Raw genomic sequence first — 72,089 nt, forward strand, 5'->3', positions numbered from 1 at the left:
TTTCGTCACTAAAAAGCTCACCAGAAACTGCTCTACCAGTCTTCCTTCAATCGATCATAACGTTATGTACAAATGTCCAAATGATGAATGGTTTAACTTTTTGGAAACTAGAATCAAACGACTACAAATTTCATGTTTTGAAAGTTTTCCGATTCCTTATGAATTTCGAGATATAAGCTTCCAAAATCGGCTCCACACATCAGAAATTTCTGGCGAAATTTCTAGTGAAACTGCTCTACCCGCCTTCATTCAATCTATCATAACTTTCTGCACAAATGTCCATATAATGAATGGTTTAACTTTCTGGAAACTAGAATCAAAGGGTTACAACTTTCATGTTTTGAACAGTTTTCGATTCCTTATAGTTTGCGAAGCTTCCAAATTTGGCTCCACGCACCAGAAATTTCTGCAACAGAAATTTCCAGCAGCCTTCTTTGTCCGAAATCCATTATGTTTACCTTCCGAAATCCACCCGAGACCCTCGGGACCTTAACCAATTATACCAACATGTCCCAAAATACAATACGAACTTATTCGAGGCTTCAAACCATATCAAACAACATCAAAATGACGAATCGCACCTCAAATCAAAATCTATGAACTTTGAACTTTTAAATTCTATATCTTGTGCCGAAACACATCAAATCAATTCGGAATGATTTTAAATTTTGCACACAAGTCATAAAATGACATAAAATACCTATTCCAATTTCCAGAATCAGATTCCGACCTCAATATCAAAAAATCAACCCCCCGGTCAAACTTTCCAAAAATTTAACTTTTGGCATTTCAAGCCTAATTCTACTACGGACTTCCAAATAAAATTCCGATCACACTCCTAAGTCCAAAATCACTATAAGGAGCTGTTGGAATCATCAAAATTCTATTCCGGAGTCGTTTGCATATAATTTGACATCCAGTCACTATTTGAACTCAAACTTTTAGTTTTTCATCAAAATTCCATATCTCGGGTTAGGGACCTCGGAATTTGATTCTGGGCATACGCCTAAGTCCCAAATCACGATACAGACCTACCGGAACTGTCAAAACACTGATCCGAGTCCGTTTGCTCAAAATGTTGACCAAAGTCAACTCAGTTGAATTTTAAAGCTCAAATTCACATTTTAATCCATTTTCACCTGAAAGCTTTTTGGAAAATTTTACGGACTACGCACGCAAGTTGAGGAATGATAAATAATGCTTTTCGAGGTGTTAGAACACAAAATTAATTATTAAATTTAAAGATGATATTTTGGGTCATCACATTCTCCACCTCTAAAACAAACGTTCGTCCTCGAACGGAGTTAGAAAAAGTACCTGAGCTAGTGAATAAGTGTGGATAACAGCTGCGCATATCATGCTCGATCTCCCAAGTAGCCTCTTAGACCGGATGACCCCTCCACTGAACCTTCACGGAAGTAATGTTCTTTGACCTCAGCTTTCGAACCTGTCTATCCAAAATAGCCACTGGTTCCTCAACATAAAATAGATCCTTGTCCAACAGAACCGAACTGAAGTCTAACATATGAAACGAATCGCCGTGATATTTCCGAAGCATGGAAATATGGAATATTGGATGAACCGCAGAGAGACTAGGTGGTAGTGCAAGTTTGTAAGCCACATCTCCAAGTCTCTCAAGAATCTCAAAAGGCCCAATATACCTAGGGCTCAACTTGCCCTTCTTTCCGAAATTCATCACACCCTTCATAGGCGAAACCCGGAGCAATACCTGCTCACCAACCATGAATGCAACATCACGAACCTTCCGATTCGCATAACTCTTCTGTCTAGATTGGGCTGTACGAAGTCAATCCTGAATCAACTTAACCTTTTCCAAGGCATCCTAAACCAAGTATGTACCCAATAGCCTAACCTCGCCCGGTTTAAACCAACCCACTGGGGACCGGCACCGCCTACTATACAAGGCCTTATACGGAGCCATCTGAATGCTTGACTGGCAACTGTTTGTAAGCAAACTTTGCAAGTGGTAAGAACTGATCCCAAGCACCCCAAAAATCTATCACACACGCATGAAACATATCCTCTAGTATCTGAATAGTGCGTTCGGACTGCCCGTCCATCTGAGGGTGAAATGTTGTACTCAATGTCACATGAGTACCCAACTCTCGATGTACAACCCTCCAAAAATGTGAGGTAAACTATGTACCCCGGTCAGAGATGATAGATACTGGTACACTGTGAAGTTTGACAATCTCGCGAATATATACCTGAGCCAGCTGCTCTAAAGAGTAAGTAGTAATCACAGGAATAAAATGAGCTGACTTGGTCTATCTATCCACAATCACCCAAACTGCATCGAACTTCCTCCGAGTCCGTGGGAGCCCAACAACGAAATCTATAGTGATTCGCTCCCATTTCCATTCTGGAATTTCCAACTTCTGAAGCAATCCACCCGGTCATTGATGCTCATATTTCACTTGCTGACAATTTAGGCACCGAGCTACATATTCCACTATGTCTTTCTTCATCCGCTTATACCAATAGTGCTGTCTCAAGTCTTGATACATCTTTGCAGCACCCGGATGAATGGAGTACCGCGAACTATGAGCCTCCTGGAAAATCAAGTAGCGCAAACCATCTACATTTGGCACACATAGCCTTCCCTGCATCCGTAATACATCTTCATCTCCAATAGTGACTTCCTTGGTATCGCCGTACTGAACTGTGTCCTTAAGGACAAACAGATGTGGGTCATCATACTGACGCTCCCTAATACGGTCATAAAGAGAAGACTGAGAAACCACACAAGCCAAAATTTGGCTCAACTCGGAAACATCCAGTCTAACAAACTGGTTGGCCAAGGCCTGAACATCCAAGGCTAAAGGCCTCTCTGCTACCGGTAAATATACTAAATTGCCCAAACTCTCCGCCTTACGACTCAAGGCATCGGCCACTACATTGGCCTTCCTATGATGATAGAGAATGGTGATATCATAATCCTTAAGCAACTCCAACCATCTCCCCTGCCACAAATTAAGATTCTTCTGTTTAAACAGATGTTGTAGACTTTGGTGATCGGTGTAGACCTCGCAATGGACACCGTACAAATAATGCCACTAAATCTTTAAGGCATGAACAATAGCTGCTAACTCGAGGTTGTATACAGGATAATTCTTCTCATGCACCTTTAAGTGTCTGGACGCATAGGCAATCACCCTATCGTCTTGCATCAACACTGCGCCGAGGTCAATACGCGACGCATCACAATACACAGTATAAGACCCTGAACCTATAGGTAATACCAACATTGGGGCTGTAGTCAAAGTTGTCTTGAGCTTTTGGAAGCTCTCCTCACATTCCTCGGTCCATATGAATGGAGCACCTTTCTAGGTCAATCTAGTCTTAATAGTTGTTCATAATCAACTACTAAATCGTCAATTAACTTCATGTTAACAAAAATCTCGTTTCAAAAACATTTCTGAGAACTGAGCCATGTGGGCGGTGTTGCATTGGCTGGTCTACCTCTTCATAGTCTTGTCATGAACACCGGTGGAGAATTATCTCTCCCAAGGCAAATTTCTTCTTTTGTTATGCTGACTCAACACTGTTGAGATAACCCATTTCTTAACATACTCTTCGATTCTTCTTTGGGGTAACTCTTACCCCTATTTATACACAACGATCACAAAAGTAGAGCTCCATACAGACAAATCTTGTCACGAACCACATAGTCCAGAATCTCGTCAACAACTGTACTTCATCAGAAGCACCCCAAAATCCGCAATCATAATATCCACACTGAGTAGACCTTATGTAATTTAGAGTTGTTTCTATAACGCAAATACCAACCTTATCCTCCACAAAATCTCAGGCCTTAAACATGTGTAAATTTTAGGGAACCTTACAGTACCACATATATACATTTCAGGCCAAAGCTGATACAACTCATGACCCCGCAATCCACCCATTGATAGTGGACTCCCCCCATTCGGCACGAAGTCATAGGTCACAACGTCCGATGATCCACAATAATAACCTTCACAACTCGTATAAATCAACCAGACGCCAACGTCCTGTTGCAGCCCCCATATGATTCACTAGGTGATCTCTCAATACGCCTGCATCTTCAGTCGGAACCACACGTTGAGGCAATGTTTGAGCATCTCTGGTTCCCTCGTAGTCCATATGCAGCATCACGAACCGTCGACGCACAACTGATACCGAGTGCGCAATATCATACACGAGTGGATACAAAAGAATATAAGATATATGTTTCAAGCTAAATCAATGCCGCACGATAAGGAATCAAAGAAGTGAATATTTTCTAACAGTTCCATAGCCTCTCGAAGATAAGTACAGACGTCTCCGTACCGATCTGCAAGACTCTATTAAACCTGCTTGTGACTCATGACACCTATGAACCTAGTGCTCTGATACCAACTTTCACAAGGGAGAACTTAAACACAATAATTTTCCTCTCAAGGATCTCGTCCTTATATAACTTCCACCGCAGCTCGTAGCCTCGTTTAAACATATCAGTTTATATTAAAATGCGAGGATCTCGTCCTCGGTTCTGAATCACAAGTAATATGCACATCGTGCCAATCGAAACTTTTCATTTACTCCTTCTAAATAATTTCCGTTAAATAAAGTCTAGGGGGAATTTCCCCCATACAATCCTAGGGGGAATTTCTAGGGGGAATTCCTAGTGCCAATCAATCCTAGTGCCAATCAATCCTAGGGGGAATTTTTCCCACACAAGGTTAGACAAGTCACTTACCTCGACTTGCTCCAATTTAACCAAGTATTATGATTTTTCCTCGATTTTCCGACTTCGATCGACTTGTATCTAGTCATAATTAATTCGATACAGTCAACAAAAATTATAGTAATCAATTTCATAAGAAAATATTACATTTTCAATAAAATCCGAAATTAGCTCAAAATTTGCCCGTAGGGCCCACATCTCGGAATCCAGCGAAACTTACAAAATCCGACAACCCATTCAATTACGAGTCCACCCATACCAATTTTATCAAATTCCGATAATAACTCTACCTCCAAATCTTAAATTTTTATTTTTGAAAGATTTTGCAAAAATCTTGATTTTTCTTCCATAAATTCACGGATTCATGATGTAAATGAGTATGAAATCATGAAATATAATCAATATAGGATAAAGAACACTTACCCCAATGTTTTGCCGTAAAAATTGCCCAAATATCGCCCAAGAACCGTGCTCCAAATATTCAAAACGAAATCCGTCACTAAAAGTCCATTTTCCGTCACTAAAAGTCCATTTTTCGTCACTAAAAGTCCACCAGAAACTGCTCTACTAGCCTTCCTTCAATCGATCATAACGTTGTGTACAAATGTCCAAATGATGAATGGTTTAACTTTCTGAAAACTAGAATCAAATGACTACAACTTTCATTTTTGAAAAGTTTTCAATTCCTTATGAATTTCGAGATATAAGCTTCCAAAATCGACTCCGCACATCAGAAATTTCTGGCGAAATTTCTGGTGAAACTGCTATACCATCCTTCATTCAATCCATTATAACTTTCTGTACAAATGTCCAAATAATGAATGGTTTAACTTTCTGGAAACTAGAATCAAAGGGTTACAACTTTCATGTTTTGAATAGTTTGTTATTCCTTATAGTTTGCGAGATATAAGATTCCAAATTTGGCTCCACGCACCAAAAATTTCGCAATTTCTAGCGAAATTTTTGCAACAGAAATTTCCAGCAGCCTTCTTTGTCCGAAATCCATTCTGTTTACCTTCCGAAATCCACCCGAGACCCTTAGGACCTTAACCAATTATACCAACATATCCTAAAATACAATACGAACTTATTCGAGGCTTCAAACCACATCAAACAACATCAAAACGACGAATCGCACCTCAAATCAAAATCTACGAACTTTGAACTTTCAAATTCTATATCTTGTGCCGAAACACATCAAATCAATTCGGAATGATTTTAAATTTTGCACACAAGTCATAAATGACATAAAATACCTATTCCAATTTCCAGAATCAAATTTCGACCTCGATATCAAAAAGTCAACCCCCGGTCAAACTTTCCAAAAATTCAACTTTTGGCATTTCAAGCCTAATTCTACTATGGACTTCTAAATAAAATTTCGATCACACTCCTAAGTCCAAAATTACCATACGGAGCTGTTGGAATCATCAAAATTATATTCCGGGGTCGTTTGCATATAATTTGATATCCGGTCACTATTTGAACTTAAACTTTTAGTTTTTCATCAAAATTCCATATCTCGGGTTAGGGACCTCGGAATTTGATTCCGGGTATACGCCTAAGTCCCAAATCATGATACGTACCTACCAGAACTGTCAAAATATTGATCCGAGTCCGTTTGCTCAAAATGTTGATCAAAGTCAACTCAGTTGAGTTTTAAAGCTCTAATTCATGTTTTAATCCAATTTTCACCTGAAAACTTTCCAAAAAATTTTACGGACTGCGCACGCAAGTCGAGGAATGATAAATAGTACTTTCGAGGTGTTAGAACACAAAATTAATTATTAAATTTAAAGATGACATTTTGGGTCATCAGAGTTATGCATACAATATACATGTCAGTTGCTACAAAGACACATTAGAAATAATGGGTCGGTTCGCTTAGTTATTGGTTAATTTGAATAGGCCTTTCATTCACAAAGCAAATAGATTCGATTTTAGTTCAAATTTTTAACGCTTAATTTAAACACATTCTAAATAAAAATACAAAAGAAAAATAACATTTCATGAAAGAGCGCCTCCAATATAAATATTTGCTTAAAGAGTAGCTTAACTACACTATATATTCTTTGTTTGACTAGATTAATTTACTTGTATTGTTCTTTGTTTATTTTTCCATCTTAATTGTTGAGTTATATGACAATTATTTTCAAAGAAAAACCTTCAACATTCAACCTATAATATTCGACTCAAAACGACTATCAATCAAGCCATTTAATTTTTTTTCAAAACCCAATAGAAGATATTGCTCAAATTATATTCCAATATATAAATTAATATCGTTTCATTAAAAATAAAAAAAATTATATGCTAATTAAAATCAATTCAAATTACCTATAGAAAATAATTATTCATAAAGTAAGGTATAATGATAGAAACAAAATGAGGACTGAAATAAAAAAAAAATGAAGAAGAGAGGCTTAGCAAGTAATAAAAGGTAAAAAAGGAAGGAAAGAGCCGAAAAAGAAGGAAAAGAGGTGAGGCCCTAGGGATCAACTGAAGATAAAGGAAGTCTTAATAAGTAGAAAAAATGAAAAATCAAAGGAGCTAATCCAACAGTGAATCGAACTTGCATTCATGAGGCCAAAGAAAGCCTTCAAAGGGAAAGCTAAACCAATGACACCCGCTTCCACTTTGTGACTTTTGGGTGCCACTATATCGATATATACGTTTCTTCACAGAGATATTATGTACATAGTAAGAATTTTAGCGAAGAGAGCGGGTGCCGTGGTACCACTACCTCATAAGATAGATCCGCCCCCGTATAAAAAAGCATAACATTAAGAATAAATTGGAAGTTAGTTAACAGTTTCCAAATATATTAAGGTGTCGTTGATTTTGAAATATATTAATAAAAAATAGTGTCACGTAAAATAAAACAAATATAATACCATAAAGTGTGATACCAGTGTTTACCTATTACAGTAATAAAAAAGGAAAAGAAAGAACTATGCCATATATATCTATCATTGCAACAAAAGGCCTTTTAAAAGCAGATGTGCATTTATCAAAGACCTCTAGGAGTAGTTGTTAGCAGATACTACATCTCATCCTCGATAAATGATCAATTTATTTTTTAATTTTAGTTCAAAATAAATATCTATTTATATAATAAAAAAAATTTAATTTATTTTTCCAAAATTACCCTTATGTACGTATCCCTAAAATAGTAAAAAGTCTTTTACTCCTCACATTAACTATGTTGCAACATTTAATTAAGGATAGTTTAGTCACACCAACTATTTTTATCTAGAATTTTGTATTTTCTTAATGTGTGTGTCCAAATCAAATTGGTCACTTATTGTGAACCGGAGGAAGTAGTAATTCTTATACAATAGTTAACTTGGAGGAAGAAAAAAAACTTGCTCCGTTTTGGCCATGAGCTTTTTTCAAAAAAGAAAATTACAAATATTGTTTGGTTATAAAAAATAACCAGTTTTTGGCAGTTTTTGAAAATAAATTTTTCAAGTTTTAAAAAGTCGTTTAGACTAGTTTTTCATGTTTTCAGAATTTTCTACTCATAAAACTTTAACTTCTTTTCAAAGAAAAAGCTTGTCCAAACTCAATTTCAGCTTCCGAAAATAATTTTTCATCTTATTTTTAATTATTTTTTTTTAAATTTCAACCAAATTTATATTAAAACACTAGCTTATATTAGACAATAATTATAAGTAATCACTAATTTCAAATTCATAAACCTATGACAGAAATGTACGGTTTTATAAAACAATTAGTAGAATATTATAAATATAAAAGATCAAGAAAGATGAATTACTATATAATTTGATCACTTGGCAAAAGATAAATGGCGAAATTTTGGTCCCACTAATAGTCAACTCACCTGTCCGAAAATGACATTCCTCCTTTCTTTACGCAACTTTTGCTTTGGACACTTCGAAATGTGTCTTTGGCCGGTTATGGCCGCTCTAATCTTTGACTATTACTAGAAAGAAAAATAAAAAAAATAAAACTTCTAGCTCTACAGATATCAGTTTCTTCTTTTTCTTGAAAAAAAAAACCCAAAACAGGTTCAAAGTCCCACCTTTGAGTACATTTTCCAACAATTTTCAGTTTCATTGAATATCAAGATACTATTTTTTTTTATCCTTTTAAAAAAGAATTCCCTGTTGGAAGAACCCCACCAGAAGAAAACTCCAAAATACAGATTAAAAATCTCACCTTTTAGATCTTTTCAACAGTTTTCACTTTCACTTTCATCACAAAAATCTGGAACAAGGAAGAGGAGAATTCAAGAAGAAGGGAAAAAATGTCATTTATTTTAGGGGTTGTGATTGGTGTTACATTTGGACTTGCTATAATAATTGCTTTTGTTAAATCAGAAAATGCAAGATCTAAATACCGTACTGAACTGGTAAGTCAACAATAGTCTTTTGCTATTTTTACTTCAACGTTTGGATTTTTAGTTATTTTTCATTTCTGGGGTTTGTTTTTCCTATTTATGTGTTTTTTTTGGCTGAATTGTAAAGGCTAGTGGAATTGCTGCATTTGCTAGAATGACAGTGGATGATTCGAGAAAGATCTTCACACCAGAACAATACCCTTCTTGGGTTGTTTTTTCCAATCAGCAAAAGGTGAAATCCTTAGCTTCTCTTTAGGGCGTGTTTGGTAGGACGAAAGTCTTTTTTTTGAAAAAAAAAACATTATTGAACAAGTGGGGTCTGGAGGGTATCCTGTTTGTTTCCGAAAGATACTCGGCCCGCGATGATGAAAAAAACAATAGAAACAAGCAATAATCAACAACAAAGGCCAGAAAAAAATGATACCAACAATGTAAGAACCAGAAAAATAGATGGAAGAAATAGCAACAAGCAGTAACAACAACAAGATAGCGGAAGATAGTAAGAGAACAACCCTTCCCCAAAAAAAAAATATTATTGAAGAGTGATAATAATATGCAAATCTGATAATGTTTTGGTGAAAAGTTTTGAGTAATAACGATTGATAATAACGTCTAGGTGTCGGTTAAATTAGAGATATGAAGTTAAGAGTTGAGATAATCAGAAAAAGGTGAAGTCTTTAACTTATCTTTAGGGTGTGCTTGGTATAATGGAAGTCATTTTTCAGAAATTTGCTAATTTATTCATTTTCTGAAAAAAAAACAATCGGTGTTTGGTTGGGAAATGGAAAATTTTCTGGAAAGAAAGATTTCTTGAAGATTGAATTAGCAAATTGGATAGTGCTTTGATGAAAATATTTGACAGTAAAGATTGATAATAATGTGTAGTCGTGTAGATGTTTGAGATAATTGTCTTCCCCTCCCCCCTCCTAGTGGAAATATTTTCCGTAGAAAATATTTTTTGGCAAATTTCGGAAAATATTCTCCGTCATACCAAAAACACCATTAATTTCCTTATTTGTTTTTGGGGTGCATGGTGACCATAAGATGATTTAGATAAAATTCGTGCATTGTGGTTCGGATTATGGTCTTTGGTTACTAGACTGTCCCTTTGTGGATTGACTATGTTTAATGTCTATCTATAATACATGTGATTTAGTTTGTTGTGTGGAAAAGAAGTGAGCTTTTTAATTTTTCAATTTTGTTCTTACAGTTGAAGTGGCTTAATTCTCATCTTGAAAAGATCTGGCCATATGTGGATGAGGTTAGGTTCAATGTCTATAAATAGTTTATTTTCCACTCTATTGGGATTCTGCAATTTTCTATTTTTTCCCCTAAGTTCTGATTGTTGGGACTTCTTTGTTGTTAATTGAGTTGGTGTGGTTATATCGTAATTCAGGCAGCATCAGAACTGGTAAAGTCAAGTGTGGAGCCAGTTTTGGAACAATATAGGCCTGTGATTTTGGCGTCATTAAAATTTTCAAAGTTCACTCTTGGTACAGTTGCTCCACAATTCACAGGTTAGATGATGGCTGTTATTACATGCCTCAGGTGTCTCAACTCATTCCAGCGTTTTAGCTTTATCTATTTGTGTGTATATGTGTATGGTCGGTAATTACTTATTCGTTCAATTTTACTAACTTTTGGAATTGGACGCATAGATTGAGTCTGTTGATTGCCATTTGCTAGATGATATGCATGCAATCATTTACTAAGAGTTACAAACACTATAAATTGGTCATGATATAGGAGAAGAGAAAGAATGTATGTTATGCAGTCCCTTTGTTCCAAAACATTTGTCCTATGTTCTTTTTGTTTTGCTTAAACTAGAATTTACTTCCTCTTACCTGATATGTTTGTTCTACCAACCAAAAGTTTGATCATGTTCTACTTTCTTTAACTATTCAAAGCTCTTGCATATTGTATTACCAAAAGGTTTTAGGAGTCACTTATGCATATGGACGAGCTTATCAGTCCTCTAGTTCTTTTTCATGTGCTTATTTGAAGCAGCATGACATTTCCCTGCTATTTCTAACCTCTTTGAGAAGTCAAAATGTGGCAAATAAGTTGAGATTGACAGGGGTATAAAAAACATCCGAACCTCATAGAGCTATTGTGGGGACGTCGCTTCTAGTCTCAGTTTACTCCTTAATAAAAAACATTGCTTGTGAGGATGAATCATGTGATATTTAACAAATGCTTGGTCTCATATAGATGTTTCATTGCAGGGATTTCTATTATTGAAGATGGAAGTGAGGGTATTACCATGGAATTAGAGATGCAATGGGATGGGAACCCAAGCATAATACTCGATATCAAGACTTATGTTGGTGTAGCATTACCAGTCCAGGTAATTAATTGCACCTCAGAGCTGTGCCGCATACTTTAACTGCTCCACATGATATGGTCCTAATTTCTGCTGAGATGCAAATTTTATTATTTTTCTCCGCGAATTACTCAAATTGAAGGTCTTACTGGAATTAGTTGTGGAGCAAACAACTGTTTTAGCTTAACTAGTTTGTATTTATGCTTTACGCTTGCAGGTTATCCCATATGATTTGCATGGACATACTCATGCTTGTGTTTTTTTTGGACTGACTACAAAATGAAAAGTTAATGTCCTTATATTCCCTGCAATACTTCCTTAAGATTAATCTAAAGAGTTGCACGCTTTAAGATTGAAGAAATGAAGATACTTATAATATATACATCTTACTGTTTTGTTTCATTTTCACTTCGTGAAAACTTCTTTTTTTTCTTCCAAAAGTATCAAGTAACTTCATGAAAGCCGGATTGTTTTGTTCGATGTCGACCACTTTTTTCTGCCAGTGTAATTTGCCAACTCAATTTGTTATAGCTACTAGCTACAGAAGCAACTATGGTATTATCTTGATGTAGTTTGTTGTCTTTTAAATTTGTCCACAAGCGTCATGTTAAGAGCTTTGGTGTAACTTCAAATATGTGCTTTCTCATTGTTCTGTTTTGCTGTCAAGGCACTAAAGAGTTTTCTCAACTATCTGCGTAAACCTTCTCCTACTCTTGTATTTTGCAGTGAATATTTTCTTGTATATTCTACTTTTTCCATGACTCTGTCTTGGAAAAATAGCCATTACTTTTTCCGACTACTTGTCCCTTTTAACGCCGTCACTAATTTATCCATGCAAATTTCTATTTTAGTTCCTGAAATATTTGCATCATGCTAACTTTTATGAAAATGATTTTAAAGTGATTATTGATCTGTTTTCATTTAGGTGAAAAACATTGGGTTTACTGGTATTTTTAGGCTGATCTTCAGGCCACTTGTTGATGAGTTTCCTTGCTTTGGAGCTGTATGTTACTCTCTGAGGCAGAAGGTGTTGTATAAACTTCAACTTTTTTTTTTTATCTTTCATTTGCATGTGTATCACTTTGTGCACGTATACTATGTTGCTTGGATTCTCCAAAAATATTGCCGGGTGCGTGTCGGATCCTCCAAAAGTAGTGTATTTTTGGAGGTGCGGCATTATTTTGGAGAGTCTGCGCAACATAGCACATACATGCACAGAAATCAACTTAAGCATGTTATTGATACTTATCCTTAAACAATTTAAGCATGGTGTTGATACTTAAAATAAAAAAAATTAAGCATGTTATTTACACAATCCCGAATTAAAACTAAGTCTTTTTATTTTATTTTGAATTAAAAATAGATTCTGAGTGATTGAGTATTAACTCGGTCAACAATTCAAGGATTTGTCACGTGTCTATTTAAATTTGGATGTTGATATTCAAGATAATTCAAGTATGTATCTTGCTACACAACATTCCAATATGCATCTTATGTGTGTACACAAAAGGCTGTCAGGATTTACATTCAGTGGGTGCTGATCATTGCACCCACTACTCTTTTGTGGCAATGGGTTTGAACTTAATATAAATATACATTCATAAAAAAATTCTCAACTACTTATATAATTCAAGCAAGACCAGAGGGAGCAGGCGCACCCACTATCTTAGTTCTACATTGCCCGCGTCTGTGCAAATGGCACTTACTCTCACCGGGACAAGACTACTCACATGCATATCTCACACCTAAACTCTAAAGGAAAAATGACAAAATAAATTTCTTTGCTTGCAGAAAAAGCTGGATTTTACGCTTAAAGTAATTGGTGGTGACATGACAGCAATTCCTGGCCTTTCTGATGCAATTGAGGTTTGGGCGAACTTCACCACTTATTCTCATTTGAGAAAAGAGAGGAACAACGGGTTTTCTGCTTTGAGTTGTTTGCATGAACTTGAACTTTTTTATGCAATCAGAAAATGGAATTCTTAACAAATGTTAGTTATGATTTACTACACTCTAGGTGTGCTAAAATGAATTTTATTTCTCCAGGGAACCATCCGGGATGCTATTGAAGACTCTATCACATGGCCGGTTCGAAAAGTTATTCCCATTTTACCTGGGGATTATAGGTATTGAAATTAACAACGGATTCTTTGAACGATCTCAGTTTCACCACCTAATTTATCTTTGCGCTGCCTTCCCAGTTTTGGGTCCAATCGAACACATTTATATTCTCGTTGAACCTCAGAAGGACCTTTCCAAATATAAGATTTCCAAAGACAGAATTTTGGATTAAGTTTTGGAGAGTAGTTCCCTCGACTTATATTGGACTTCCGTCCATTTTGCATTGAGCTAGAAAAGTCAAAATGTTATCTCATGCAATTTCGTAATTATCTCATGTTTTGATTGGAGCTGTAAAATCCTTATTGACATTCTATTTTCTCGTACCAGTGATCTTGAACTGAAGCCTACTGGAGTATTGGAGGTGAAACTTATTCAAGCAAAGGAGTTAACAAATAAAGACCTCATTGGAAAATCTGACCCTTTCGCTGTATTATACGTACGCCCTATACGAGATAGAATGAAGAAGAGCAAAATAATTGTAAGTTACTCATCTGTTTCCCTGGAAAAGTTTCTTTAATTCATTTGATCAAATTAAGATTAAAGTAAATAATGTTCTTTTTCAGAACAACGATTTGAACCCAATCTGGAATGAGCATTTTGAGTTCGTAGTTGAAGATCCACTGACACAACACTTGGTGGTAAAAATCTATGACGATGAAGGGCTTCAGTCAGCTGAACTACTTGGATGTGCCCATATCCGTTTGAATGAGCTTGAGCCAGGTAAAGTAAAGGATATCTGGTTGAAGTTGGTGAAAGATTTGGAGATTCAGAGAGACCAGAAAAATAGGGGCCAGGTGACGGCTGCAACTCCCTTTACTTTCCTTGGCCATGTTTCGATAGATTCTACAGTAGCTGGAAATACACGTACATAGCACTCGGAAATCTGATGGAAATATATGTGCAAAAAATCCAAATACTGGAATAGTGATATTTTCAGCAACAACTAAATTAAACAGCATTTTACTGTTCAAAATGAGTGGCACCGATAGTGCTGTGAATAATAGATAAGGTCTCGATTGCCATTTCTTTAGTCCTATGTAGGAAAATTATAGGCAGTGATTTCCTTTCCCTTATGGCTCTAGACCTCATCAAAACTCTATATATTCTCGATCGCCATTTCTTTAGTCCTATGTAGGAAAATATAGTTCTCTCTTGATATTTTGAGCAGAACACGTAGAATAGGTTGTGTGCTCTCCGTCTGAACTCTTCTCATTATCTTTGGTTAGGTGCATTTGGAGCTATTGTATTGTCCTATTGGCATGAAGAATGGGTTAACTAACCCTTTTTCTCAGACTGAGACAATGACTTCATTAGAGAGAGTTCTTAAAAATGGGGCAGAAGGAAACGAAACTAGTCCAAATGGAGGTGAAATCAGCAAAAGAAGGGAAGTAATAGTACGAGGGGTACTTTCTGTTACTGTGATATCAGCTGATGACCTGCCCCCAGCTGATATAGGGGGGAAAGCTGACCCCTACGCCGTGCTGATTATGAAGAAGGCGCAAATCAAGAACAAAACCAGGGTATCCTTTCTTCTTCTTATTTAACTGTTGGCTTCTCAGTAAATTCAGTAAATAATTTCTTTCCTTCTTTGGTAAGTAGGAAAAGAAACAATATGCCGCAATTCTCATTTTTGGATCTAGATTTTTAACTTTTCCTCTTGTCCTCCTAATATTCAGGGTTGGATGTAGAGTTATAGATATGGGTTCATCAGAACCCACTAGCTTTGGCTCGGACCCTTGTGTTAAAAGAATACACTAGATAAGTACAAACAATCGATTTCGAACCCAGTAAATCAAATGAATTGTGGTAGAATCCCGATCTTGAAGAACTCATAAAAAAATAGAAACCCGAACTCGAACCTTAAGGTTCAAATTCTGGATCTGCCTCTGCTAATATTTAGTCTATGGAAACCACAAAGTTCGTATTATCCTTGTTTTAGTGTAATTTGTCTTGATACTCATCATTCATAACTAGATATAGTGCTGAATGTTACTTACAACAACTACACCGTAATCCAAAGCAAGTTGAGATCAGCTATATGAATCTTCACTGTCCATGAACAACATTTGAGCTCATATGATGTAAAGTATCCTTGTTTAGTGTAATTTGCCTTGATACTCATTATCCATAACTAGATATAGTGCTGAATGTTACTTACAACAACTACACCATAATCCAAAAGACGTTGGGGTCGGCTATATGAATCTTCACTGTCCATGTCACAACATCTGAGCACATCTAATGTTAATTATCCTTTTTTAGAGTAACTTGCCTTGATACTCTTCATTCATAACTAGATATAATACTAATTATCACTTACCAAAAAATATATATAACACTGATTATCTGTTTCCCTTAGGTCGTAAATGAAAGCCTAAATCCAGTTTGGAATCAGACTTTTGACTTTGTTGTTGAGGATGGATTACATGATATGCTAATTGTGGAAGTCTGGGACCATGACACATTTGGAAAGGTAAGAGTACATGTCCTTAAATAACTTCCATATGATTACCCTGTGACTATTTTCGTTCTCGCTCAAAATATCATTAAGCACTTTCTTAATTTAACATATTTAGATACCAACTTTTGTTGATATGATGTTTTCTATGCAAGATGATATTTCTAAGGGCTCTTTCCTTTTCTTTTTTCTTATGCGTAAACTTTGGAGAGTACCATTTTTGTATCTTATTTCTTGACTGTTATATTGATTCATTTCCAATTCTCACAACTTCTTCACAGGATTTCATGGGAAAATGCATACTGACTTTAACAAGGGTTCTAATGGAAGGTGAATATAAAGACACCTTCGAATTATCCGAGTCTAAATCAGGGAAACTGAACTTGCATCTCAAATGGAACCCACAGCCATTATACAGAGACTCCTAGTGATGAACATCAAATTTTCAGTTTTTATTCTTGGTAGTTTTATGCAGGGAGTAAAGTTACTTTGATTCCGATATTGATTGGAAAAGACCAAGTAAAATCGAATATTTTCTGTACATGATTTGATTAAGAGGAAATAACGCATAATGCCTATCAAGGCCAAAATAATTACCCGGTGTTGCCCACTTGAAAATTAATTATAATTCCTAGCACAAACTTATTACCGGACTATTCAATTTTCTATTTTCCCTTTAATTTGCTTTACCCCATGTGAGGGGCATGTGGAAAATACAAATCTATTCCCCTTTTATTTTATGACTTGAATCACATTACTTTTGACTATCTTTCCATCAATGATATGTACTTTGACGGTAGAAACATATATTAATAATTATTTTTAAAATAAAAATAAAAATGAAATAGGATATTTGCAGTGAGAAAATGGACAAGAGGAATAAGTTGATCGTAGAAACTCTCGGTTGTCGTGCATACTACAATTTCAAAAGGATTGTCCTGAATTTTTGTTCAATTGTTGTGCACATTTTCAATAAATAAATAATAATATTTATTAACATTAATGGAATTTCATGGAGGTATTATTCATTGCATAAGCTCTCATTGAGTTAATTAGAATATGTGACAACTGATATTATTTCAGTTTAATAATTGAATTTTAAAAAAATAAATAAATTCTTTGTGTACAATTGTATACCCTATTGGTATAGCTATATACGATACTGGTATTATAAGTTAGTTGGAACATTTTTTTTGTTGTATTAGCTACATTTAATTGGTACACTATTTGATTTTTCTTTAATAATAGTAGAATAGTACAATATCTTGAATATTTTTAATTTTCCTTTATGCATGTGTATTATGTAATCATTTTGATTTTTTATGCGTTTGTTTTATATAATAGTATTATAATACAATATCTTGAAATACATTCTTATATTAATATGTGGTACACTATTTTTTGATTTTTCTCTTTATGCATGTGTATTATGTAATAGTAGTATAGTCATATATAATTTTCTGAAATTAATTAATAGAACTGTATACCCTATTGGTATAATTATATGTCATATTCGTATCCTATGGTAGTTGGAATATTTTTTGATTGTTTTAGCTGCATTTTTAAGTGAATTCTATTATGAAATGATTTATATGATCATGTTTTGCTGTGTTGGATTTTCTTGTACCTATGGACATAGATTTTGTGTATTATAATATTATATAATAGTTTTTATATTTATATGCAGTTATTGGAACGACCCCGTATAACTATATACCCTATTAGTATAGTTATATACTATATTGGTATCATATGCTAGTTGAATCATTTTTTGGTTGTATTAACTGTATTTAATTAGTACACTATTTGATTTTCTTTTAATAATAGTAATATAGTACACTATCTTGAAATACTTTATTATATTAATATATGATACACTATTTTTTAATTTTTCTCTTTATGCATGTGTGTTATGTAATAGTAGTATAGTCATACAGTTGCCGGAAATTAACCAGTAAAGATGTATACCATATTGGTATAATTATATACCATATTGGTATCATATGGTAGTTTGAACATTTTTTTTGGTTGTTTTAGCTTCATTTTTAAGTGATTACTATTCTGAAATTATTTATATAAACATGATTTGCAGTGCTGGAATTTTTTTGTGTCGATGAACATAGATTATGTGTATTATGTAATAGTTTTTATAGTTATAGGCAATTGTTGGAACGACCCCATACAACTATATACCCTGTTAATATACAGAATGAGCAAGTTGCTTTGCGAATATTTAGCTTGCAATGCGAGCATGCAATTTTCTCATACTTTTATTGCATCCTTTAATGTTTTGGTACAGTAGTATAGTCGCAGATAATTGTAGCAATATTCTAGAGCAATCATATACTCTATTGGTATATATGTATACCATATTGGTATCATATGGCGCTAGAAGTATTTTTTGCTACTTATACTTTTATTGCATTTTTCAATATTTTATTATCATTTCTATTCTAACTAGTATATATGGAGAATTGGTGGCCGTAGATTTTATTTTCTTGCTCCATAACTAGTTGTGTTACTGCTAATGGTAGAGTGTGTACTGATATTTATATGGAAGGAGATCAAGGTTTGCATGGCAATCACGTGTTAATTCTTAGAATCTGATTATGTAATTTATGGTGCTCAGCAACAGTCAGTGTGATATTCAGTGAATTAGATCAAGTGACAACTGATATTATTTCAGTTTAATAATTGAATTTTAAAAATGAGAAAAAGACAAAAGGTATATTATACTAGTTATATTTAAAAAAACGTGAACAAATATTTACTATATCAGTTATTTTTTCTTATTGTATAAAAAATAGTGAAAACAGTAAATGAAATTAGATTATGAAGAGAAAAAGAATATAAAAAAAATAAGTTAAATGAAATTAGAAAAGGAAAAAAGAAAAAAATAAGAAGAAAACGAGAAAAAAGAAAAGGAGAAAATAAAGAAAAAAAAGGAAAAGAAGCATAGAAATTAAAAAAAATTAGAGAAAAAAGGGAAACTTTCCCACAAAAACTACTATGGGTAGGAAATATAATTAATTTGATGGGTAGAAAAATAAATGGATAGGTAAGGGTAAATAGTTTTATTTTTATGGGTAACTGTGTCATTCTCCATTTGAGCACATAATTTTTGCCCAAAATATGAAAGTACTCCTAAAAATCTCAAAAAATAATTTTTTTATTATTTTATAGAATTTTATGAATTTTTCTATATTTTACTTGATTTGTTTTGTGCTTTTTTTTGTTTGGTGCATTTTTAGTAGCATTTTAAATCTTAAAAAATAACAAAAATATTTTAATCTTTATATTTTTAGATTTCAATTGCATTTGTAAAAACCAACACTAAAATACCAAAATACATTCGTAACTTTACATGCATTCGTTAGTTAAATAATTAGTTAATTATTAGAAAAATAAATAATTAGGTTAATTTTGCAAAGTTAGTTTTAATTAGAATTAGATTGGTTAATTTAGAAAAACATTTAGACAAGGAAAGAAAGAAGCTTTTTACAGTTTGTTTTCAAACTGGGCCAGTGATCAGCGGCCCAAATCTTGCTCCAATTTCGTCCAACCCAGACCCCATTAAAGCCGGTCCAGCCCCAAAGACCCCCAAACGACCCCGTTTTGTCCTTTTGAATCTCAGTCGTCCATCAAGACCCATCCAACGGCCCTAAAGCTAACCCCATTTTACATTCAACTGTCTGAAACCCCCTCCCCCCCCCCCCCCCAAAGCCCAAAAGAGACCAGTTCATTTCCCCATTTTCATTCCCTCTCATCTCTTTCACTCGAACCCTAGCCGCCTCAAGACCCTTTGCCGCCGCCGCCGCTTCAAACAACCCCAATCTCCCTCAAATTCACACCCCACAGTACTCACATCCTCCTAATCCCTAACATTGATCAATTGCTTTTGTCAAGAGCAATTGATTAATGTAAGTTTTAGCTCATTTCGGAACCATCGGAATCCGGCCGAACCTCGTTGAAATCGCGTCAATTGAATCGTCTTTTCTTCCATAGGTACACCCTCACCCTTTTTATCTTATTCTTTTGTTGATTTTGTTTGTTGAAAGCAGAAGATTTTTTTTAATTGCATGTGGTTTGTCTGACCTAGTTTAATTGAATCAGTTTTGCTCATAAATTAGCTAAATAATTGTAGGCTTGCATTTAGTTAGTAATAACCTGTTTTTAATTTACCTTATCAAAAAAAAAAAAAGTTAGTAATCACCTGTTTGAATGTCAGCATGCTTAGGTTAATATTGAAAATGTTTTAGCTTTCTGAATAATTATTTGATTTAGTTCTACTTGAAGTTTAATCGATTAATTAGGTTATGGTTTAAAATACGCATGTGCTTAATTGATAGGTCAACTAGTTTGCTGATTGTGATTAATTTGTAATTGATAGCTTAATTTCAATTTAGATTAATTAGTTATTGTTTAGTAAATGTTGATTCTATGGGATAAAAGAGGACAGTAAGTTGAGGTAAAGGCACTAGTTGGTATTAATTGGAACTTTAGTGGGGTAAATGAAATAGAAAATTAGGGAATCTTTCTTTTAGCCGATGGAAGGTTCTAGAAGAGCTTGGAAGGGGTTAAACTGCAGTAAATCAGAGGTCTAAAGGGGTTAATTTCATAAGTTAAGGGGATGAGAAAAATAGGAAAAGAATAGATGATGGACAACTGTCCAAATTGGTTAAGAAAAGATGCTAAAAATAAGAAAAAATATCTGAAAAGGACAGCTGTCCAATTCAGTTGAAAAGATGCCAATTCCCTGATTTTTATGGAGCTGGCCGAATACTCTCTCATTCTCTCATAGGGCACACATATTCCCTATATAAAGCACCCCTGCATATTCATTTTAGAGAATGGACTCTCTGCAGAAATTTCAGACTCTTTTTCTTCATTTTTCACACTGATTTTTAAAAGATAACACTCTGAAAATTCCATCAAGGTTTTCACAAGTTGTTCTCTGTTTTGATTTGCTATTCAACTTCTGTTTTCTTCAAAATTGCATAGAGTTGTTGAAAAAATCCGTTGTTGTCACTCTGCTGTTTAGCTAAGACTTGAGGCTGTTCTTCTGTTTCCTGCTATTGATCTTGCTGAATTCATCTCGTGTTGTTTTTCTTAGCCTTTATTTGGCAAAAGTTCAGCTTGTTTACGAGTTTAGGTACACATCTCACACCTGTACCTCTGTTTTGATTTGCTATGAAATGTTGGTTATTCTTTAAAGTTATTTGCTGTGATTATGTAAACTGACTGTTTGTTCTGTTTTGAACATGAATGGATGTTAGTTTTGATATGTTTAAGACTTACAACCTGTTAAGGACAGATGGTCTCCATAGCAATTTCGTGACTAGAATTGTAGCTGATTTCACATGTTTAGTTGGATCTCAACCTATATATCTCATTGTCAAATACATGCTGCCTATATTTGAGTATTAACTACTGAAATCTGAACTTGCTTTTGTATTCTGATAAATTAAAGTCTAATACTGGATTTGAAGGTCAATAATGGTGGATCTGGCCACAGGTTGGTTTGATTTGCCATTTAAGGCTCGAGTGAAGTTTCATCTCTGTCGGATCTTTGTTGTTTGGGTTTGTTATTCATTAAGCATCAGTTAGAGTTGTGATCATAGTGAAGGTTAACCAAAGCTGTATTCTTTAATGGAGGATGGATGTTGTAATTTTAAGCATAAGATGATGTATTCCATAATTGACAGTGTATTTGCTTAGGTGAGTGTTCGTGTAAATTATAATTGTTTAAATTGATAGAAGTTCAATTGTTCAAACCATTTATTTATTTTGTTAAGCTATAATACTGCCATTCAGTGGTTGAGTGATTTTGTAAATACAAGGCATATATAGGGATTTTCAGAAGTTCTGAGCCTAATTATTCGTGATTCTTCAAATAGCCGTTTTCCAAACTTATGGGTCTCAAATGATGGAATAATTAACTGACGTCCGAATTCAGCGATGCGTACGTCAATTTACCTTCTGTCCACAACGTTTCTCCATAATTCTTTTGACCTTGCAATATACCTCAAAGCAGTATTAGGAATTAAACAGCTCTTAAATATTCGAAGTTTGCTTTAGCGCGATTAATAAATCATCGTGACTATGGGTACGAATCCCGTGGCATGGTCACGATAAGTAAATTCCAACTCAAGTGCGCGTTTCACGCGACTTGACCGCAACTTCAAATAATAATTAAAATAAACGTGTTGTGAATCACGGGTATGCTTCACGTGGCGTGATTCGTAATATGTACAAAAATAAACGTGCGCAACATTGCGGCTTGTTCAAATAAATTCCATAGTTTCTAACAACAATTAAAATTAATTAAAAATGGTTAAAAGTAAAAAAATACAAAATAGGTTTTAAACATGTAATAAATCAGATAATTAGGTCAATTATTAATAGTTGAGCGACCGTGCTAAAACCACGGAATTCGGGAATGCGTAACACCTTCTCCCGGGTTAACATAAATTCTTTTCCGGTCTTTTGATTTTCGCGGACTTTAAAACAGAGTCAACTTCCTCGATTTGGGATTTTAAAAATAAACCGTTCTCTTGGGACACCATAATAATTATCTCAAGTGACGACTCTAAATTAAATAAATAATCTCATTTCGATTAATGTCATCATTCACCGAGTTTTAAACTGTGTGCCAACTTCGCCTTAGGGATTTCTCGGTTATAGTTAAAATGGTGATAGTATCATTTAGTGAGTTCATTTATGAGAATGGCCTCTAAAGCTTCAAGAAGAAATTTTATTGGGGTCTTTTTAGTACCTTCCGAGTCTTTCTCTCCATAGTTAAATATCGCCATAGTTTGACATGTTTGTTTGATGAAGTATTTATTGGTCAGCATGGAATTGAGTTATATGCTACAACAACAGTTATTTCTCAATCTTAAACAAGTTGGGGTATGTTATATGAATTCTCACCGATCATGTTTCTCAATTTAAATTTATATCAGGCTAACTTTCACATACAAAATAATAAATAAATGAATAAATGAAGTGAATGCATTGTGAATTAAGCAGCGACAGTATAACATTCGGATACAACTTTTCCGTACTGGAATAATGCAATGAACAGCACAAACTAATAATTTTTATTTTGAATGATCCATATTCAGTATGCTCCAGAAATTTGTCTCACAGTTGTGCAGTTGAAGCCCTGTTTAAAATGACTGAATGGAGATGATTCTTGTTCAACTTTCTCCTGTGATGATTGCTTCCCCTGCATGAGCATAAGTTGCTTCAGTTTAATTTTTATACATTGACAGTGTAAAAGTTCACCTAAAAGATGACTACAGATACCCGTCTATAATAAGTGGGATTAGTTCTTGGAAAATAAGATAGATTACATGTTGCACATATTAAAATACACTAAAAGGCAGCCCGGTGCACAAAGGATCGCGCATTCACGCAGGGTTCGGAGAAGGGCCGCACCCCAAGGGGTTGTGATGTAGGCAGCCTACCCTGATTCAAGCATCAGTGGTTAATTCCACTGCTCGAACCCGTAACCTATAGGTCACACGGAGACAGCTTGACCGTTGCTCCAAGGCTCCCCTTCCATGTTAAAATACACTGATAGCGTAAAAGTTTTTTATACTGTCAGTCTATATAAGTTAATTCCACATTGCTTATTTAGATCAAGGCGAACTAGAATAGGCTGATTGATCTAGTAGAAGGGTGAATTAGCAAACATACTTGAACATCAAACACCATTATATATAAAGACTGAAGCATAGAATATGAGAAATGTGGAAGTGAAACAAGCTTTTAAGCTAGAATCTGTTCAAGTTTAATGAGAAAGAGATCATACTGACCAGTACTGGTTGTGTAACACGAAAGAGTCGATTTTAACTTTCTTTCCATCGTCATTTCTGTTCCAATGGTATAATGCATGTGTTTTGTTCTTAATCTCTAGCGTAGAATGGCCATAACTTGCTTCGCGGAATGCAGAATAATCTGGTTGAGGATCTCTAAATCTGCACAGATAAACAAATGAATATATAGTTCAAGGGCAATTCAAGAAGTTAAGATATAGTTCAAAACATAAGTAAAATAATTAATCCACAAAGCATAAGCTTACTTTGAAGCAAGTCCTTCTTGATTTCCTCCATCACCAACTGTTATGTAAACAGGAGCTGCTTTATCTGGTATGGGATAAGGATCACCACTCGAGACGTTATAGTGTATATTTGATACGCGATACTGAAAAAAGAGAAAACGTTTAGCAAATCTCAACAGCATAGCTATCACAAGGCAGAAAAGTTGAATATCGTACCAACACAAGATAGCGTAAAGTGAAATAACTTACTGATCGTTCATAGGCGTGGACATGGCCGGCAAAGATTACATCAACTTTGTGTTCAACGAACCATCCTTCGAAAACGGATCTCATACTTTCCCCCTCCATAAAATGGGCTACATTACTGTTGTAGATAGGAACATGCATAAGAACTATAAGCCAAGGAGTTTTCTCTCTGTCCACATTTTTCAATTCCTCTCTCAGCCACTTCCATTGTGGTGTATATTTTACTGCATGATTAGAGACACAAAAGATTAAGTAGCTATATGATAAAAAGGGCAGCCTGGTGCACAAAGCATCTCGTGTTCACGCAAGGTCCCGGGAAGGGCCGCATCGTAAGGGGTATGATGTAAGCAACCTACCCTAATACAAGCATCAGTAGCTAAGCTGATTCCACGGCTCGAACCCGTGACTTATATGTCACACTGAGACAACTTTACCGTTGCTCCAAAGCTCTTCTTACTAAGTAGCTATATGATAAAAAGAGAAATACATATGTGAAATGATGCTTACAACCACAACCAGAAAAGAAGAGCAAGAAGCATTATTCCATGTCTATAAACTTCAAAATTTGGGGCCTAAAGTTTCTTGCTTCACGTTGAAGAAACTCAAGAATCAAGACAATGAAATGGGAAAAACAAATTACCGAAAGGAGAATAGGTTGATAGCACAATTATGTGAGCAGATGCCCTCCTAATAGCATACCAAAGTGGGCTAATGCTTTTTGAAGCTTGATAAGGTGTAGGATATCTGTACAGATATGACTTGAATGGAGTTACTTCCCCCTATGGATAATTGAAAAAGAAAACAGTCAAATTTTAAACATTATTGATATGAGGCATAAGCACTTGACACGTTTGAATCAGACATGAATAAGGAAGAATTGGTCCTAAGTAGAATATAGCAGGAAACAACATTATGTTAAACATCTGAACTTGAGCTGTGTTGCAGAACTTTACCATATACGGCATATATTCTATCTCATGATTCCCGGCTGACCAAATCCAAGGTTGATATGCTGCACTTTGTTCAACAAAGCGGCCCCATGTATCCCAACGGATACCAACATCACCATACTTATATCTGTCCGCGTAAGAGAGATCTCCTACAAATAAGACGCTCTTCGCTCCACTATTCATGTAATGCTGAAGAGTTGAAAGAGAATTATATGTTTGTCCTAGATCACCTGAAAGAAGAGTTGCTTCATTGGATTGTTGAATTCTTATTGTCATAACTATTAGCAATCTTTCAGACTGTCATGTTGAATAACTCTAACAATATAAAAACAACAACAACAAACCCAGTGAGTTCCCACAAGTGGGGTTTGGGGAGGGTAGTGTATACGCAGACCTTACCCGTACCCTGATGGGCAGAGACGTTGTTTTTGATAGACCCTCGGCTAAAGACAATATAAACATCACAATGCGGTAAAGTACAACAATCTTTCAGAAAGCGGATAAAGGTAACGGAATATAAACTACTTACCTATGATTCCAAATTTGTATGAAGCATCTGGATCAACCTTTGGAGGAGTTTCAAACCAGAACTTTCGAGCAGAGTCACCATCTCCAATTTCATAGTAATACTTTCTGTCATACTGAAACGAACGTAAAAATAATTTGTCAAACTAGATAGAAAATGGAGGATATCATTTAAGACATCATGGAACTACACTGTCAGATGTAAAAACTCAACTATATGCTTTTTTCTAATATAGTTGTGTTATGTATAAAAAAGGGCAGCCCGGTGCACAAGCATCCCGCGTTCACATAGGATCTAGGGACGGGCCGTACTGCAAGGGTATGATGTAGACAACCTACCCTAATGCAAGCACTAGTGGTTGCTTCCACGGTTCGAACCCATGACCAATAGGTTACACGGAGACAGTTGTGTGACGTATATGACCCTTAAATGAAGAGATGACATCGTGATTCTTTCGTCTTCCAAAACTATAAAACCGAGAATTCTAATTACCTGAAGGCCATCAAGAAAGCACTGATGTATATAGCCAGACGTGTAGTTGTAAAATGTGTAATTTGTTACTGAACCCTCAGCTGTAAACTCAGATTTTCCTTCAGATAATCCGTAACGTACTTGACTAGGCCCCGGTTTATCAGGTGTAATCCATGAAATTAGAACAGCCTTCCCTTCATAATCAGCCTGTGTGATATGCACCTATTGTAGAATGAAGTAATTATTAGCATTTTAGAACTTTAGCATGAAAAAAACCTGCACTTTATATACAGTAGTCAAAAAGCGAACCTGGAATTCTATCTTCTTATTATCTTTGAACATATGAGCAGAAACAGAACATTGCACTTGAAGATTATGATTATAGTTGATGTTACAATGTTGTTTATCATGTAATTTCTCATTCTTTTGGATAGTGTTTATAGGCAACTTTGCAATTTGAAGACCAAATACTATCTATTCAATTTAGTCATGGTTTGAAAGCATTCAATTATGTAATACTAATTGACTTTGAAATTATTCTACCTAAAAGTTATATATGCTGCTCATATCCTTCAAAAATACCGTCAGGTGTGTGTCAGATCCTTCAAAAATTCGGCAGCATTTTGGAGGATTCGAGCAACATAGTCTAGAAATCTGTCTAAATACTTCAGGGGTTCCAATTTCTATGCAATTTCTATACCATTACTAATTCGGTTTCATTGTAAACAACAACAACAACAACAACAACAACAACAACAACAACAACCCAGTGGAATCCCACAAGTAGGGTCTGAGGAGGGTAGTGTGTACGCAGACCTTACCCCTATCCGGGTAGGTAGATCGACTGTTTTCGATAGACCCTCGGCTCAAAGAAAATGAAAGGAAATCATGCTACTCGAATTGAATTATCTCGAGTTCTTGAACAGGTTACAAAAAGAAAATTACACGCACTCAAAATTATGTCAAAGTTAAAGTAACTTACTTGTTGTGGAGCATTATAACCCTTAGGAACAGCAAAGACTTCATTGTCAAGAGGAATATCGACAGATGGCCACTCATTACGAATAAATGAACTCGTTAAACCAGCATTCCCGTTGTCTATCAGTATAAAGACGGACAACGAAAAGATGAGATGAAGCAACATTGACTCCTCAAAGGTAGTTCTCGATATGATTATCAGTGAGACAAGAATCCAGTAACGCCAATTACTGATTCACTGCAACCAGAAATAACCAATGTAGTATATAATCAGAAGCAGAACTTTAGAAGGCAAATCTTATACTTTTTTTTTTTTTACTTTTTAAACGAATCGGAGCGACAAAGGGCTGAATCTTAATGGATCGTGGCAGCAAGGCCACTCTGTCACTTATAATACCCCGTCGCGTATTAGGCAAATCTTATACTAAAGAAGAAAAAACTAAAGTATACGATTGGATGAACATATATCTATGTCTATAGAAAAAAGCATAATCGATCAAATCCGTCGATGTTCTATGAGGAAACGAGGGTGATACTAGAACTCAAGCCCTATCGAGCATATTAATGGAATCCGATACATATATCAGTTAATAAAAAGAATAGAAGAAGCTTGTACTGTGTCACTTAAGTTATATAGGAATTCCAGAGACCAACATTTATTTCCATTTCAGAGGATATTCCAGTTTTGGACATATAATTACTTGATTCCTCAGATTACTAGAAGAAAAAAAAAACAAAAAAACATGTCATATTCATAAGATTCTTTAGTCATTGTCTATATGAAAACTAACTTAGTGAATTCTTATGAACATACTCATTACCCTATTCCTCTTCTTCCTATTTCTGATCAAAGTCCCTCCTCTACCTATTGAAACAACTAACAAAAGAATGTAAAAGGAAAAAAGAAGAAATGACATACATGAAATAGAATTTTAATGACATCACAAGCACATGTTTAAAGTTTACTCATTCTTATCTATAACAAATATCTATGCAATAAGGTCACTCTATAACGGAATAAAAATAGTGGTTAATATGCTATTACATATTAAATTATACTAATAGTATGCATTTTTTTGAATATATAAGTTAAATCCAAGAATGTGCATTAGAACAATAAGAAAGTGATATAAAAGAGTTTACCTGGAAATTAAGCTGAAATAAGTAGCTAGAGAGTGAAATATTATTGGCAAGTTGTTGTAGCTGTGTGGAGTTGTTGGTATTAGCATTCAGTGTATTGCTTGTTTGATGACTAAGCTTTGAGTATAAGTAATAAATGATGAGTAGGAAACGTAAAAATAGCAACAGGAAATGGCGCAAGATTGGATCAAGATATGTTGTCTCAGTCAATAATTAAAATTATGGGACTATAGTTATGGGTTTGTTTATTATCAACTTATCATGATAGATTATAGATAGCGTTATGAGAATGTCAGAACAATCTTTCACGTGCCTTGGAAGTTTTTTTATTTCTTTGTTTATTTGTTACAGTATTTTTTAATGTTACCCATGCCAACTAATAAAAAGGGCAGCCCGGTAAGCCCCAGCTATGCGCGAGGTCCTTTCAAACTTAAAGATATGAGGTTTATTTTGATTTTTGGCTTGCCTAGTATTGCGATAGGCTCCATCGCGACATGTGAGATTTGGGTCGTGACAAGTACTTTACATGAAAACTCACACGCAAAGTATTTATATATATATATATATATATATATATATATATATATATATATATATATATATATATATATATATATATATATATATATATATATATATATATATATTGCATCTGATCTAGCTCAGCCCCCGACCGTGGTGTCCGGATAAACTTGAGGTTAGAATAAATTATTTAACTCTTTTTTGTGGCAAAAGAAAAAATTGGCAGGTCGGCTGAAAATAATTATTCGCTTGCCAAAAGCTGTATAAAATATGTATATTTTTGTGTATAATACACATATATATATACAAAAAATATAGTAGTCTATTTTATCGGCTATTATTTTTTAGAGCGGCTAAAAATATATCTCCTTTTTTTTTTGTTCACTTTCTTAGAATATGAATCTTGATATTCTATAGTTTTTACTAGCTACAGTCAAACCTCTCTATAACAGTCTCGTTTGTTCCGAATATTTTTGAATGTTATAGCGAAGTATTGTTATAAATAACATATATTATAACAAAACATGAAAATTGGTTTCGCAAAAACTTAGCTTTTATAGGAAAGCGTTAATGGGATTCTCGTAGTTCGATTGAATACACCCTTTGTAAAGTAAGTTTGGTGGGAAGTTTCCTAACGTGGTTTCTTCAGTGAAGTACTCTGACAATATAGTTTTCTCTTGTAAGCAACCATTTGTTTCCTGGAGATAGTTTAATTATATTTTATGTATTAATTTAAATTTTGTCTTCATTAAATCTCATTTTACTATATACCGTTGGCAGATTTAATATGTAAACAGTGAGTGCACAAGGATTCAATAATTTTGGACTTCGAACTATATATATCGAAGCTTATTTAAAGAGAAATTATAATATGCATTTTTTAATAGAAACGCCAATTTAGCTTTAAATCTTGAATCTACCTTTTTTTTTTTTTTTTTTGATTTCTCACCCGGTGTTCGGTACCCGAATTAGAACCCGACTATATTCGGATTCAAGCCGCGTAGGACCCATTCGGGAGTAACGCTCATAAGAAAAATCAAATTATGGTGGATGTCTACTCTTCCTCCATGATCTTCTCAAATGCTTAATGACATATTCAATGACATATTTCTATGCTTAATGACATATTCAATGACATATTTTTCTTCACTTTTCATGCCTATATAACGGTCTTGTAATAGATAAGAAAATACACACAATTGAAGAAGAAAATCTCTTCCTTCTCTCTATCTCTATTTCTTGTTCATGTTTTACTAAATTGCTTTTATTTCATAATAAAATATCTTGTTCATGTTTTACTAAATTGCTTTTATTTTATAACACGTTATCAGCACGAATTGCTCATTTCATGATCTTCTACATCAAGACTATGTAAATTATAAGCAGACAATGAGATCAAGTACAATGAAAAATGTCTTGGATGATAATACAAAGATAAGTTTTACATCCATCTAAACCCATTCATACTTTCATATCTTTGCATTAACTTTATGTGCAGTATTTAGTTAAAATATTTTTTTTAATTGTATCCACTGAAATAAAGAACTGAAAAGGTATGTCTTTATTTGCTACATCTCTTATAGGATAAATATAATATTCCAACGTATATATATGTTCTTACCTTTTACATACTATGATAGATAATTATTAAGATAATTTAATAATAGTATTTTTACCATCACATGATGTATTTCATTGAAAGCAAAATTATCAAATATGTAGGCGATTTTACAGTACCTTGCAAATTTGGCATTGGAATATACAATCAATATAAACTCATTATAGTTATAATTTATAATAGTCACAGTTATGCATTAAGCCTTAAATATTTTTGCTGGAAACATAAGGCTCATTCCTCCGTATTGGATTTTTTTGGTGAAGTTCTTATAGTCTTTGAAATATAAGTAGTTATAGGTTATCTGCACCTTTCCCCTAATTAATTTATTAAAATGTAAAAGTGATTGTATCATTTAAAAAAAAATGGCATATATCCTAACTAGCATTTTTGTTGCAGAGGAACTGTTTCAAGATTGAAATAGTTATATATGTCTTCTTGAAAGTTAATTTACTTATGTCTATAATTATGAAGTAATAATATTTTAAAGGCTCGAGTGCGAGTCCTAGTGAATTTTGGCCTATTATGCCAAAGATTGAGGGTAAGACGATGGGTTCAAGTCCCAACGCACTATGTTGATGAAAAGACGTTGGATTCAAGTTCCAACACATTATGGCCTAGCATGTCTTTATATGGGTAAGGCATTGGGTTTGAGTCCTAATGCACCATATTGATAATAATAATAATAACTAAAGAAAAATAATGTATTTTTCATGAAAAAGCATGAAGCTTGTCCCACTTGATTTATATATTTTATGAAAAAGCATGAAGCTTGTCCCACTTGATTTGCTCCATTCTTGAAGTGAATGTGATAGCAATGCATGATAAGTCTAAATAAATACAAGTGGTTGAAAAATGAATGTGGGCGTGCGAAAGGCCAAAATAATAATAGTTATCACTATGGTAATTATAAAAAGGGAGAACAAGACAATGTTTACCATCAAATGGGTATAAAAAATAAAATAAAGCACATTGTATGATTATACTCTATTCTTTGAAGAGAATGTGACTTGTGATAAACATTGAGAATGCATACTCATTCTTGAAAGTGAATGTGAAAATATATATGTGATAAAGATTATGCATAATAATGTACTTGTGCATAATTGGATAAATACTACAACTTACCTCTAAGGGAGGTTTGAGACAAAGAAAGATAATGAATATTATTGTGTAGTTACATGAATATATCATTGGTCGTATACATGTGATACGCCAAATATTTTGTCAAGCCTTATGAAAGTTATTAAAAGCAAAATTAAAGCAAGAAATTATTTTGCTTATGATGATTTTGAACATGACAATTATTATGATATGATTCTTTTTGTGAAGGAGACATTCATCATATGGATGGTGTGACAAAAGATCTTGTAGTACAAAAGCAGTTAAGAGATCTGAAAGAACTAATTTGTTACTACCCGAATGAATGAAATTGTTCATGACATTAATCTTGTAGTAAGTCTCAAAAGAATTATTTTGATTTACGAATATATTAGCCAAAGTGGTTGGCATATTGAGACTATAAATGAAAAGAAGATTGAATATCTTTATATTACTATAATCATACTGGGTAAATATGAAAGGTTACCTGACTTTTCTTCTATTTGTACTACACAAGTATAAGCATGATGATGCAATCACAAGCCACAAGTAAACTAGAGGTTTACTGAAATAAATATTAGTTGGCATGACCGGTTGACCATCTCGGTTCAATTATGATGCGAAAAAATTAATTGAGAATTATATTGGCATATATTGAAGAAATATAAGATTTTTCAAGAATTTTCTTGTGCTGCTTATTCTCATGATATACCAGTTAAGGTTGGGATTGAATCCCTTGATTTATGGAACGAATAAAAGATGATAAATATATGGGCCCAGTCACCTTTCATGTGGACCGTTTACTATTATATGATTTTAATAGATGCATCTATTCTATGGTCACATGTGCATTTGTTATCAACTTGCAGTTTGGCTTTTGCAAGATTGATTTCTCAAATTATTAGAGCACAATTCCAGAATATAAATTATGATGATTTATCTTGATAATACTGGTTTAAATCCAAGTTGGTTTAGCAGAAATTGTATGCCTCCAATTATATCTAAACCATTGGTTATGAGAACAAAATTGCCAAAATAAATTTTGGTATGTGATGTATTATTTAATATACAACATCACTTGAACGCATCTAGCCAAGTTATGATAAGTTCTTCCTATCACAATCGGTTCAGGGTCAGAAACCAAATAATTTCCATCTAGAAATATGAATGTGCTATATGATTTAATTGTTCCACCACAATGCACAAAGATGGATCCCCAAATAAGGCTAGTGATATTTGTTGGTGATCCTAACAATAGGGGGAGAAAATGGGCAGCTGAAAAAGTAATGCATGTAATGAATTATTATGAGTACATCTAGATGCTCGTGCGAGAAAATGTGAACTTGAAGTTCAAGTGATAATTCATTTGCAAAATATTTCCAGGCGTATTTGCTGACCCAAAACTAAATATCATATTCAGCTGCTAATGCTCCAAATAAAATAAAGTTCATAATGAATAGAGTCTATGGCATGCATGAAGCATAATAGACTAATCGATTCCAAAAATAAAACTCCTTGAAGAAGGAGAGGAGCAAATGTTCAAGATGATCATAATAAGGAGGCAAGTGCTCTAGAAGAGCACCACGACATAACACTTCATAAGACCTCATGGGAGAGGCTCAGGTACCTGAAGATAATAAGATAAAGAGATCTCAATAAGTTATGTCTTTATTGAGTAATAATAGAACCGATATAAAATGATCGTTGACGATATTGTTAATATAATGTAGCGCTCAATATTATTAATATTGACGAGGATCTTGAGCTCAAATCTGTCATGAAATTTGAACAGATAAATGATTGGCCAAATAAAAAATACGCAATAAAAATTAATTTCACCTTAAAAATATGAAGTTAGACGGATAGTCCCAACATCTGAAAGTATAAAGCCAGTGGAGGTATAAATGTGTTCTTGTGCGGAAAAAAAAGGTCAAGTCGATAAACATAAAGACGACTTGTGTCACAAGAAAATTTGTAAATATCCCGGCATTGATTATATAGAGACATGTTCTCCTGTAGTGGATGTCGCCATTTCAGATTTTAATCTGGTAATACAAGAAAAACGTGATATGCGTATAATGGAAATCATTGAAGGATTTAAATTGTTCTGAAGCATATTAAGGTTTCCAAGAAATTTATTAAATAAAGCTTCAAAAATTCTTATACGGATTGAAACAATCAGGGCGCATATGGTATAATCGCCTGAGTGAGTACCTGTTGAAAGAAGGGTACAAGAATGATTCAATTTGTCCTTGTGTCTTTATAAAAAGATCTGGATCTAAATTTGTTATAATCACCATGTATGTTGATGATTTAAATATCATTGGAACTCCTAAGGAGCTTCCTAAAGCAGTAGACTAATTAAAGAAAGAATTTGAAATGAAAGATCTCGGAAATATAAAATTTTGTCTTGGTCTACAAATTGAGTATATGAAAGATGGAATTTTTGTCCATCAACTAGCATACACTAAAATGATTTTAAAGTGATTATATATGGATAAAGCACATCCATTCCGACCTCATGAAAATAATGAAGAGCTTCTTGGTCCCGAAGTACCATATCTTAGTGCAATTGGTGCACTAATATATCTTTCTAACATTACAAGGTCTGACATAACTTTTTCAGTTAATGTCTTAACAAGATATAACTATGCTCCTACAAGGAGACATTAGAATGGAATCAAACACATATTGCAGTATCTAAAAGGGACTACCGATATGAGATTATTTTATGGCAATGATTGCAGTCCTGATCTTGTTAGTTATGCCGATGCTGGGTATTTATATGACCCACACAAGGCTCGATCTCAAATATGCTATGTGTTTACATATGGAGACACTGACATATCTTGGCGATCGACTAAACAATCAATCGTGGCTACTTCATTTAATCATGCTGAGATAATTGCTATTTATGAAGCAAGTCGAGAATGTGTATGGTTGAGGTCTATAATACATCTTATTCGAGACAAATGTGGTTTGAAGTGTGACAAACTACCCACAATTTTGTATGAAGACAATGCAGTATGCATAGCCCAATTGAAAGGAGGATTCATAAAGGAGATAGGACAAAGTAAATTTCACCAAAGTTATTTTTCACACATGATCTTCAAAAGAATGGTGATATCAATGTGCAACAGATCCGTTCAAGTGATAATATGGCTGATCTGTTCACCAAATCTCTACCGACGTCAACCTTCAAGAAACTAGTATACAAGATTGGGATGCGAAGGCTCAAGGATGTGAATTGATGCTCTCATCAGGGGGAGTTAATACGCGTTGTACTCTTTTTTCCTTATAAGGTTTTGTCCCACTGGTTTTCCTTGCAAGGTTTTTAACGAGGCAACCAAAAGGCGTATTTCTAAACATGTGTACTCTTTTTCCTTCACTAGGATTTTTTTTTCCATAAGGTTTTTTTTCCTAATAAAGTTTTAACGAGGCACATTATCTATGGACATCCAAGGGGGAGTGTTATAAGAAAAATCAAATTATGGTGGATGTCTACTCTTTCTCCATGACTTCTCAAATGCTTAATGACATATTCAATGATATATTTCAAATGCTTAATGACATATTCAATGACATATTTCTATGCTTAATGACATATTCAATGACATATTTTTCTTCACTTTTCATGCCTATATAAAGGCCTTGTAATAGATAAGAAAATACACACAATTGAAGAAGAAAATCTCTTCCTTCTCTCTATCTCTATTTCTTGTTCATGTTTTACTAAATTGCTTTTATTTCATAACAAAATGTCTTGTTCATGTTTTACTAAATTGCTTTTATTTTATAACAGTTTTCTCTTTTAAGCAACCATTTGTTTCCCGGAGATAGTTTAATTATATTTTATGTATTAATTTAAATTTTGTCTTCATTAAATCTCATTTTACTATATACCGTTGGCGGATTTAATATGTAAACAGTGAGAGCACATGGATTCAATAATTTTGGACTTCGAACTATATATATCGAAGCTTATTTAAAGAGAAATTATAATATGCATTTTTTAATAGAAACGCCAATTTAGTTTTAAATCTTGAATCTACTCTTTTTTTTCTTTTTCTTTTTGATTTCTTACCCGGTATTCGGTATCCGCATTGGAGCCCGACTATATCTGGATTCAAACCGCGTAGGGCCCATTCGGGAGTAATGCTCCCTACCAAAGATTTTTCCATACCCAAAAATCTACCTCTCACTTGATCATCAAAAGGCATTCTCAAAATCTTCCTAATTAAACTTAAAAATTAAGGGAAAGGCCAATATTTATAGATAACAAGTTGAGGAAATTGAATTTAATTGTCGCCTTTGCTAATTTATTCCTGATGGTCACCTTAGTTAAAAAAAAGATTCTGCAATTTCATAAATTACAAAAAAAAAAAAAAAAAAAAACGAAAAAAATAAATTAAAGTTTAATAAAAATTCTGCAATTCCTCATTCCCTTTCCGTGTTTTTCCATTTCTCTACAAACATATGTAAACCTTCAATTTCTCCTCAAAAATATTTTATAAATGTTACAACAAAATAACAACAACATCCCGGACTCCCGGTAGAATCTCACTAATGGGGTCTTACGTTATAAAAATATTCAATTGCCAAAATACAAGGACAGTTTATGACTTGGTCCAATTTTCAGTAATTGGTATTTACATAGAAAACATCAATGTTTTAATAACCGAAAAATCCCACCGTGACATGCACCTAACTCACACATCACACGTTGTGCTATTACCACAAAGTCAAAGCATTGGTGGCTAATAAAGATACATATAACTAACAATGATTTAAGTGTAAATCTTATGTTAAAAGCACATTTCAACATTACTTTGAAGTTTGATTGCCTCTTGTGAGAGTATTTCAATCACATTAAATACCATTAGGAACAATATAACAGAATATTTGAAGATAAAAAATTAGGCCATATAAATTACATAAAATTGAACTTCAGTTCATGTCAAATACATAGAACATTCAGTTTCCATTAATCATCTGGGAAACCAAGATATCTATTAATAAGTTTAGCAACTGGCTTTGCATCACCTGGTTGATATGGAACAAGAGACCCCGGATCCATATCCGAGATAGTCTTGTATAACGTTTGTGGACGAGCACAATACAAATGCTTTCTCTCAGCCAGTTCTTCTGCGAGCTCGCTTTGATGGTTGTCCATTAGATCCTCATTGACTACAACTATTAACGGTTTGCCCAGCCGTAATGTCTCAAATATGCTCCCTGAACCTGCAGCACATCGAATGTGTGGTTACATAACCTTACCTGTTTAATCCATTTTCTACGGTCTGTAGTTGGTCTGAATCAAAGTTCTCAAAGCATGCACGGCTTATTTTGATGGTGGTGGTTTCTGGACCAGCTTGAGCGTACCTCGACTATTTCACTGGATACCTGCTACCTCCCACCAGCAGTAACTCTGTCCCCTACGGCTTACCGATGGGAAGAAATCAGCTATTGACCTAAAAGAATGCACGTTGAAGTTCTATAATGACCAGTTATTTCCCTATCTTCACAACATGCCACCTCAAAACAAAGTGCAGAAACTTTCACCAATCACGTCTTCTGAGAATCTGAGGCCAATAGCAGCGGTAAACATTTGCAAAGAACTGAGCAGAGGTTGATGTTAAATCCCATCATGAGATAGTCGGCTTAAGGGAAACGGTTTCCACACCTTAGGAAGTTTGATTTCTCCTACGTTTCTAAGTAAGTTATCATGAGCATTGGAACAGCATGGAAATGTTCAATTGTCTCAACGAGAGAAAGCTAGCTAACTCTGGGTTTTGGCATCTGCAACTAACATGTTCGTTATTTCTTTTGTATTGCTTCGTATAACACTACAACTATTATCTGGATCTATGAACTAATTCCCTAGTCAGAGCAAATATATAGCCATTTCAATCCAACAACGATATATAGCTATCTGCTCTGATCTGGTTAGAGGGGGGAGTAAAGGAAGAAAAATAAAGGAGACTGTGAAAGCCAAAGATAGAAGAAAGTACCAAAGAAATATACTAAAATGTATAAAGCTCTAATGGTACTTGTCTGCCTTTGGTATCAGTAGGATGCTCCCAGGCACGCTTCCCGAGACTCTTCTCTCCCTTCTTCTTCCTAAGACTACACCACCCCCACCAAGAGCCAAGCTTCCCACGTCCAAACCCCAGTGAAGTTATCCGGCAAACGACCCCTCACGCGCGGCCAACTCGCGGGCTTTTCCGGCGAGATCTCAGCTACGCGCCGGCGCGTGTGGCTTTTTCCAGCGACTTTTCAAACTTTTTTCTTCAGACAGCCTCCTCTCGAGGATTTTTCGAGCCTTCCTGCTTCGGTATCACCAAATTCCGACGTCTTTTTCTTTTTCCGGCCATTAAACATCAGATTCCGGCGGAATCTAACATTTCTTTCTTCTAAATCAGTATTCACCCACTGTGATTACTACCAAACCTCCTTTTTTCACATAACCTAAGCAAAAGTTAACACTAATATGGGAGAAAATAGGATATACTTCAATGCCGGCTTCAAATCTTTCGATATCACCAGATGGAATTCCAACAAAGACATATGGTTTGAATGGGTGGAGAGAAATCGCAATATGATGAGACGCTCATCCATGGGCAGAAAGACAATGGAATGGATTTGCTACGTACTTAAAGAAGCAAAGATCACAAGAATTTAGTAAAGAGATGAAAAAATAAGGACCAACTGACTGAATATTTCTGTACTAGGAAATTCAATACCCATGGAAGGTATATGAGTATTTTGTCATTAAAGGGAGAAGGAAGATCAGTCATTATTATCCCAGAGTTGGCCTCGAATGCAGGCTGGAAAGACATAGCATTTAAGATAGAAAGATTCACTTATTATGCCCCCAAGCTGAATGTCACAGTACCATCCAGAAACACGGTGGATAACTACCCTTATGTCAAAGCAGTTAAGGAGAGTAAATGGCAATCCAATACTCTCCGAGAGGCAGATGTCAGTACAAAAAAAATAGATATCTCTATTTTGGAACCACCCGGAATTGAGGACACTGGTTTGCTGAAAAGATGCATTATTGGGTACTTTGGGAAGGAAATCACTGAGAGACCCACATTAGCAGACATAAGGCGATGGGCTACTGTGTCATGGAACAAAGCCTTTGGGGTCAACATGTATGAGATGACTGGTAACATGTTTCTATTCGAATTTCCGAATAGATACATGGCTGAGCAGATTCTTCAAGGAGAATGGAGATGGAAAAAGTTCAAGTTTCATCTGGAATGGTGGAACTACAGTGTTGGCTGCATACCAAACTCTCAAATTGTGAAAACTTGCTGGATTAGAGCCATGGGGATTCCCCTACATCTGTGGTCACAAAAGATCTTCAAAGAAATAGGAGATCTCTGCGGGGGATGGATAGCTACTGAAGAAGAAACTGATCTCAAAAACCATCTCAAGTGGGCCAGAGTTCAAATTGCTGGTGATGGCAGAAAGATACCTAATGAGATCGTGATTGAAAGAGAAAGGATCAGATTTTTCATTCCAATATGGGCTGAAAAACAGGCAAGATTTGAACGGAAGTCGTCGGAAAACCTAGACAGCGTCGGAGAAGATAAAGAAACGAAACTCACAAGAGACCAGTGGACAAAGGAACCCTATAAGCAACTAATGGATAAGGGCAGACAAACAACTATAGATGTGATGGGCGAGAACGTGGGGTGTACTGTATTGCAAATTAAAAATAAGGGAAAGGCACGTGTGCAACACATGCAAGGTCCAAGTTTTAATACAATTGATCTGGACCTTAATGATCCAAATACTGAGATGAAATTAAATGGGCCTGATTCTGCAGCCCAGGTCATTTTTAATGACCTTTTACGTGAGCCCACTGAAGAAAAAAGAATGACGCCTTTTATTGAGGAACTGAGCAACGCCTCTTGCTCGAAAATCCAAGAAACCAACACAGGGGATCCAATTCCCACTGCAAACCTCGAAATTATGGCACATGCAATAACACACATGAATTGCGACCAGCCAGAATGTGTAGCAGAGACAAGAAAATTGGGTCAGAAGGCAGGGGGGATACTGTATGCATGAAAATGGGGGAAGATCAAGTTAATACCAGATTGGAGCACCAACAACAGTTATGTCACCTCAATTCTGATCAAAATTGGGAGGTGGAGGAGGCTACTCCTCTCTCAGTACAACACCACAATTCAGTAATGGAAAAAGAGATGGACGCGACACTTTTAATCCATTTTCTACCGTCTCTAGTTGGTCTGAATCAAAGTTCTCAAAGCATGCACGGCTTATTTTGATGATGGTGGTTTCTGGACCAGCTTGAGCGCACCTCGACTATATACCTGCTACCTCCCACCAACAGTAACTCTGTCTCCTACGGCTTACAGATGGGATGAAATCAGCTATTGACCTAAAAGAATGCACGTTGAAGTTCTATAATGACCAGTTATTTTCCTATCTTCACAACATGCCACCTCAAAACAAAGTGCAGAAACTTTCACCAATCACGTCTTCTGAGAATCTGAGGCCAATAGCAGCGGTAAACATTTGCAAAGAACTGAGCAGAGGTTGATGTTAAATCCCATCATGAGATAGTCGGCTTAAGGGAAACGGTTTCCACACCTTAGGAAGTTTGATTTCTCCTACGTTTCTAAGTAAGTTATCATGAGCATTGGAACAGCATGGAAATGTTCAACTGTCTCAACGAGAGAAAGCTAGCTAACTCTGGGTTTTGGCATCTGCAACTAACATGTTCGTTATTTCTTTTGTATTGCTTCGTACAACACTACAACTATTATCTGGATCTATGAACTAATTCCCTAGTCAGAGCAAATATATAGCCATTTCAATCCAACAACGATATATAGCTAACTGCTCTGATCTGGTTAGAGGGGGGAGTAAAGGAAGAAAAATAAAGGAGACTGTGAAAGCCAAAGATAGAAGAAAGTAACAAAGAAATATACTAAAATGTATAAAGCTACATTTGTCGTCAACCATGAATTACCTGCATGGCTGATAACAAGTGATGCTGACTTCAAGTAGTCAGCTATGCTTGATGAAAATGTGAAGTAGTCCAGAGCTGGGGAACCATTATCAGCAGTCGACTGGAAAAATTACAGCAAGATATAAAAGACCAGGGACAAATGAGAATTTAGCAGGCAAACGAATGGTCAGTGATGGAGTAAATTTTGCACAGGTAGTTAGATATACATGTGAGTGAGCGAGTGTGTGCAAGAGTTCAGTAGAAGGCTCAAAAGCGATTTCATTTAAGATTGAAATAAAGCTTAACAAAAAAAGCCAGTCCATTGGAAAGGAAACTTTGGCCATCACAATCGAAGTGATAAACAGTATGAAGCCAACAAGCACATATTATACAGGTATTTACCTAATTACTTGCAGCCAATCAGTTCAAATCCAAACATCAAACAATATGGTCCTTAAGTTTAATAAGATGCTAGCACCCACAAGAACCCAAATGTAATGCCACGTCACACTTTCCCAATCTATCCTTTGTATTGTCCTTCATAGAGAAAATTGAGACTCGGTAACCACATGTATGATCTCAACTTCTTAAATACTTAATTTCACTAAATCCATTTTCAGTGACTACATAGATTAAAGCAACATATCCAAGCATATCCGAACAGAAATTCTTCACCAGAACCTTCAATTTGCAGAGCAGGCCTACCCATAATTTGCACACACATAACTTCTTCTGCTGTGATGTGCAAAATTTATTGTTGGACAGAGTTAAGATCCCGTAGCTCAGAATTTTCAAGACAAGTTACGCTTTCCTTTTTTCTGAAGATCTAAATTACCATTTAAAAAACATATCATCGTCCTTGGTCCACTCTCAGTCTTGCATCTGAGAAGAACCCTAAACTTTCTTCGCAGCAAGAAAAAAAGAAAAACAAACAGAGATTATTTCCATAATCCTGGTAAAACCAGTAATTCTGCATCTTTCTCAACTATCGCTAACTCATACTACTCCGTTCCATTTCACGTGGCACTACTTTCTTATTAGTCCGTTCTAAAAAGAATGAAACTTTTCTATAATTGGAAACCATTTAACTTTAAATTTCTAATTTTACCCTTGATGACATGGTTTTATAGCCACAAAAATCTCATGGCATGTTTAAGACCACGCCTTTTAGCTGATTGATGAGTGTCAAAGATAGACGTGTCACACCACATGAAGAAAGCTGTCAAGCATTGAATGAAGGGAGGGTGGCTCGGGCAAGGTTATCGGAGCATGTCCAGCAAGCTTCAAAGGTCTTTCTTTATACTTAAATCTCTGTGCCTTGTCAAACTATATCACAACAACAACAACAAGAAGCCCAGTGAAATCTCACTGGGTCTGGGGAGGGTAAAGTGTACGCAAACCTTATCCCTATCTAATGAAGATAGAGAGGTTGTTTTCGAAAGATACTCGGCTCAAAAGAAGTGAAAATGAAGCAATAAACAAATAGTTGCAACAACAAGGTAATTAGATATGGGCACATATGGAGATACGTGCAACAACAAATATCTAAGAATACGACACTATAAAAATAGATTCAGTCTTGTCGGAAATAGTGACACAATGTGAAATAGCAGGGGGCTAGGCATAGCAAAATACAAGACTAGTACTAATACTACTGGGATGCCTAGACGAAACACTAGACTGCCTGCCAACCCACAACCCTAAGCCTCGACCTCCACACCCTCTTATCAAGGGTAATGTCCTCCGTAAGCTGAAGTAGCGCCACGTCCTGCCTAATCACCTCACCCCATTACTTCTTAGGCCTCCCTCTACCCCTCCTCAGACCCGCCATGGTCAACCTCTCACACCTCCTAACCGGGCCATCAGGGTCTCTCCTCTTCACATGCCCGAACCATCTCAGCCTCGATTCCCACAACTTATCTTCTGTAGGAGCCACACCCACCTTGTCCCTAATATACTCGTTCTTAATCTTATCTCTCTTGGGGTGCCCACACATCCATCTCAACATCCTCATTTCCTCTAATGTCAAAATATATCACATAAATTAAAATGGGAGGGAGTAGTTCTTTCACATAATTAGCCAACTCAAGTTTTTTTTTTTTCCCTCCTTTTTGCTAAAATCAAGGAGATAGGAGACAGCTTCTTTTTGGATCTAAAACTAGAGCAGAAACCGAAAAGCTGAAACTTTTACTACAAATGTATTTACAGGAAAAAACAAATATACATAGAAATGTAAAATTACCTTTGTGGGAATGTACGATCCACGCCCCATTTGAATCAAAATATCAGTGTAACCTTTCTTGAATAATTCATTCTTAACTTCTGCGGTATCCACTGCTCTTACTAATGCATCAAAACAAGTTGTTCCTACCGTCACAAAAACTAATCTCTTCTCCACCGTTTGGTGATTTTCAAGATTCATTTAAGAACACTACAATTAACATATGAAATATATTAGAATAATTATTAAAGATTGAATTTTTACTGCTCAAATGCAAGGTATATATCAGGATAACTATTAAAGATTAATTTTTTACTGCTCAAATGCAATTAACATTTGGTAAATATAATAATAACTATCAAAGATTGAATTTTTACAGCTCAAATGCAATTAACATATGGTATAAATTAGAAATTAGAATAACTATTAAAGATTGAGTTTTTACTGCTCAAATGCAATTAACAAATGGTATAAATTAGAATAACTATTAAAGATTGAGTTTTTACTGCTCAAATGCAATTAACATATGGTATATATTAGAATAACTATCAAACATTGATTTTTTACTGCTCAAATGCAGTTAACTTATGGTATATATTAGAATAACTATTAAACATTGAATTTCTACTGCTCAAATGCAATTTAGTGTAACATCACAATTTCAAGATAATATTAACCTGTAATAATCACAATGAAATATGGAAGAAAAACAGTACTATAATCCAATTTTTTTCTCTAAAATTGGAGATTATTGTAAAAAAAAAAAAAAGGTAAAATTTTGTAAAGAGTATGATGTAGAAACTCACAATTTGATTTCGTCGGAGAAACTGAACGGTGAAGAGAAGCTGAAACCGTTTGCGTCCATTTGATGTTTATTTGGGCCTGCGGGGCCATGGACTTTTAAGTTATAGAAGAATTAGAAAGAATTAACCCAAATAGCGGTGAATGTATAATATATGCATAATTTATGTATTATATGTGTATAGTTATGTATAATTTTTATATATGGCTAGAAAAAGTAAACAATGAATATAATCGACTATTTGTGTAAAGATCCCGTAGTTATATCGGCTCTAATTTTTTAAAAATAATTAACCCAAATAGCCGCTCATTCAACCATTTATACTAAAAATAGCTTATATGTGTATAATATATGTATAATTCATATATATTATGTATATAATTGGGTATAATTATTGTATAATCTAAATACATCAGATAGAGAAATAAACAGTGAATACGATCTGCTATTTGTGCAAAGATCTTTTTATTTTTATTTTCAGAAGGCTTCATATTTCCTTTTTGATTTGATTCATAGAGTATATCAAATAAATTGTATATTTGTATATATAATTTTATACAAATTAATCTAAGGTGAGAAATTAGTTAAAAATCTCAAAAATCTTATACATGAAAAATCTCTACATGTGCTATATACAACCGGCCTAGAAGAGATTAGACGCAATGAAACTCGGTATCTTACTTTTAATCAACTTATTTTTAATATTTATCTAACCTTAGTCATTTTAAACTTCGTTTTTAAAGGAACCTGCATTATAATAGTAATAACAGTTCTGCTTTTTTTCTAATAAGTAGTAAGAAAAGTATGCCGTATACCGCCTTCATATGTATCATTAGGAGTGAATTTGTTTGCCAAGGGCTTTATTTTTCCATAGCGCTATTTAATCTTGGTCTTATTGAACCGTTCATATTGCCTATATTTACCTATTTCTAAGTCGTCTCCTCAGGACGTGTGTCGTCATGAAGATAATCAACATGATGATCTTCTCTTTTAGCATCATTGTTATTACCAGCAACAAGCTCAGCATCAGTCGGTATCGGAGGATGAGTGAAAAATAAAGAATACTCGTTAGTTAAACTGTTTATTGAAGTATCATCTGCATTGTCCTGAACCAAATGAGCTACATACTGAATATCATCTTAAAAATCATACTCCCCTCCTCCAACATTAAAAATATCAATGAGAAAAACTATCATCAATCCTATGAAGTCTACCCTCAAGATCAATCGAAGCAGGAGGGGAAGAGTGGGCGGTGTAGAAAGTGAAGACAAATCAAGCTCATTAGTTGACCCGTGTGTGAAGTACCAGGTGGATTCTTCTAAGTCAGAGGAGCTAAATTCTGAAGATCACTCTCATCCCACTGGTCACGGAGCATTTGAATGAAGAGATACATAGAATCCCGATGCTAATTGTTTTTTCTTTTCTTTCTATGCTTTTATATTCTCTCCATACTGATCTGTAAAATTAATGGAAGGAGTTGTTCCACTCCTCGACTTTCTTATGATTTTATCTTTGCTTGAACTTCCATCAACTGAATGCCGAGCTGGACATTGTACCTTCATTCATTCTAGAGTTCTTTTCTTTCTAAACGTATGCAAATGAAAGTGTCAGCATGTTTTTCCAAGTTGCAAATGAGACCTTTTAAAATCCTCGTTATTTTGGAACCGTTTATAAGAAGTATGCTCAAACTACAAAGAGATCAAACCATGTTTAGCATTAATGTGAATCTAGGAAAAAAACTAGAAAAAAAAAGTTTATCATTAACCTTAAATTTCTCTTCCAATAAAAATTCAGCTGATTTAGTTGTATCGTGGCTGAATGATTTCATAAGCTTAGTCCACCCCAGCACAGGGAACCTAATTTACATCTAAAAATTATCGTCGAGCAATGACTTTGTTATTTTGAGGAGGTGCTCCATCTCAAATATCTACAAAGAAAAGCAACAAAAAAAAAAGTAATATGTACAATAAAATAGACACATACAATACAAAGGAGAAAACACCCAAAATAATCACTTATTTGTTATTGGAGCCTCCACATAATATATATATAAGAGATTATCTTAAGTCTCAAAAAGATAATTTTTTTACCGAACTTGCACGGAATTTTTCACCCTTTTGTATTTGCAAACACCTGAACCTCATGCAAAACTATTTATGATGTTGCTATCCATGTGCTCCAATGTGTATGAAAAATCTAATATTACCTCAAATTTTGACAATCCAAGGCAAACTATATAACCTATAATATTAAGGTAATACGCGCTAATAATTTATATATTTTTTTCATCTTCAGGAAAAGATTCAAATTTCTTCTGCAACCACTTTTCTGTTGCATAAAGAGAAACTTTCTCTCCTCCATTCAAGGTACAATAACAACAACAACAATAACAACAACCCAGTGGAATCTCACAAATGGGGTCTGGGGAGGATAGTGTGTACGCAAACCATCTACTAGATTCTAAAATGTGATTTCCATGTTCAATTTTTGCACGTGTAGATGACTCTAACTAGCATGGAATTAAGATATAATTGTAACACATTGACAGAAAAATAAGAAATGTTCAACTAAATAATAGAGGTCAAGAAGCTACTACCAATTCGAATTTTTGGCACATGATTTGAATTGCGACACTTGATTATTAAGTTGTCCGTTTGAGGACGTTTAAATGTAGGGGCGGAGGTAATAGCCGAGCTATGGGTTCGGTCGAACCTAAAAGTTTTTGCTCAAATAATGCATTTTGTGTTAAGAAATTTATTAAATATGTACAAATATTAAATTATAACCCAGTCATTAACACTTGAAGCAAAGTTGTCGTTCTAAAATTCAGAACTCATAAAGTAAAAATCAGGCTTTGCCTTTGATTAAATATAACAATTTGCTCTCATTGGTGTCTCGATCACCCATAGCAAGAACACACATTAACGGGGCAGGGCAAAATCTTGGAAAGATGCTAAATGGGTTAAGGCAAGGCAGGTTAAATCTTTAGCAAGTTAAGCCTTACCTTGCCCTGCCTCCCACCGTCTTATTTACATCCATAGCAATGGCGGAGCTAGGGGCGAAAGAGGGTTCATCCGAATCCCCTTCGCTGATAATTTACAATGTGTATATAAGGTTAAATTTTTTTAAATGTATATATGAGATGTTGAATACCCTTGGCTTCTCTTATGTTTAATTTTTTATTTTTTTAATCCCCTTCATAAAAATCCTAGCTCCGCCACTGATCCGTAATCGCAGTATCAAACTTCTTAGTAAAAATTAAGCTCAAAGCAAGATTATAAGGGGTGGACACAAGGAAAAAGAGTCACAAGTAGGAAAATAGCAAGAATTGGTCTTGAAAAGAAACCAAACAATATATTCAACACTGATAATATCAACTTTTGCAGGACAAGTGAAACTTCTTCAATTCTGAAGCAATCTCAAACAGGTCCTAAAAGACAAGTAATCTTAATACTAAAAGAATGTATTCAACACTCCAACAAAGAAACTTCTCTTTTTTTTTTTGCCCTTTTTTTCCAACTAACCAAGGATCAGAATTTGTCTAGATAATCTAACATACTATAAATGAGCGCCAAATGATTCTGGCCAAAGAATGAAGATCATTGAACCTAATTTACATAATATCCTACTAGAACAAACCTTAGACCTTGTAGTGAAAGAGAAACAGAATCTATCTGGTTAAATTAAGCTTGAAAATGAAGATGTGAACGCGTAAGGAATGTTCGCAAGAGGACCCCTCTGGCATGCGAGCTCGTGAATGTCCTTCACAATGTCAAAAACTGCATCAGGTTGTGCGAGTTTTAGTGCATTTTCTGACATTGTTTTGAGTTCATCACTCTTAGTGCTAAACCACTCTGCAACAATTCGGGCTGTTTCCCTAGGACTTCGTGTGAAAACACCGGCTCCATTGTCCACAACGTATGGAACGTTTCCCTTTTCCTACAAATACACAACAAAAAATGATCAGTAAATTAAACAATGTCATATCAGCAGCCACTACGATAGCTATAGCAGTCGATAGATAAACTTCTTGATTTCACTAACTTGTCCAGGAATGTAGTCATTGAGAATAATTGGAAGCCCTCTGATTAATGCTTCTGCAATTGTACCAGGTCCAGCCTACAAGCGAAAATAACTGAATTTTAATCCTGCTATATGGCCAATGCACAAAAAAAATTACACAGGCAATGCTAAAAGAGGACTGCATCTAACGTACCTTTGTGATAATACAGTCGCATGCACCCATCCATTTCTCCATCTGCTTCTGAAATCCTTTAATCTAGACAGCAAGAAGAAAAAAGTATCAAATATTTTTGCATTGTTAAGTAAACATGAGGTGTAATATAGTTTCAAAAGGCATTCATACTCCAACAATCTAATTCTTTTTACCTTGACCGGGATGTTCCATTCGAGTGATTGTAATGTGGATGCTAGCTCTTCATTACGTCCACATATGACAATCATTTGACCAATAGGTTTTTCCATTTCTTTATCGAAAAGAGCTTCTCCGAGAGCCTTTGCAGTTTTTTTCACGGGTCCCATCCCTTCACCTCCACCCATCAGCAACACTGCGGGCAACGTAGGATCCATCTCAAGCTCTACTCTGAGGTCATCCTATAGCAAGTATTAAGAAAACAATATAAAATAAATGACGTGCGGATTCAAAGGAGTAAAGCTCTTTTGTAAATTGACAGAAAATTTCACCTTGGAAAGAACTGCCCTACAAAAAGAGGGACGAATAGGCAACCCAAAAACGCGTATTTGAGATTCTTCCAATCCATCTAGCAAAGCCCTCTTTGCTACCTCCTCAGCGGGGCAATACAATCGATTGACTCCAGGGTGAAACCTATCCTTAAAAAGAGTTTTAACAGTTAGACCGAATATATGACATGAGAATAGTGCTAGTTAAAACTCCAAATTAAGTTACTGAATAATTTACCATGTACGGTGGCAAGTACTGAGATCTGTAATAACTGTGACAAAGATTACTTTCTTTTGTAGGCCTTGCCATTTTAGAACCCACAAAGGAATATGTTGCATAAGAGGATGAACACTAATGATTATGTCTGGCTTATACTCCATCAAACCAGCTTCTACCTCCCTTCAATTTTTACAAAGCAACAATTAGTAAATCTCATTAATGGTAAGATACCAACTAGAAATTTAGTAAGCGAATAGAAGAAGATTCATCCAAATGCCGAGGAATACTATATTGATCCAATATCTTTGCATAACATTAAAAAGTCCACTCTTGCGTAAAATTTAAGCAACCGACACAGCAATCATTTTTAATATCTGAGTAATGAACAAATGAGACAAGTTGCTATTTGTAAAATGAGAATATATTTAGTATTAAAAGAAATGATTAAAGAGTATTGAATGCATTCAAAAATAAATATTACTATTAAAAAAGAAGAAGATGAAGTTGTAGTTATCTTTTTTACTTGCACTTTTTTTTTGGGTAATGGTGATAATATGAGTTGAGCTAAATGAAAGGAATGAGGATTTATATCGCTGAACCCGACTTGTTTGGGACAGAGGCCTAGTTGTTGTTATTAAAAAAAGATGAATTTTTAGTGCAAACCTAACTGGCGTATAGAGGAGTATCAAAGGAAAATCATTTATAAAACAAAGAAGTCATTGGGGTATTACGCCAAAAGAAAATCGTTATTGACCATTCAAAGTTATCAAATTTCTACAGCTTTGGAAGAAAGGTAAAACCAAAGAAGGAAATATACTTGGCATAGAAGGCAGCAATGGCAGCAAGATAAGAAGAGTGTATCCAGCGAGGGGACGTGCTGTGAAATGCAACCCTCCAAAGCTGCACATGTTTAACCATGAACTTATATTGTTGCTCCATGCTATTCAATGGCCAACCAGTGTATTCCTTCCAAACATCCTTCACAAATATCTGTTAAGAATAAAACATATCAATACAACATTAAATCTAAATATGAAGTCGCGGTAGGCCTATACAGCAAAGACTATAGGATGTGATTAAATGAAATAGCACCTAAGCATGCACTTTTTGTTAAACCTAACCAAGTCAAAAATTTATCCTAGAAAAGTAGTTAAGCTAGCAGAAGAAAGATGGCAACCAGATGGGATCTCCATAAACATGATAATTATGTAAGTCAAAGCAACAGGAACATAGTTTTGGGTTGATTTTGGAGACACTAGCCAAAAGGAAATAACACAAATTGGAGGTCAAACTTATATTCTACTCAACATCCTTTAACTTTCAAGAGCTAATCAGAACTGCAAAGCAGAATGCGACATAAAAAAGGGCAGCCTGGTGCACTAAGCTCCCGCTATGCGTAGGGTCCAGGGAAGGGCCAGACCACAAGAGTCTATTGTACGTAGCCTTACCCTGCATTTCTGCAAGAGGGCTGTTTCTACGGCTCGAACCCGTGATCTCCCGGTCACATGACAACAACTTTACCAGTTACGCCAAGGCTCTCCTTAGAGCGGAATATGACATCAAGTTACAAAAATACATAATTCCTCAAAGTTATGCCATCAAGTTTTAAATTTGAGGATTATGACAATAGACTCAATAATGCACATAGGACCACATGAATTGACATTTCATTTCTAAGCAAGGGCAAAATTTCCAAACAAAAAATGCAACAAACAAAGTAATTCAGATCAAATAGCTAGAAAACCAGATAAGATAAAACTTTACATTATACTCATCCCCAAATTCCAAATGGAAAGCATCGCGAATCGCCTCAGCTGAAGCTCTATGGCCACCTCCTGTGTCACTCATCAAAATAAGCACATTTTTGGTCCTTTCAGCACCAATTTGCACCATTTCCATTGTATCATATTCTTCATCTTGAAATTCATTATTGCACCTCTTTGTGCTGCTCCCTACAAACCCATAAACCCCAACTCTTTCCAACACATTGCTTATTGGATTCCTAGCAGAAATCACCTCCATTACCACCTCCTTTTCTCAATGTCAATTCTTGAAATCTGTATATGCAAATTGGTATAAGGTTCCAATTTTTATTCTTTTTCTTGGAAATGTATATCAAAATTAAACACCAACTCAGATAAAGAATTGAAATTCACCACCCCTTTGACCTAAAAAAGTTGGTATAAAGTTCAAATTTTAATTATTTTTTTTAGGGAAATGTATATCAAAATTAAACACCAACCCAGGTAAAGAAATCAAATTTCCAAGGAAATGATGAATTCACCACCCCTTTGACCTGCCGGAAAATGGGTATTCCGGCAAGATCAAAGAGTTGGTGAAAAAAGAAGAGAAAATGGCAATGAAAATGCAAAAAGGGTTTAAGAAATTTCAAGAAAATGGAAGAATTGGACACCCTTTAAAGGGTCTTTAAAGAGTACAAAGTATGGAGAAATGGGGTTGTTTTTTTTTCTGTTAATGAAAGGACAGACAAGAGAGATGTGGAGAATGGTGCTATTTTTAGATACTCGAATTATGCCATTTGGGACATATTTGGTGGCAGTGTGTAGAGGAATTTATTGGCGTTGCATTCGCATTTTGGGCAGATTCGAATATTTGTTAAAGAAAAACAAATAATTTGAACATTGATTTTACCATATTTTTATTGGTCGATACTCGATATTAATGTTTTTTTCCCTTGTTATTAGAGACACTATTTCTACCGTCAAAGATTGCGGTAAGATAAATATGATCTCTTGCCTCTTAATTAGAAGTATCGGATTAGTTTTCGGAATATAAAAATTCTTGTAGGGAGTATTTCTCCTTTTAATCGTTACGCGATGTGAATCTAGATTAGTCAGATCCCCAAAGCAAATATCAAATATCGAGTGGAACAAAAAAAAAAGACATTATTTTCTTATTAGTGTGTTCCAAAAATTAATACGTTTTTAAATTTAAAAATCATTTATTTTTAAACCTCTTATTTTACCCTTAAATAGAAGTTTTTAAAGTCACACACATATTATGTTATGGTTAAGATTACGAGTTTAAAATTTTTTAAAGCCACACAAACATTATGAAATGTTTAACATCATAATCTTAAAAATTATTCTTTCTTTTATGAATTTTATGTCGAGTTAGACTGCGTATCATAAATTGGAACGGAGATGATATTATATTTTTGCAGTGATGTGTAATGGAATTTTTAAAATTAGACATTGTCTCCTAAACAGTTGTTAAGCCCATGCAAGTTGGTGTTCACCATTTGCTTTGACAGGTGTGTGCATTCATTTTCAATGAATTATTCATAATCTTCCTATAAATGGTATAGTTTTCATGGGCCATAGCCAAGTCTATTGAGTTGTATTTTTCTAATTTAAGTTTTCTAACTCCTATTTCTTAAACTATATATTCAATATAAGAAGCAAAAATTGATTAATTTGAAAAAAAAAAGTGTATATTTTATACTCAGACAATAGAAGCAAATTGCGTAGAACTAGAAAAAAAAACATGCTGATTTCTGTTCAACAAATTTTAACGTATACTCATCCTATTAATCAGACCTCCTATAACACCAGTTTCTTTTTTACAATAATATAGAGATTTAAAACGTGCACTCCAATATTTTGTATTTTTGCAAATAACGGACAAAAACATGAAAATATAAGAAAGTTCAATATATTGCAGGATGTTCTGTGTGTGTAACACACACATGCATAGTACACTACTTTAAGTTTCAGACTCATATACATTTTCGATCCGTCCAATTTATTTAGTGAACACGCAATGAGTTTATCTTAATTTAGTAGCTTTGCCTTAAACTCTATTATTGAGTAAATTTTATGGATGATCATCTAACTTTATGTTAATTACCTAAAAGTCACTTTTCTTTCTTTTGTTACGTAAAAGTTATTTAACTTTGTGTTTTGTCACGACTCGAAATTCACCTAGTCGTGATGTCACCTAACCCAACCCGTCAGGTAAGCCAATTAACCACTAACCAATTCTAATAACTAATAAAGCAATTAAGTAAAGAAATATCTGAATCTGATACATTCCCCAAGGACTGGTAGTACAAATCATGAGCTTCTTAGAATAGAGTTTACAAAGGTGAAATGAAGTAAATACATCATATGTTTGAAGAGTACATAAACAGAGTTTATAGATCTAAGGCTACCATGAACAAGAGGCAGCTACAACCGGAACGCAGGTACATCTTCAATTTCGGCTCCCGTCGATCACATCGACGCCATCAGTCAATATCTGCACGCAAGGTGCATAAGTATAGTATGAGTACAACCGACCCCATGTACTCAATACGTAACAAACCTAACCTTAGGTTGAAAGTAGTGACAAGCTAGAATAAAGGTCGGGTCCAATATCAATATCCTACAACAATTCATAACAGCATAGTACAAGTAATAAAAGGAGTATCTCGGAAATAAAATGCTCAGCTCGTTCACAGTTCCAGAAAATTAGGCATGCTTTTCAAGTATTTCAGTGAAAACTTAAATCTTTTACCGAAATTTGCCAAAAATATGAGTAAGTTTGAAAACTGTGATTTTTCCCAAAAATCCTTTCAACAATAAATAGGATGTTTCATTTTCCTTTCAGATAGCATGTGTAAGATGTCTCTCTATGCCCATATGTCAAAATGTATGAGAAGTCATAAATGGCATGATACTATACAACATGAGGAAAAATGCATCTCTATGCCTATATTTTAAGTGTGTATGCCAAATACGATGCAAATTAGTGTGTAACGACCCGACTTGTCGTTATAAGTAATTACTCTCCTCTCTACTATTTGAAGTCTCGAATAGTTTCATATGATATATTATGACTTGTATGCCAAGTTTGAGGTCAATCAGACTTGATTTGTTATATTTCGACATCGATTCTTCAAGAATACATGGTATCATATTAAGCAAATGAGATCCAAATTCAGTTTTAATTGAAGCATTAGATCCGTATTAAAATTACGGATCCATATAAAAAAGAATCATCGAATTCAGACATAGTATAAGAGAGTTATGCCCATTTTCGTATCGGAAAAGATTTTCTGTCGCCGCGAGCGCCCAAGGTAGCATAGGGTGCTAGCCCTGGCGCTGGGATGTTTAAGGGTACTGAAAATAGTGCCACAGGCAGCGCCCGACGCTACCTGTGACGCTCGAAAACACCAAAGGCTCTATAAACGAGATTTTTGGCCATTTTTGACATAAAAATAGTTGGGGAGCTCGGTTTGGACGATTTTTGGGCGATTTTCACGGGTAAACATTGTGGTAAGTGTTCCTTATCCTATATTGATTATATTTCATGATTTCATACTCATTTACATCATGAATCCGTGAATTTATGGAAGAAAAATCAGATTTTTGTAAAATCTTCCAAAAATATAAAATGAAGATTTGAAGGTCAATTTGATAAAATTGGTATGGGTGAACTCATAATTGAATAGGTTGTCGGATTTTGTGAGTTTTGTCGGATTTTGAGATGTGGGTCCCACGGACGATTTTTGAGTTAAATTTCGAATTTTATTGGAAAATTAGTATTTTCATATGGAATTAATTCCTACGATTCGTGTTGAGTATACTGAATTGTTTGTGACTAGATTTGGAGCTTTCGGACATGAATTCACGAGGCAAAGGTTTATTGGAATCTTGAAATTAGTTGTGAAACGGGGTAAGTATCTTGCCTAACCTCGAGTGGGGGAATTACCCCTTCGGCATTGAATCTTATATGGAAATTGTGTAATTGAAAACCATGTACACGAGGTGACGAGTACATACTTGATTTATATGTGCAAATTATATCGGTTGAAATTCGTAGACGCCCTTAAGTATTAAGTTGGAAAAATTAATGTAACTTATTAAATCCCTTATTTGTCATGTCTCATTCCTTGTTTGCTGAGGTTGTTTTTATATGATAATTTGGTGTGATTGCCACTTGACTTTTATGTGTACTCTTTGTTTGTTTGAGTTGCCATTTTTATGGAAAATACTTTAATTATTGATTTTTACTTACAGATAATTTAAATGGAAAATTTAATTAATAAGATGAATAAATCTATTTATTCCCTTAAGTTGTGATTTAAAAGAGGTGTTGTTCCAGGATGAATTACTTGTCAATTCATTTTATTGAAAATTTGGTATTGAATTATAAAGGCCGTAAATCATATTGAGGCAAAGTGCCAAATTGTGAAATATTATTCGGTTGAGTTGTTCATTCCCGAACATTTTGTTAAGATGTTGTGCACATTATGATCGAGTCGTGGCTCCTTATTGTGGAAAAATAATGTGTGTAAGAATTGAGCACCTGATGTGCAATTTATGATATGTTGTAAGATTTGAGCACTTGATGTGCAATTTATGATATTTTGTAAGATTGGAGCACTTGATGTGCAATTCGTGATATGTTGTAAGATTTGAGCACTTGATATGCAATTTGTGATATGTTGTAATATTTGAGCACTTGATATGCAATTTGTGATGTGTGGTAAGATTTGAGCACTTGATGTGCAGTTTGTGATATGCTGTGATATGTGAGCACTTGAGGTGCAAGTTGTATTATGCTGTGATATTTGGGTACTTGAGGTGCGATTTGTGAAATATTGTGATATTGATACGCATGCGGTGAGATAAGGGTGGCTTGGAACGCTTGGCTAGTAGGGAAACTACTAGAAGCCATGCGGTGATATAAGGTCAGGGTGTTGAAACGCATGCGGTGAGATAAGGGTGGCTTGAAACACGTGGCTAGTAGGGGAACTACTAGAAGTCATACGGTGTGATAAGGGTGGCTGAAACGCGGGATGCTATTTTGAAAAAAATAATTTTTAAAGAATAATATTTGAAGGCTCCCGCGGTGATATAATAAAAGATTGTGAATTTATTTATGATTTGGGACTACGAGGTAGTACCTCGGGAGTGCCCTTTTGTTGATATCTCTCTATGGCTGCACTTGCCTTTGATTATCTTGTTTTCCGTAATTTGTAAATTCTTGTGTTTTCCTTGATGTATTGTGTTGACCTTGACTTTTTCGTATGAGACTTTGAGGATTTGTATTTTTGGGTTGTAATTGTTTTTTATGATTGAGATGTTTTAAATAAAAGAAAAATTTCTAGTATGTTTAAATTAATAAATTCTATATCTAAATCAGTAGTTTATCTGATGCTTTATTTTAATGGAAATGTTATTTTTCCTCACTCAAACGATTTCTTAAATAAACTTATCTTTTTGTTGATTTCTTACTTGATTTAAAGATTTTAACCTTACTTTATTGAAAATAAATTGATCCTGCGGATCTTATATATATTGATATTTTGGTACGTGAGTTGTCCGTGCAGTTATGAAAATAATATGGGCATGAGGTGTCGGGAAAAATATGATGATTTTATTATTGACACGTGAGTTATCGATGTGATGGTGATAGAAATATGGGCATGAGGTGTCGTGAAAAATATGAAAGTGGGCCGAGACCCGTAATTTTTATGATTGTGAAATGAGGTGTCACATGGTGACTTTTACTTGAAAATATATTTATTGGAAAGAAGTATATTCGAAAGATATTTATCTTAAAGAATAATATGTGAAGGATTTATATTTGAAGGACTTGACTTATTGATTGTACTTGTGTTCCTTATTCGCATGAGTAATAATTATGACGTTCTTGTTGCCTTGTTACATATCACTGGTTGAGTTTGTTGTTAACATTGCTAGTTATTTTCTAGTACTATTGTATACTGCTATATTGCACAGGTTATTTGACTAGTGAGTGTCTTGACTGTACCTCGTCTCTACTCCACTGAGGTTAGTCTTGATACTTACTGGGTACCGACCGTGGTATACTCATACTACACTTCTGCATATTTTCATGCAGAGCTAGGTATTGTGGGTATCGGACCCGAATAGAGTTAGAGTGTGATCGCAAGGATTCGAGGTAGAGCTGCTTGGTCGTCGCAGTCCCTTGGAGTCTGTTCATTTCATTGTACTGTTAATTTTTAATCATACAATATTGTATATTTGGTCCCCGTGATCATTCTATGTATTCAGTTAGAGTTCGTGACTCAGTATTACTAGTCTTGGGAAGGTGTTATAATTATTTTCGTTGTTTGTTTCATTTATTATTATTAAAAAAAATGGCTTGAATTGTAATTAAAATCGGCTTACTTAGTCTTAGAGACTAAGTGCCATCACGATGCCTGTGGTGAGATTTTGGGTCGTGACACAGTGATAAAGACCATATGCATACTCTCAGAGTATGAATTCACTCAGTCCTCCCAGTCACTCAGTCCTCCCAATCACTCAGTCCTCACAGTCACTCAGTCTTCCCAGTCACTCGGCACTCGCACTCACACTCAGTAGGTACCTGCGCTCACTGGGGGTGTGTACAGACTGCGAAGGGGCTCCTACAACCCAAGCGCTATAATCTGCATGGACAACTCACGTGCTATAGTATCAATATCTGGATCCATACGGACAACTCACGTGCTGCACGGACAACTCACGTGCTATAGTATAATATCTGGATCTGCACGGACAACTCACGTGCTATAATATAGTATCTCACAATCAAGACCTCGGCCTCATTAGTCATCAATCTCTCTAGTCTCTCAGGCTCTCAATTTCATGAAATATCAGCCCAAAATAATGATGTGATGTATCAATATGTAGCAACAGAGACTGAAGTATGATATGAAATGAATGAACATGACTGAGTATGAAATTGCAATGTAAGCAAATAACTCAACAGCAGTAACGACCTCAATGGATCTCAACAGAGTAAGTACGTAGCCTAGACATGGTTTCTAACATGAATCACAGCTCAATAGCTCTAGTATGTAAATTGCATGGTTACATATATGATCAGGTAGCTAAACAGTACCACAAAAATACCGGAATTACAACTTACACGATTCACGCCCACACGCCCGTCACCTAGTATGTACGTCACCTCAACACCAATCATATAATACGTAATTCGGGGTTTCATACCCTCAGCATAAAGTTTAGAAGTGTTACTTACCTCGAATAAGCCAATTCTAATACCGAGCAAGCCACACGATGCTCCAAAAATGCCATCTAGCACATAACGACCTCCGAACGACTCAAAACTAGCCAAAAGCAACTCAAATACATCAAATAAAGCCCAAGAAAACAATTCCAAATGAAAAAGGTCGAATCTTTAATCAAAAGCCCAAAATCGGCCAAAATGTCCAACCCGGGACCGCACCTCGGAACCCGAAAAAACTCAAAAAATCTGACAACCCATTCAATTACGAGTCCAACCATAACAATTTCACTCAAATCTGACTCTGAATCGATGTTCAAAACTCAAAAATTAACTTTATGAAACTTTAGGCTAAAACCCCCAAATTTCTCTTTTGGAACCCTCAATCAAATGTCGAAAATGAAGATAGATTCATGATATAAAATCAAAAATGACTAGAGAACACTTACTCTAGTTCATATGGTGAAAATTGCCTCAAGAATCGCCTCAATCCGAGCTCCATAGCTCCAAAAATGCAAAAATAGCTGAAACCCCCAAAATAGAGTACTTTATACTTCTGCCCAAGCATCTTCTTACGCGAACGCGGGAAGTCCATCGCGTTCTCAATGAACAAAAATACACTGACACCAAAATCACTACACGTTCGCGATACACCCCACGCAAATGTGATGACCACCGATGCAAAGCTTCGCGAACGCGACTCACCTTTCGCGATCGCGTTGAAGAATTCTCCAACTCCCAGCTGCCAAACCTCAACACTACGCGAATGCATATCGATGGACTCGGACGCGAAGACAAAAATCTTTAAACCAGTGCGAACGCGACCTCAAAAGTGCGAACACGAAGAACAAATAGCTCCACTGACCAAATACCTTTTGCGATCGCGGCTACACCTTCGCGATCGCGAAGAACGCCAGAAGCAACAGGTAATAATAGAAAAACCAGCAATGCAAAGCCATTTGAAATGATCTGAACTACGTCCGAAATTCAACCAGCCCCTTGGGACCCCGTTCGAATATACCAACAAGTTCTATAACACAATACGGACCTACTCGAGGCCTCAAAACACACATAACAACATCAAAACAATGAATCACACCTCAAATCTAAATCTACAAACTTTGAACTTTTCAACTTCAATAACTCGTGCCGAAACATAGCAAATCAACCTGGAGTGAACCTAAATTTTGCACACAAGTCCCAAATGACAAAACGAAACTATTCCAATTCCCATAATCACAGTACGAATCATATATCAAAAAGTCTACTCCCGGTCAAACTTTCCAAAAATCTAACTTCCGTTATTTCAAGCCAAATTCTACTACGGGCCTCCAAATCACAATCCGGACATGCTCCTAAGTCCAAAAGCAACCAATGGACATACCGGAACCATCAAAACTCAGTTCCGAGTTCAAATTCACAAAAAAGTCAAAATTGATCAACTCTTCCAATTTAAAGCTTCAACAATGAAATCCATTCTTCCAATTCGATTCCGAATAATCTGAAAATCAAAACTGACGATTCACATAAGTCATAATACATCATACATAGCTACTCATGCCCGTAAACTACCGAGCGAAGTGCAAATGCTCAAAATGACATGTTGGGTTGTTACATTCTCCCCCACTTAAATATACGTTCGTCCTCGAACGTGTCCAGAGTTTTTCTCAAAGTCATCAAACTGCCGTGTAACCTTACCATGCACATACCAGGGGGTGATCTCACGTCACCCTATCCCATATAGGTCTGATAACATAACATAACTGAGATTTCCTTAATTCAACTTAGCCCATAAGCCTTAGAATCCAATTTCCAACATCCGAAACTTTCTATAAGATCAGAATCTCGCATCAACACTCTGTATAAGTCTGAACAAGCTGTATCAAGCCATATCCATAACCCAAGATATAATCACATGATATATCGCATACTCAAATACTCATAGCAATGATTTCTAATCACAGCAGCTGCCCCAAATAACCCAATTCCGATAATAAACCTCATGTCAAACCAAACCTCGTCCTAAAACCTTCGTACACTGCCGATGATGAAAGAAACACGTAGAACTCATAACCATTCATCAGATCAACCAGTCATGAAATTCCCTCTCCTTCGACAGGAACTATAGCAAATTTCTAAGCCGACTCTCGATATTATCCTTCCAACCATACTGTAATCAATTCCGATAGCATCCATTCTAGGTTCAATGTCCTTACCTCATCCAACATGACCACTCTAGTGACATGACACATCAATACAATCTAAAGCCAGAACCCGTGCACTAATGAACAACATTCCAAATATACTCAATCATGAAAAAATGACTTAGGTGAGAGAACTGTCCCACAAGCTAAACAAGTACCACCACAACGCAATGCTAAGAACATATCACACATCGTATAACCAAAACACACTAATCTAACACAAAGGATCATATCTCAACATAACTCCGCTGCAATGCAAAACCCCATCCAAACACTGGTCCATATGAAATACCTCAGCCACCATGCTCAAAATCAATAACCACGTGCAATTCGACATCAAGTACCCAAAGTGCATTACCATAACCACGGAGAAGCCAATCACACAAAGCCACCCAAAACTCGAAAGGACATAACCAATACACAATCAATCATGCAATATCCAAATACTCATTTCGCTCAAATTCTGCTATAAGGCCCAAATAGAACCGCACCATGTGTGCCTAAAACCAACACCAACAAATCACAACTCCTCGTAGCATAGAAGAGTAACTAATAGATAACTTCAGAACACGAATAAGCTCAGTAACAACCGAATGTCACATCCCTCAACAATAGTATTATGGAAACAACCAGTCTGACCCGGTGTAGAATACACATACTTATTGGGCTTATCAATGAACCCGAAATTAACTCTGAACACCCATAATAAATAAATAAATAACCCTCCAAAGGTCCACATTGACTGAATCATAACACTTACTATCATCTGGCTAGCTCTGGCCATAACTTCACAGCCCACAACCACGAAACAATCTGCTCCTGAAAACTCCCGGGTTACAAATTCATAGAACACACGGATCACCATTTCTGATTCCATCTCCACTGCCTGGATGTCTAACACATCTCTCATATACGATCATCCCACGAGGAATACTTCTAAAATTATTTCGTGCCACCTAGCAAAATTTGAACATCAGCAGTGGATCAACCAGGAGAGTGTCGCAGTACTAGTGAAGTATCCATAAATCAAAATACGTTGCCCCTTATGAAATGTATACTCTCATCAAGCCATACCAAATAGTATTATCAATTACCTAGTCATCTGAAACTGTCCATGCTGCCTAAGAATTTTATGACCTTTCCTTCAAAACTGAACTGTGATCTCGCTCACGTAAATCTCAATCCCACACAACACACTGCATATACCATGGCATCATATGAAAAATACGAGGACTTCATAGTTCACTCCGAGTCAAAAGAAACTACATACTCAATTAGCCAAGGACCTTCCATTTGATCACTATACACCACATGCTCCTCACGCCAGTGGGGAATATACTCCTCGAACCGTGGTAGAAACCATTGAGAACCCTTCGAAGTTCATTTGCACATAACCAAGCTATCAGAACCGAATCTCTTTAACTCAACCCAGCCACGCAGGTCGCCAAAACCCAAGAGCATTGCCACGAAACACCTGTAGAGACTAGCCACATCATAAGTACCCAAAGAACCGATTATATCCATTACTGTGTTGATCCAACCTACTACCAAGTTGTCCTAAATATCCGAGTTCTTTTTGAAATTCCTTCAAATTGATAGTTCTCCTCACCATGATACCACGATCCTCAACAAAAACTCACCATACAAGAGACCCTAGTATAAAACCACAACACCCTAAGGCCCATAAGCCACCGACTTCCCTCTTAAGCACCCCAAAGTTCCACAACTGAGATACCCACTCTAAAGAGGCCTTATGTGAACCTAAAATTGTTTCCTTCACCTTCTTGATACTAAAATGCATAATCCACAATGATATAAAAATGCCACAAGTCTTGACACCGTCCAATATATCATATCCTAGCCATATACCAATCCGAAATTCTCAATTGCTATAATTCTTGAATCCATTAGAACCATTCTCGAGAGTCATCGACTCTGCTCAAATCTCCATTGCACTGCCCCAAACGGGCCAAACGGCTGGTGCCACATTGGCACGATGACACCCAAAGGAGTAACCCCACCTTAACACGACCAAACAAATTCCTACTCCATGCATACTACATCTTTCACGAATAACCGCTCAATCATTCCATGATTCCCATATACCCAAAGAGTGTAATATAACCCGTATCCAAAACTCCCCTTACTCGAGTCATCCTTAATCTCAACCCCTGCAGTCATAACTGATTCACCAGTATACCTCAAATCGAAACCAATACAACATATAATTGTGCAATCAACTCGTCGATAGCAGACTCCCCCACTTGGCTCAAAGCCATTGAACAAAATAGTCGATTACATTACGATACCCATACTCTATTACTGCCAAAATCCTGCACTAAAATTCAACTAAATCCTTCGTAAGCTCATGTAACACAAACCATATAATACCTCAAATCATCTGCAAATCTCACATTCATCCTCGTGATAGTCAGGTCAACTGTTACAACCGTTCCAAACTCAAATCGCACAAACATACCCCGCTGAAAGAAAAGAAAGCCTCCACACAACATTATAAAAATCACACATCTGTAGATTACCTCGTAGGTTATAACCCACTTGCTTAGCCTCAAACTGACATCTCTTGATACCCTTTCATAGCCATAACTACTAAGCAATCATTTAATCTCCCTGAGTTTGATCTCGACAATAAGACATAAGAACCTATTTCGTTCCAGCATTAAGCAACAGAAAGGATCCTTCAATGCACTCATACTCGAGACTGTACGTCACATCAAAACAAAAATCAAGCACCCAATGGCCCATCCTTTACATTTCAGGGAAACAATTCTCGTCGTATTCCAATTATCTTAACACATCCCGCAGTCACATCATACTCATCACAAAGCCATTCTACCACTTGTCGAGCCATAAATTCCACTCATAGGAACAATACCGGACGTACAAATCCAAAAGGACATGCTCACACAATCAAAATCTCCGTGCTTAAGCTACAGTCAAAACCCAGCCTCCAGTCCTCCAGACTGGCCCATCATCAGCACACAGAAATCACATCTCGCACCTCGTTCATAGAATCACAAACCGGTGATGCACAGGTGATATAGAACGCTCATGTGCGCATGCGAATGCGTGGAAGGAATTCAAAGATTTATGTCTCAAGCTGAATCAATTCTGCACGATAAGGAAAGAAAGATGGGAAGTATATATCCTAAATTCCCTGTAGCCTCTCGAAGATAGGTATGGACATCATCATACCGATCCGCAAGACTCTACTAGACACTTGCTCATGACATTTAGAACCTATGAACCTAGGGATATGATACCAACTTGTCACGACCCAAAATCCACCTAGTCGTGATGGCACCTAACCCAACCCGTCAGGTAAGCCAATTAACCACCAACCAATTCTAATAACAATTAATAAAGCAATTAAGTAAAGAAATATCTGAATCTGATACATAATTAAGTAAAGAAATATCTGAATCTGATACATTCCCCAAGGACTGGTAGTACAAATCATGAGCTTCTTAGCATAGAGTTTACAAAGCTGAAATGAAGTAAATACATCATCTGTTTGAAGAGTACATAAACAGAGTTTTATAAATCTAAGACTACCATGAACAAGAGGCAGCTACAACGGGAACGCATGTACATCTTCAATTTCGGCTCTTGTCGATCACAACAATGCCAACAATTAATATCTGCATGCAAGGTGCAGAAGTATAGTGTGAGTACAACCAACCCCATGTACTCAATAAGTAACAAACTTAAAAATAGGTTGAAAGTAGTGACAAGCTAGAACAAAGGTCGGGTCCAATACCAATATCCCACAACAATTCATAACAACATAGTACAATTAATAAAAGGAGTATCTCAGAAATAAAATGCTCAGCTTGTTCACAGTTCGAGAAAATTAGGCATGCTTTTCAAGTATTTCAGTGAAAACTCAAATCTTTTCCTGAAATTTACCAAAACTATGAGTAAGTTTGAAAACTGTGATTTTTCCCAAAAAGTCCTTTCAACAATAAATAAGATGTTTCATTTTCCTTTCAGATTGCATGTGTAAGATGTCTCTCTATGCCCATATGTCAAAATGTGTGAGAAGTCATAAATGACATGATACTATACAACATGAGGAAAAATGCATCTCTATGCCTATATTTCAAGTGTGCATGCCAAATGCGATGCAAATCAGTGATAAAGACCATATGCGAACTCTAAGAGTATCAATTCACTCAGTCCTCCCAGTCACTCAGTCCTCCCAATCACTCAGTCCTCGTGCCTCCCAGTCACTCAGCACTCGGCACTCACACTCGCACTCAGTAGGTACCTGCGCTCACTGGGGTGTGTACAGACTCCGGAGGGGCTCCTACAACCCAAGCGCTATAATCTGCACGGACAACTCACGTGCTATAGTATCAATATCTGGATCCGCACGGACAACTCACGTGCTGCACGGACAACTCACGTGCTATAGTATAATATCTCAATCTGCACGGACAACTCATGTGCTATAATATATTATATCACAATCAGGCCCTCGGCCTCACTCAGTCATCAATTTATCCATTCTCTCGGGCTCTCAATGTCATGAAATATCAGCCCAAAATAATGATGTGATGTATCAATATGTAGCAAGAGAGACTGAGGTATGATATGAAATGAATGAACATGATTAAGTATGAAATTGCAATGTAAGCAAATAACTCAACAGCAGTAACTACCTCAATGGGTCCCAATAGAGTAAGCACGTAGCCTAGACATGGTTTCTAACATGAATCACATCTCAATAGCTCTAGTACGTAAATTGCATGGTTGCACATATGACCAGGTAGCTAAACACTACCACAAAAACAACAGAATTACAACTTACACGGTTCACGCCTACACGCCCGTCACCTAGTATGTGCGTCACCTTAACACCAATCATATAACACGTAATTCAGGGTTTATACCCTCAGCACAAAGTTTAGAAGTGTTACTTACCTCAAACAAGCGAATTCCAATACCGAGCAAGTCAAGCGATGCTCCAAAAATGCCATCTAGCGCGTAACAACATCCGAACGGCTAAAAAACTAGCCAAAAGCAACTCAAGGACATCAAATAAAGCCCAAGGAAACATTTCCAAATGAAAAAGGTCGAATCTTTAATCAAAAACTCAAAATCGGCCAAAACCTCCAACCCGGGCCCACACCTAGGAGCCCTACAAAACTCACAAAATCTGACAATCCATTCAATTACGAGTCCAACCATACCAATTTCACTCAAATCCGACTCCGAATCGATATTCAAAACACAAAAATTAACTTTATGAAACTTTAGGCTAAAGCCCCCAAATTACTCTTTTGGAACAAATGTCGAAAACGAAGATAGATTCATGATATAAAATCAAAAGTGAATAGAGAACACTTATTCCAGTTCTCATGGTGAAAATTGCCTCAAGAATCGTCTCAATCCGAGCTCCATAGCTCCAAAAATGCAAAAATGGCCGAAACCCCCGAAATAGAGTACTTTATACTTCTACCCACGCATCTTCTTACGCGAACGCGGGAAGTCCATCGCGTTCGCGATGAAGAAAAATACACTACCACCAAAAGCACTGCGTGTTCGCGATACACCCCACACGAACGCGATGACCACTGATGTAAAGATTCGCGAACACGACTCACCTTTCATGATCGCGTTGAAGAATTATCCAACTCCCAGCTGCCAAACCTCAACACTACGCAGACGCATAGCAATGGACTCAGACGCGAAGACAAAAATCTTCATCCCAGTGCGAACACGACCTCAGAAGTACGAACGCGAAGAACAAATAGCTCCACTGACCAAATACCTTTCGCGATCGCGGCTACACCTTCGCGATCGCGAAGAACGCCAGAAGCAACAGGTAACAACAGAAAAACCAGCAATGCAAAGCCATTTGAAATGATCTCAACTACATCCGAAATTCAACCGAGCCGCTAGGGACCCCGTCCGAACATACAAACATGTTCTATAACACAATACAGACCTACTCGAGGCCTCAAAACACACATAACAACATCAAAACAACAAATCACACCTCAAATCGATATCTACAAACTTTAAACTTTTCAACTTCAATAACTCGTGCCGAAACATAGCAAATCAACCCGGAATGAATCCAAATTTTGCACACAAGTCCCAAATGACAAAACGAAGCTATTCCAATTCCCATAATCACAATCCGAATCTAATATCAAAAAGTTCACTCCCGGTCAAACTTTTCAAAAATCCAACTTCCGCCATTGCAAGCCACATTCTACTACGGACCTCCAAATCACAATCCTTACGTGCTAAGTCCAAAAGAACCCAATGAACCTACCGGAACTATCAAAAATTCGTTCTCTAAATTCACAAAAAGTCAAACTTGGTCAACTCTCTAAATTTAAAGCTTCAACAATGAAATCCATTCTTCCAATTCGATTTCGAATAACCTGAAAATCAAAACCGACGATTCACATAAGTTATAATACATCATATGGAGCTACTCATTCCCGTAAACTACCGAGCGAAGCACAAATACTCAAAACGACCGGTTGGGTCGTTACATTTTCATTACCCAAAAATTACTTTTTTTCTTTTGTTACACAAAAAAATTATTTTACTATGCTCTAATTATCACAATAATCACTTTGACCATATTTTATAAACCTTTCACCTGAAAAGTCTATTATGCCCTTTACATTATAAATCCTCATACTTATGTAATACCTTCTATATTATATGGTATATAATATAATTTTACCCAGATATTTTACTTATAAATAAAATAACTTAATATTATTTTATTTATTATTTTTATGATATATTCATACATTTAAATTTTTTCTTAATATTAATTTTCAAGATATATAAGTAACATTACCGTGAACAAATCTCAAGTCCAGATTCTTAATCATGCTTAATGAAATATGTTTAATAAAAATTAAAACAATCAAAGCTTATTGATAAAATGACCCGGCCGGTCGTTTTGAGAGTTGTAGCTTCGTTCCCCTATTTGCTGCTTATTGTATTCTTTATAGCTGTTATGTGACTTGTCGTGGTAGTCGGTTCAGGTCCGGTGAGGTTTTGAAATGAATTGAGACACCTAGTCTCCAAGATAAAAACTTTAGTTGAAAGGGTTCACCAGATGTTGACTTATGTGTAAACGAACCCGAAATAGAGTTTTGATGATTCCAATAGCTCCATATGATAATTTTAGACTTAGGAACGTGTCCGAAAAATTATTTGGAAGCATGTAGCTAAATTAGGCTTGAAATGACGAAAATAGGAAGTTTATGTTTGGAAGTTTGACCGGGGAGTTGCCTTTTTAATATCGGGGTCAGAATCCAGTTCTGAAAATTTTTATAGGCTCGTTATGTCATTTATGACTTGTGTGCAAAATTTGAGGTCAATCGAACTTGATTTGATAGGTTTCGGCATCGAATGTAGAAGTTGGAATATCTTAGTTTTGTTAAGCTTGAATTGGGGTATGATTTGTGATTTTAGCATTGTTTGATGTGATTTGAGACTTCGACTAAGTTCGTATGATATTTTAGAACTTGTTGGTGTATTTGGTTGAGGTCCAGGGGGCCTCGGGTGAATTTCGAATGGTTAATGGATCAAATTTGGACGTAGTACAATTGAAACTTGTTGTTGTCTACTGATGCAATCACACCTGCGGAAATTGGCTCGTAGGCGCGAGCTCGTAGAAGCGAGGTGGGCATCGCAAAAGCATGAAGTCTACAGAAGCGGACAGAACCTCGCAATAGCGAGTCCGCAGAAGCGACACCATGATCGCAGATGCAGAGGAAGGGGAGGCTAGGCAAAATCGCAGAAGCGATCCCGCAGAAACGAAGGCAGTCACAACAGCGGAAGCTTCACCGCAAAAGCAGGACCGCATATGCGGTTAAAATTTCCGCAGAAGCGGAACCCCTGGTCAGTGTACAAAAATAGAGGGGGTCCGAGATTTTTCCATTTTTGGACATTCCAAACACGAGTTGAGGCGATTTTTCAGAGAGAATTCAAGGGAAATCTTGAGGTAAGTCACTTATGATCATTGTTAGTAAATAATATTAAATTATCATCAATTATTCCGACTAGATTACGTATTTTTGAGGTGTAATTCGAGAATTTCGGCCTAGGGATTTCAAAATAAAAAATTTAGATTTGAAGGTCGAGTTGATGTCGGAATTTGGTAATTTTGGTATGGTTGGACTCGTGGTTGAACATGCGTTCATATTTTGTAAATTTTGTCGGGTTCCGATGCATGGGCCCCATTGGCGATTTTTGAGTGAAATTTCGGATTTTGTTAGAAAAAATAGTATTTTCATATGGAATTGATTTCGATAATTTGTATTGATTGAATCGAAATAATTGTGATTAGATACGAGACTTTCAGAGGCCAATTCGCGAGGTAAAGGCATAGCAGAGTAAAGAATTACACAATTTGAGGTAAGTTACTTGTCTAACCTTGTGTGGGGGAAATTCCCAAAAGGATTGGTATTGTTATGAAAGTTGTGATATGTTGAAAGCCCTGTACACGAGGTGACGAGTGTGTACACAGGCTAAATGTAAAAATTCTAGTTTTATATTGGGTAGATCTTTGTCACATATTAATTAAATTATTTTATCCTGTTATACTCATCATCATTGGTCGGTTTTATATTTTTAAATTTGCCTTACCTTTTCCTGCTAATTGCTTTACCTGTTCAATTGAAGCTCTGTTTCTTTTATTCTGTGCTCATTATTTGAAAGTTGAATTTCTTAATTGAATTATTATTAATATGAAGTATTTGATATTTAAAATTAGGTATTGAGCTAAATTGTTAAATTTGTGAAGTATTATTATTGTTGAGTTATTCACTCTCGAATATTTTGTTGAGATTTTTGTATACATGATGATTGAGCCGTGAGCTCTTTATTGTGAAAAATAATGTTGTTGATTTATTTGGCAAATTGAAATAATTGGACACTTGAGGTGCGAATTGTGATATATCGTGATATTGATACGCATGCAGTGGTATTAGGTCTGGGTGTTGAAACACATAAGGTGAGATAAGGGGGGCTTGATACGCGTGGCTAGTAGGGGAACTACTAAAAGCCATACGGTGTGATAAGGGTGGCTAAAATGCGGGATGCTATTTCGGAAAAAAATGATTTCTTTAAAACTAAATGTGAAGGTTCCCGCGGTAATATAAGAAAAAATAAATATTGTGAATTTATTTATGATTTGGTACTACGAGGCGGTACCTCGGGAGTGCCCTTGTTAATATTCTTCTATTGGTATACATGTCTTGATTGTTCTATTTTTTCCCTGAATATGTAAATTATTTATTTTTCTTCCGTGATGTATTAATTGCCCTTATTCTGTGCAGATAAATTTGACATACTCCTTACTTGATTCACTTCCATTGTCATTATTATTATTATTATTATTATATTATTAAACTGTTCGCCTTGTCTTTTATTATTTCCAATATGGCCCTGACCTGACCTCGTCACTACTCTACCGAGGTTAGGCTTGGTACTTACTAGGTACCGCTGTGGTGTACTCATACTACGCTTCTGCACATCTTTTTGTGCAGATCCAGGTACATCTTATCAGGCCACGCATCAGTAAATTAGCCGTACGCGGAGACTTCAAGGTACATCTGCCAGCGTCCACAGACCTCAGAGTCCCACTCTATCTTTATTATGTTATTTTCCTTATCTACATTAGACTCTGATGTTTAGAGATACTTAGTATTTCTCTTAGAAGCTTGTGACTTATTCCTACCGGGTTTTGGGACTTGTAACTTTTTTGAATTGTAGTTTTTAATTACTACATATGTTGAGATTTGAGTTTCAGTTTTAGATTCTGTTATTCTGCATAATTGATAGACTTAGCTAGTATTAGGGACTAGGTGCCATCACGACATCCTACGGAGGAAATTTTGGGGTCGTGACAAGTTGGTATCAGAGCTCTAGGTTCATAGGTGTTATGAGTCACAAACACGTTTAGTAGAGTCTCGCAGATCGGTTTAGAGACGTCTATACTTATCATCGGGAGGCTATGGAACTGTTAGGAAAATGTTCACTTCTTTGATTCCTTTTCGTGCACATTGTTGACTTCGAAATTCTAAACCATTGTCTTTCTATTCTCTCACGGATGGTGAGGACACGTACAACTGGATTCGATGATCAGACACACGCACCCCCTGTTGGAGCCGCAATAGGCAGAGGCCGAGGACGTCCACATGGTGCAGCCAGAGCACCTGCACGAGCTGCTGTAGAGGAACCACCAGTAGCTCTAGTTGGAGAACACGCACCTGTGACGCCTGTTACTACCATTGCACTTCAGGAGACTCTTGCCTAGTTTTTGAGCATGTTGAGCACTCTAGCTCAGGCAGGGTTGATTCCACTTGCTCCTGCCACATCTCAGGCCGGGGGAGTAGCATAGACTCCCGCCGCCCGTACCCTTGAGCCACGGGCCCAAGTTGACCATTCCCAGAGGTTATACTGGTGCAGCCAGTTGTCCCAGTTCGGCCCGAGGTGAGGGCAGCAGTTTTGGAAGGGGAGTAGCTCAGGCTCGAGAGTTATAAGAATTACCACCCTCCTATCTTAAGGAGTGCCATCATATCCTCTGTACTATGGGTATTGTGGAGACTAGTGGGGTTTCTTTTATGGCATTCCAGATTAGAGGAACGACCTACTAGTAGTGGCAAGTATACGAGTTGGATAGTCCGACTGAGGCAGATTCACTCACTTGGACTCGGTTTTCAGATATGTTCTTGAGGGAGTATGTTCCTCAGAGTCTCAAAGAAGCATGTCGCGCAGAGTTTGTAGTTGTGCCAGGACGCTATGATAATATCAGAGTATGCAGTCCGGTTCAGTGATCTATCTAGGTATGCACCTGCCCTGGTTGCTTCTGTCAGAGAGTGTGTCCATCGATTTATTGAGGGGCTCCAACCTAGAATCATATTCAGTATGGCATGAGAGCTGGAGATGGACATCACATACCAACAGGTGGTGGTAATCGCTAGGAGATTGGAGGGTATGCGAACCCGGGAGAGAGAAGAGAGGGAAGCTAAGAGGCCTCGAGATTCTGGCACATATAATAGTTCTCGTGCCCTACCTGCAGCCTGTCATGGTAGAGGCTATGTGAGCCATCCTATTCATTCAGCACTTCCGGCTTCCAACGGTATTTCGACTACTCCCAGACCTCAGGTTCCATATTATGCACCGCCAATGTCTACTGTACATCCTGCATGGGGTGCTTTCAGCGATCACTCCAGCCGATCAGGCCCAAGCCAGTCCCAGCAGCCACGTCCTTCGAGGTCTTATTTTATGTGTGGTGACACTCGTCATATAATGAGGGATTTCCCCAGACTTATGAGGGGTGAACCTCCACAGATTTCTCAGACCCTACCTGTTCCACAGGGCCTACAGACTTCTCAAGCCATGATTACTGTACCAGTTGCCACTCCACCTGCACCGCCAGCTAGAGGTGGAGGTCAGACATATAGAGGTCTCCCTAGAGGGGGAGGCCAGGGCAGATATTATGCCCTTCCTACTAGGACAGAGGTAGTTGCATCCGATTTTGTTATCATAGGTATTGTTCCGGTCTGTCATAGAGAGGCATCAGTCTTATTTGATCCAAGTTTCACTTACTCTTATGTGTCATCTTATTTTGCCCCATATTTGGGCGTATCCTGTGATTCTTTGAGTTCTTTTATTTGTGTATCTACACCCATGGGTGATTTTATTATTGTTGACCGCGTGCATCAGTTGTGTTTGATTGTTATTAGTGGTTTTGAGACTAGAGTTGAGTTATTATTACTCAGTATGGTGGATTTCGATATTATTTTGGGCATGGACTGGTTGTCACCCTATCACACTATCCTTGATTGTTACGCCAAGACGATGACATTGGCTATGCCAAGTCTACCATGGCTAGAGAGGATAGGTACCTTAGATTATGTTCCTAGCAGGGTTATTTCATTTCTTAAGGCTCAACGAATGGTTGAGAAGGGGTGTGATGCGTATCTGGACTATATGAGAGATGTTTGTGTTGATACTCCTACCATCGAGTCAGTTCCGATAGTAAGGAAATTTCCAGATGTATTTCCAGCGGATCTTCCGGGTATACCACCTGATAGGGATATTGACTTTGGCATTGATTTGTTACCGGGCACTCAACCCATTTCTATTCCACCATATCGTATGGCCCCATCAAAATTGAAGGAATTAAAAGAGTAGTTACAAGAGTTGCTTGATAAGGGTTTTGTTCGGCCCAGTGTATCGCCTTGAGGTGCTCCAGTCTCATTTGTAAAGAAGAAAGATGGTTCCATGCACATGTGTATTGATTATCGATAATTGAACAAGGTTACATTGAA

At 36.0% G+C, this 72,089-nt stretch overlaps 4 protein-coding genes and 1 long non-coding RNA gene across 7 annotated transcripts; 2 read left to right on the forward strand and 3 right to left on the reverse strand.

Annotated features, from left to right (window-relative positions):
* Window positions 1–8,628: 8,628 nt before the first annotated feature.
* LOC107831492 (synaptotagmin-5) lies at window positions 8,629–16,584 on the forward strand. Its single transcript, XM_016659258.2, has 13 exons — window positions 8,629–9,104; window positions 9,220–9,324; window positions 10,303–10,353; window positions 10,489–10,609; window positions 11,318–11,439; window positions 12,341–12,442; window positions 13,207–13,281; window positions 13,462–13,541; window positions 13,864–14,014; window positions 14,100–14,330; window positions 14,763–15,056; window positions 15,896–16,009; window positions 16,276–16,584. Exons 1-13 carry the CDS (start codon window positions 9,000–9,002, stop codon window positions 16,420–16,422), a joined length of 1,698 nt encoding a protein of 565 aa, XP_016514744.1. The 5' UTR covers window positions 8,629–8,999; the 3' UTR covers window positions 16,423–16,584.
* Window positions 16,585–19,717: 3,133 nt separating this feature from the next.
* On the forward strand, window positions 19,718–21,771 carry LOC107831493 (uncharacterized). Its single transcript, XR_001658382.2, has 2 exons — window positions 19,718–19,999; window positions 21,484–21,771. It is a non-coding gene; the product is annotated as an uncharacterized LOC107831493 (long non-coding RNA).
* Window positions 21,772–22,985: 1,214 nt separating this feature from the next.
* On the reverse strand, window positions 22,986–28,510 carry LOC107831494 (bifunctional purple acid phosphatase 26). 3 transcript variants are annotated; one of them, XM_016659259.2, is made up of 10 exons: window positions 28,374–28,510; window positions 27,235–27,468; window positions 26,274–26,474; window positions 25,785–25,896; window positions 25,259–25,485; window positions 24,946–25,084; window positions 24,309–24,529; window positions 24,081–24,202; window positions 23,815–23,976; window positions 22,986–23,222 (listed from the first exon to the last, which is right to left on the reverse strand). In XM_016659259.2, exons 2-10 carry the CDS (start codon window positions 27,394–27,396, stop codon window positions 23,138–23,140), a joined length of 1,431 nt encoding a protein of 476 aa, XP_016514745.2. In that variant the 5' UTR covers window positions 27,397–27,468; window positions 28,374–28,510; the 3' UTR covers window positions 22,986–23,137. The 3 variants fall into 3 exon arrangements, with proteins under 3 accessions (XP_016514745.2, XP_016514747.2, XP_016514748.2); XM_016659261.2 differs by lacking the exon at window positions 28,374–28,510 and adding an exon at window positions 28,150–28,361; XM_016659262.2 differs by lacking the exon at window positions 28,374–28,510 and adding an exon at window positions 28,052–28,177.
* Window positions 28,511–36,461: 7,951 nt separating this feature from the next.
* LOC142175487 (uncharacterized) lies at window positions 36,462–43,727 on the reverse strand. Its single transcript, XM_075242345.1, has 4 exons — window positions 43,625–43,727; window positions 42,840–43,028; window positions 40,619–40,718; window positions 36,462–36,849 (listed from the first exon to the last, which is right to left on the reverse strand). Exons 2-4 carry the CDS (start codon window positions 43,017–43,019, stop codon window positions 36,593–36,595), a joined length of 537 nt encoding a protein of 178 aa, XP_075098446.1. The 5' UTR covers window positions 43,020–43,028; window positions 43,625–43,727; the 3' UTR covers window positions 36,462–36,592.
* A 3,221-nt stretch (window positions 43,728–46,948) lies between these two features.
* Window positions 46,949–51,090, reverse strand: LOC107814929 (monogalactosyldiacylglycerol synthase 2, chloroplastic). The gene is made up of 8 exons (XM_016640433.2): window positions 50,306–51,090; window positions 49,359–49,531; window positions 48,560–48,721; window positions 48,325–48,466; window positions 48,010–48,234; window positions 47,837–47,899; window positions 47,665–47,739; window positions 46,949–47,559 (listed from the first exon to the last, which is right to left on the reverse strand). Exons 1-8 carry the CDS (start codon window positions 50,561–50,563, stop codon window positions 47,299–47,301), a joined length of 1,359 nt encoding a protein of 452 aa, XP_016495919.1. The 5' UTR covers window positions 50,564–51,090; the 3' UTR covers window positions 46,949–47,298.
* Window positions 51,091–72,089: the final 20,999 nt, after the last annotated feature.

This window comes from Nicotiana tabacum, chromosome 21 (genome assembly GCF_000715075.1).
Source record: "Nicotiana tabacum cultivar K326 chromosome 21, ASM71507v2, whole genome shotgun sequence".
In the NCBI taxonomy this organism is placed as follows: domain Eukaryota; kingdom Viridiplantae; phylum Streptophyta; class Magnoliopsida; order Solanales; family Solanaceae; genus Nicotiana; species Nicotiana tabacum.

Excerpts from the sequence above, each read along its gene's own strand:
- LOC107814929 (XM_016640433.2), bottom strand. The coding sequence starts at position 50,563 with ATGGAGGTGATTTCTGCTAGGAATCCAATAAGCAATGTGTTGGAAAGA. Across the intron at positions 48,722-49,358 it reads ATTGCTGCCTTCTATGCCAA|GGAGGTAGAAGCTGGTTTGA; the intron begins GTATATTTCCTT and ends TAAAAATTGAAG. Across the intron at positions 48,235-48,324 it reads GTAGGGCAGTTCTTTCCAAG|GATGACCTCAGAGTAGAGCT; the intron begins GTGAAATTTTCT and ends TACTTGCTATAG.
- LOC142175487 (XM_075242345.1), bottom strand. The coding sequence starts at position 43,019 with ATGAATCTTGAAAATCACCAAACGGTGGAGAAGAGATTAGTTTTTGTG. Across the intron at positions 40,719-42,839 it reads GATCGTACATTCCCACAAAG|TCGACTGCTGATAATGGTTC; the intron begins GTAATTTTACAT and ends TAATTTTTCCAG. Across the intron at positions 36,850-40,618 it reads ACTTGTTATCAGCCATGCAG|GTTCAGGGAGCATATTTGAG; the intron begins GTAATTCATGGT and ends GATGTGCTGCAG.
- LOC107831494 (XM_016659259.2), bottom strand. The coding sequence starts at position 27,396 with ATGTTGCTTCATCTCATCTTTTCGTTGTCCGTCTTTATACTGATAGAC. Across the intron at positions 25,486-25,784 it reads ATACAAATTTGGAATCATAG|GTGATCTAGGACAAACATAT; the intron begins GTAAGTAGTTTA and ends CTCTTCTTTCAG. Across the intron at positions 23,223-23,814 it reads GTGTTACACAACCAGTACTG|GGGAAGCAATCATCACAGGA; the intron begins GTCAGTATGATC and ends ATGCTCATGCAG.
- LOC107831492 (XM_016659258.2), top strand. The coding sequence starts at position 9,000 with ATGTCATTTATTTTAGGGGTTGTGATTGGTGTTACATTTGGACTTGCT. Across the intron at positions 10,610-11,317 it reads AGTTGCTCCACAATTCACAG|GGATTTCTATTATTGAAGAT; the intron begins GTTAGATGATGG and ends GTTTCATTGCAG. Across the intron at positions 12,443-13,206 it reads GTTACTCTCTGAGGCAGAAG|AAAAAGCTGGATTTTACGCT; the intron begins GTGTTGTATAAA and ends CTTTGCTTGCAG.